The sequence below is a fragment of the Cupressus sempervirens genome, chromosome 6 (genome assembly GCF_028749045.1).
Source record: "Cupressus sempervirens isolate cs-2001-9-10 chromosome 6, ASM2874904v1, whole genome shotgun sequence".
NCBI lineage: Eukaryota > Viridiplantae > Streptophyta > Pinopsida > Cupressales > Cupressaceae > Cupressus > Cupressus sempervirens.
The window spans coordinates 279,642,581-279,714,669 of NC_143123.1; positions in this window are offsets into that span (position 1 = coordinate 279,642,581).

The following is a 72,089-nucleotide window of genomic DNA, read 5'->3' on the forward strand; positions in this document are numbered from 1 at the left end:
AGATTGTAATAAGATTGAACTTGTTGTTTGGTGGACGTAGCCCAGGGATTGGGTGAACCACGTTAAATCTTGGTGCCTTGTGTTCATTTCTATGTGATCTATTATTTTTTCAGTTATTGGTTATATTTGCATGTAGTTTTTTATTTCTGTCCGTGGTTTATCCTAACAAGTGGTATCAGAGCCTAGTTTTGGCCTGGTCATGGGTTCAAATCTCCTCGGTGTCTTCCCGACCCGCATAAGCACCTAGTATGTACGTCGAGGGGGAGATTTTTGAGTGATGCGACGCACTCCCCTACCCACAGGTGGTTAATTATGTGGTGTTCCATGTTCACTAATAGTCATGGCTTTCGGTGCAATGGAAAATGGGCCCTACAAGTGGTATTAGAGCAAGGTTGTCTTTCAGTTATCCTCTGCAGGAAATTCTCATAGTTAAGTGGGAGTCTCATGGTTGAGTGGGAACAATGGCAGATGAGGGTAAGCTGAGGGTTGATAGGTTTAATGGGCAGAACTTCCAGTTATGGAAGATGCAAATGGAAGACTATCTATATTAGAAGGATTTATGGAAGTCATTGGAAGGCAAAACAAAGAATCAGGGAACTATATCAGAGTCTAAATGAGATCTTTTGGATAGAAAGGCACTCAAAAGCATTCGGTTATGCTTGGCACCATCAGTGACATTTAATATTACAAAAGAAAAGATGACAGAAGATTTGATGAAAACCCTAGCGACACTGTATGAAAAGCCCTCCGCTTCAAACAAGGTATTTCTCATGAAGCATTTATTTAATATGAAAATGACAGAAGGTGGATCTATTGCAGATCATTTAAATGAGTTTAATACTATTAATAGTCAGTTATCTTTTATGGGTATCAATTTTGATGAAAAAATTAGGGCTCTATTGATTTTGTGTTCTTTGCCTGAAAGCTGAATTGGCTTGGTAATGGCGGTGAGTAATTCTGTTCTTGGATCTAGTACCCTAAAATATGATGATGTGATCGGTGTTATTTTAAGTGAGGAAACTCATAGGAAATCGTCAGGTGGATCTACATCAGGAAGTGCTTTGAATGCACAAAGTAGGGGCAAAACAACTAAGAGAGGAAATAACTCTGGAAATTGTGAGAAATCAAGAGGAAAGTCAAAGGGGAGGAGGTCTCAATCAAGAGGACCAAATGATTGTTGGTATTGTGGGAAACTAGGTCACAAAAAGAAAGATTGCTAGAATCAAAAGAAAAATGAAGGAGATAAATCAGATGGAGATGAGGAGGCAAATGTGGTAAGTAACAAATCTGAAGAGGATGCTTTGCTTCTATTTTTAGAGAGTGTTGATGATTCATGGGTTTTAGATTCTGGTGCTTCATTTCATGCTACACCTCATAGAGGTTATTTCATTGATTATGTCCAAGGGGATTTTGGGCTTGTTTATTTGGGGGATAATGAACCTTGTTAGATTGTTGGAAAGGGAAAAAATAAGATTAAGTTGCAAAATGGGAATCATTGGCTACTACATGAGGTAAGACATGTTCCAAAACTAAGTAGGAATTTAATTTCAGCAGGGCAACTCGATGATGAGGGTTGTGTAGTTACTTTTAATGATAAAAATTAGAAGGTTTCAAAAGATTCCCTTGTAGTAGCAAAAGGTGTGAAAGTAGGCACCTTATATCTTTGTATAAGTCATATTGTTCCTTCTACTTTAATTGTTTCAGAGAAAAATGAATGTTTAGGAACAATTGCTGCAGTTGAGCAGGGAGAACAAATAGCTGCTGTAGATTCTGATATAGCGTTGTGGCACAATAGACTTGGGCACATGAGTGAGAAAGGTATGAAAGTAATTCATTCAAAGAAAGTTTTACCAAGTCTAAAATGTGTGAATATGGATTTCTGTGAAAGTTGTGTGTATGGAAAACAAAAGAGAGTGAGTTTTGTAAAGACTGGGAAGGAAAACAAAAAGGAGAAATTAGAGCTTGTGCATACAGATGTATGGGAACCAGCTCAGGTATCTTCCCTTGGTGGCTCTCATTATTATGTTACATTTATTGATGATGCAACTAGAAAAGTATGGGTTTATTTCCTTAGATAGAAATCTGATGTATTTAAAACTTTTAAGAAATGGAAATGCTTGGTTGAAAATGAGACTGGTAAGAAATTAAAATGTCTCAGATCTGATAATGGTGGTGAGTATTGCAGTCATGAATTTGAAGATTATTGCTCCACTAATGGTATTCATAGACAAAATTGTTCCAAGGACTCCACAGGAAAATGGAGTGGCTGAACACATGAATAGGACTATAATGGAGCGCGCAAGGAGCATGAGGTTGCATGCTGGGTTGCCCTTACACATGTGGGTGGAGGCTGTCAATACTGTAGTATATTTGATTAATAGAGGTCCCTCTACTCCTTTTGGCTATGGTATTCCAGAGGAAGCATGGACTGGTAAAAAGATGAGTTATTCTTTTCTCAAGACCTTCGGTTGTGAAGCTTTTGCTCATATAGACTCTGAAAATAGAACCAAGCTAGAAGCTAAATCAAAGAAATGTGTCTTTTTTGGATATGGCATTAATGACTTTGGTTATAGGCTTTGGGATTTTGAAAATCTTAAAATTGTTAGAAGTCGGGATGTCATATTCAATGAGAAAGTGTTGTACAAAGATCTGTTGCAGCAACATGAGAAGAAAGAAGATGATTATGTAGTGCTGGATGATACTCCAAAAGCTAATGTTCCATCCATTCCTCATGATGTGCAACAACTACAACAAAAAATACCACACACACTAGTGAATGTTAGACGGTCAACAAGGCAAATCAGACCTCCACAAAGGTTTTCTCCCTCTTTGTATTCTATTTTACTTACTGATGCTGGTGAACTTGAAAGTTATGATGAAGCTGTGTAGGTGGATACTAAGATTCAATGGGAGTGTACAATAAAAGATGAAATGGAATCTTTGCTGAAAAATAAGACATGGGATTTGTGTAAGTTGCCTGCAGGTAAAAAGGCTTTACAGAATAAGTGGGTTTACAAGTTGAAACAAGAGGAAGGAGGTAAGAAAATATTTAAGGCCAGGTTAGTAGTAAAAGGATTTGCACAGAAAAAGGGAATTGATTTTGATGAGATATTTTCTCCTGTTGTTAAAATGACTTCTATTCGTACTGTTTTAAGTCTTGTGGCTACTGAAGATTTGCATTTAGAGTAGATGGATGTTAAAATAGCCTTTCTTCATGGTCATTGGGATGAAGAAATATATATGGCTCAGCCACAGGGTTTTGAGGTCAAAGGTAAGGAGAACTTAGTGTGCAAATTGAAGAAAAGTTTATATGGCTTGAAGCAAGCACCTCAGAAATGGTATCTAAAATTTGATAGTTTTATGCATGAGCATGGATATAATAGGTGTCATTCAGATTACTGTGTTTATTTTAAGAGGTTGGATGATGATAGCTACATTATTTTATGTTTATATGTTGATGATATGCTTGTAGCTAGGTCTAACATGGATCATATTAAGGGGCTGAAATGCCAGTTAGCACATGCATTTTCTATGAAGGATTTGGGGGTAGCAAAAAAAATCCTTGGTATGAAGATTTGCAGAGATAGGAAGAATAGAACATTGACGCTATCTCAAGCTGATTATGTTGAGAAGGTGTTGCAATGTTTCTCTATGGAGAATGCTAAAGTTGTCAGCACACCTTTACCCAATCATTTGAAATTGACTAAGAAAATGTGTCCCAACACATAGGAAGAGGAGGATAAGATGTCCAAGGTACCCTATGCTTTAGCTATAGGAAGCTTGATGTATGCTATGGTATGCACTAGGCTAGATATTGCACATGCAGTGGGAGTCGTTAGTAGGTATATGATTCATCTAGGATTTGAGCATTGGAATGCTGTCAAGTGGATTCTCAGATATTTGAGAGGAACATCCAATAGGTGTTTACACTTTGGGGGCTCTACTACTGATTTATAGGGCTACGTTGACTCAGATTTGGCTGGGGATATTGATACCAGGTGGAGTACTACAGGTTATGTCTTTACTGTTGGTGGGGCAGCCGTGAGCTGGGTTTCTAGGTTACAAAAGATTAATGCTCTATCCACTACAAAGGCAGAGTATGTTACTACTACAGAGGCAGCCAAGGAGATGATATGGCTTCAATTCTTCTTGGAAGAATTGGGACATCCTCAGAAGGATAATTATTTGTTCACAGATAGTCAAAGTGCCATTCATCTTGCTGAGAATTCAGCTCTGCATTCTAAGACCAAACACATATAGTTGCAGTACCATTTCATTCAGTCAGTTTTGGAGGATGGATAGTTAAAACTAGAGAAGATACATACCAATGACAATCCAGCAGATATGTTGACAAAGTTTGTAACAAGGGAGAAGCTGAACTCCTCTTCAGCTTCAGTTGGTCTTTTAGACTGGACATGAATAAAAGAACAGTAGAGTCCAGGGTGGTTTGATCTAGTGGGAGCCCCATGTTGTAGTGGTATTGCTACAGGATCAGTCTCCAAGTGGGAGATTTTTATTTAGTGTGGAGCTTGATCAGTCCCCAAGTGGGAGATTGTTAGATTATGGTGATTGATCAGGAAAGTACTATACATACTTCATAAATAAATATTTTTTTTGGGCCATGGCCGACATGGTAGCCAACATATTATGGCCGACATATGGCCGACATGTTATAACCCTAAAGCGGTTTAATACTTGTATAAAAGGGCTTACCCAAGTGGGAGATTGTTAGATTATGGTGACTGATCAGGAAAGTACTGTACATACTTCATAAATAGTGGGGTTTGGGGCATCAAATCCACAAGGAGATGAGATAAGTGTTAGATTATGGTGACTGATCAGGAAAGTACTATACATAAAAAAAAAAATTTGGGCTGTGGCCAACATGGTAGCCAACATATTATGGCTAACATATGGCCGACATGTTATAACCCTAAAGTGGTTTAATACTTGTATAAAAGGGCTTAGGGTTGGGTATTTTTCATTATGTTGTGATGTGAAATTGGTTCTTGCAGCGGTATTGAGCTGTAAGGGATTACAGATTGTAATCAGGTTGTAATCACTAGATTGTAATAAGATCGAACTTGCTGTTTGGTGGACGTAGCCCAGGGATTGGGTGAACCACATTAAATCTTGGTGCCTTGTGTTCATTTTTGTGTGATCTATTATTTTTCAGTTATTGGTTATATTTGCATGTAGTTTTTTATTTATGTCTGTGGTTTATCCTAACAAGTGGTATCAGAGCCTGGTTTTGGCCTGGTCATGGGTTCAAATCTCCTCAGTGCCTTCCTGACCCGCATAAGCACCTGGTATGTGCATCGAGGGGGAGATTGTTGGGTGATGCGACGCGCTCCCCTGCCCACAGATGGTTAATTATGTGGTGTTCCATGTTCACTAACAGTCATGTCTTTTAGTGCAACGACAAATGGTCCCTACAATAAGGACAATTTTCCTTAAGAATTTGATGAGCTAGAGGGTTGAAACTTTGAAGAACAAGTCACAATAGGCTCACAATTTTTATATTATTTTATAAAGTGCTAAGCAATTTTGCAATGAGGAACTTTCATGGCTATCACCCACATTTAATCTATAGGGGCCATGCACACAATTCTTAGAGAGGCTCATTGTATTGATGGCTAAAAAGCCAAACTTGGTTGATAAAATAATCACATTGAAGGAGGGTTTAGAGATAGTTAAGGAATTAATTGGTTTCTTCACTAGTAAATTGCAAATTATACAAGGAAAATTAAAGGTTTTATCTCAGGGAATACAACCTTGTATACCATCAATCTTGGATGCCACTACTATAGTGATAGATTAGCATGAATGACCTAATTCCTTTAGTGCTATTCTAAATTAGGAGGCCACAATGGCAATTTTTGAAGATACTTCTGATGTCCCCTATAATAAATTAATTGATTCCCTTTTTAAAATAGAAATAGATTTGAACAAGTTATCTATTGAATCTAAAGCTATTATGGATGCCAGGTGGTCCAAAGCCACTTAGGACTTAAAAGAGGTTAAGAAAATAGAGTGGCCCATAAAAAGGGAGATTTATGTTTGGGAGGCGGTAGGAGAAATTAAGGCCCTATCAACAAGAAGTAGTCGAGATATTTCTCGTTGTAACAATGAAGGACAAGGAAGACTAAAGTCAAAAAGCATAACATAAATTATTACTTACTATCTCAACTTATTTTCCTTTTTAGATCAAAATTTTGAAGAATGTTCTATATATCTTTTTGTTCTCATCTTTCCACTTTTGGGGATCCATTCTTATTTTGACACGTGTCCTCCTCCAATCTATAGCTTGTTGCAATCCTATATATGGATTTCCAAGATGAGGAGTAGAGGTCAGTTATTTGTAGAATTTTCTCATCATCATGTTTCCTTTTTATAGTCCATCTATTTCTTCTATAATTATGTGAATGACTTTAGTTCTTGTATACTTGAATATATAAAGTGAACATTTGGTAGAAATGGCTTATTTCTGCATTATATTTTTGAGTCTATGTTAGTATTACAAACATTTTTCAAGAGAAGGATTTTTCCTTATATACCATTGTCTTTTAATTTTGTCTCCTTTCTTATATATCTATAATATTCAGACTATTATGAACAAGTTTCATTCATTTCAATGCAATTTACACAAATTGTATATCTATTACTGATTGCTATTGATTTAAAGAATTAGGTAATCACTTTCTATAATTAATAAGGTTTAGGGTTTATAAAAGGATATGGTAAGAATGAAATGTAGAGGTCAATGTTGACAATTTTAATCACAAGTTGATTAGAAAGGTCCAAATTTACTGATTTTGACTCTGCTTCCTAATGGATAAGACACTGTTCTATTAAAGTTCAAGAATAAGCTAATGATTCACCTAATAGTAAGAAATACATAACAAACAAATCAATTTACATTTTTATGTACTAAGACCTAAAAGTGATAGTCATTACTTATTTGCATCTAATTTTTGGTTATAGTTAGCTACAAGACCCAAGAAGTTTATTAGCAAATCATAGAAGAATATTGGCCAATTCTACTGTAGGTATTAATTATTGAAGAGAGGAGTATTAAACTAGCAAGATCAATTCCTAAGCTTTTCCTGCCTTGGCCTTGTAGAGCCTAAAGTGAAGTGAGTCTTGGTGACTGTTAATGTTGGCCTAGAATAGATTTAGCCTTGCTGAATATAGGATTTAGCTGATCCTTAGGGTTGTCCCTATTTTATTATTTCCTAGCATTAGGTTTAAACCCACTTGATATGTTCCTTATTAGTAAGAAATCCAATAGGCCTTCCAAATTTCCAAATTAATTAAAATAGGACCACAATAAGATAATTAATTATTTGACAACCACATAGCACTGTCGGCTCATAGTCTACAAAACTTCTCACACGTAAAACTTTAGAACTTGTTCACTTTCTAACATTATTTTGAGACTATCCTTTATTACTATATAACTTCATGTACTCTACCTCTAGTAAGAGATAAATTGTAATCATCAGAAATTTCTTTTTAGGTACTCTATTTCTACACTTCTCTCTATAAATCACATATATCTTCCATATCTCTTTGACTTCATTATCCATATTTTATGTACACTTAACCTCATTACCAAGACATGGTGTGGAACGTGGCCTTAACTTCACATCACCTAGTCATCAAAACATTGTTTGTACAACCTTGATATATGCCTATTATTTTTCCATTCTTCACATTATTATTACTATGTTGACATCAATGAAAAACATACTCATGAATGCAATATATCAATACTGCCACATGCTCTTCAATGCTTAGGATACTTCTCCTAATGAATACCATCAGAATTCATGCTAACAATATCCCCCTTGGCATTGATGGCAACAAATATGAAAAATATCAAGGTTCTAAGAAAACCAAACAATACCCCATTGTTGCTACTATTATTCTCATCTTTTCAAATCCTCTTCATCAATCAAATCTAAAATCTTCTGGAACACTACCTTGTTCTGCATTGTCTTATGATTGGCATCAATTGTTCACACCTAAATAATTCTTAGCTTCTCCCCTATACATTGTAGGTCTTCATGAAACATATGTCCCCCATAAAGATATTCCTTCTTCTTACTTACATTAATCTTTCTAAATCTCCCTAATAAAGAATCAGGATGTGCTCATCTCTCCCCATTCAACTATGTGACCCCCATTCACCCAAAGAATTTTTTTCATGTACATACCTCCCCCATTGACATTAATGAAAAAGGCCTCATTATGTCAATTATCTGATCCAAGTCTTTAACTAACTCAAATGTCCAGAGATATTGTTCAAGAAAAATTACCAAGAGTCCTTAAAATTATTATTATCTAGTTGTTTATCCTAGTTCTTGTCTCTTTTTTTAATCTCTTTTTTTAATGGAAAATTTATTAAATTTTCAATGTATTTCACTTTGAATTATATTTCAATTTAATTTTGCTAATAATGTAATGGGTTATGTAATTGCTTAATGTAAAATGGAAGAACTTTAAGGTTTTCATTGGAGATTTTTATAAGTATGAGATTTGGAAATGAACATTGATAACCTTTTCAAACAGTGTTAAGATAAGATCCAAAAGTAGATGTCTACTTCCTATGAGTTTATGGTCCAATAGATAAGGCAATAGTCATCCTCTAAAGTTGATCTAGTTGGAATATCTTATTCTGTGCATTAATGTAAATAAATCAATCTTTTAATGTTCTATATTAAAGTTTTGAAATGTCAGCCTGCACTTTATTCATGGAGTTCTAGGGTTTTATAAGATAGCAATTAATCATTTGTTTTGCTATCATAGAATTAGAAGAATCAGGCTAAATCATCTATTATTTTGGAATTGATGTTGAGTTTTGAGTTTAAAAGAAGTAAAGAGTTAATTCATAGGTATAACCACTTGAATCTTGCATAATTCAAAGGGAAGAAGAAATCGTAGTCTTGTTAGTTAGTCCTTTTGGTTTATATTTCAGAATGCCCATTAAGGTCTCTAGCTAATTCCTAGGGTTTTTTATTATCCAGAATGTTGTTGAAATTTTGTCAAATCAAAAGCTAACAGTATTGATAGAATTATTACAAAATTTGTGCCTTTGGTAAAATTTGATCCCATCCTTTTGGTTTATCTCCAACCAAACATCTCAACAAGTTTGTCAAACTGCAATTCATAACTTCTTTCTACCCACCAGTCTATGGATGATGTGATGAACTAAACTTTAGATCTATCTTTGATTTCTTCCTTAATGCATGACAAGAATACTAAATGAACTTGGTATCTCAATCTAAGACTATACTCTTTGGTAGACCATGCAGTCTCATGACTTTTCTTCAAAAAAACTCTACCACATGAGCGACATAACTAGTCTTCTTGCAAGGAATGAAATGTGCCATCTTTGAAAACCTATCAACCATTAGAAAAATAGAACCATGCCCTTGTTGAGCCCTTCATAATCTAAGAATGAAGTCCATGCTGACATCCTCCCACAAATTTTCTGGTATAGGTAATAGATGATCCATCCCTATATCTTGCTTCACTCCTTTTTCTATTTGACATACTTTGTAATAATGCACAAACTTTTTCACATCTTACTACAACTATGGCTAATAATAGTTCTTAGCAACCAAAGAAATGTTTTTATCTCTACCAAAGTGTCCAACCAATCCTCCACTATGCTTCTCCTTGATGAGATTCTCTCTCATAGAACTTCTAGGAATACACAATTGACTTCCTTTAAACATCATATCATCTTGAATTATGAAATCTAACCACTTTGTCCTTTCAAATGTAACAGGTTTTGTACAAGCCTTTCACACTTCACCAAAATTAGCATCCTCTAGATACAAATTCTTGATTTCCTTGAACCCAACCATCTCAATCTCCATCTCTATTAGAAAAAATGTCTTCTATTAAGAGCATCTAAAACTCTGTTAAATTTTCTACTCCTATTTGAAAAAAAAATATATAACTCTACAAAAACTCAACCCACTTTAAATTCCTTTGGTTAAATTTTCCTTGACTATTCAAAAATTACAAAGCTTGATGATTAGTATACAAAACAAATTCCTTAGGAAGAAGCTAGTTTCTTCACTTCTTCAATGCCTAAACTACAACATAAAATTCTTGATCATAAAGTGAATATTTTCTTTTGGTGTCATTCAACTTCTCATTGAAATAAGTGATGAGTCTACCTTATTAGCCCAAAAAACCTCCTATTATAGTACCAATTGTTAGGATAAACCACGAACAGAAATAAAAACTACATGCAAATATAACCAATAACTGAAAAAATAATAGATCACACAAAAATGAACACAAGGCACCAAGATTTAATGTGGTTCACCCAATCCCTGGGCTACGTCCACCAAATAGCAAGTCTCATCTTATTACAATCCAGTGATTACAACCTAATTACAATCCATAATTCCTTACAGCTCAATACTGCTGCAAGAACCAATTTTGCATCACAACATAATGAAAAATACCCAACCCTAAGCCCTTTTATACAAGTATTAAATAGCTTTAGTGTTATAACATGTTGGCCATAATATGTCGGCTACCATGTCGGCCATGGCCCAAAATTTTTTATGAAGTATGTACAGTACTTTCCTGATCAGTCACTACAATCTAACAATCTCCCACTTGGGGACTGATCAGGCTCCACACTAAACAACAATCTCCCACTTGGAGACTGATCCTGTAGCAATACCACTACTACATGGGGCTCCCACTGGATTAAACCACCCTGGGCTCTACTATTCTTTTATTCATGCTCAGTCTAAAAGATCAACCAAAGCTGAAGAGGATTTTAGCTTCTCCCTTGTTACAACCTTTGTCAACATATCTGCTGGATTGTCATTGGTATGTATCTTCTCCAACTTCAACTGTCCATCCTCCAAAACTGATCGAATGAAATGGTACCAAAACTGTATGTGTTTGGTCTTAGAATGTAGAGCTGAATTCTTAGCAAGATGAATGGCACTCTGACTATCTGTGAACAAATAATTATCCTTCTGAGGATGTCCCAATTCTTCCAAGAAGAACTAAAGCCATATCATCTCCTTGGCTACCTCTATAGTAGCAACATACTCTGCCTCTGTAGTGGATAGAGCATTAATCTTCTATAACCTAGAAACCCAGCTCACGGCTGCCCCACCAACAGTAAAGACATAACCTATAGTACTCCACTTGGTATCAATATCCCCAGCCAAATTTGAGTCAACATAGCCCTGTAAATTAGTAGTAGAGCCACCAAAGTGTAAACACGTATTGGATGTTCCTCTCAAATATCTAAGAATCCACTTGAAAACATTCCAATGCTCAAATCCTGGATGACTCATATACCTGCTAACGACTCCCACTGCATGTGCAATATCTGGCCTAGTGCATACCATAGCATACATCAAGCTTCCTACAACTGAAGCATAGGGTACCTTGGACATCTTATCCTCCTCTTCTTGTGTCTTGGGACACATTTCCTTAGTCAATTTCAAATGACTAGGTAAAGGTGTGCTGACAGCTTTAGCATTCTCCATAGAGAAATGTTGCAACACCTTCTCAACATAATTAGCTTGAGATAGCATCAATGTTCTGTTCTTCCTATCTCTGCAAATCTTCATACCAAGGATTTGTTTTGCTGCTCCCAAATCCTTCATAGAAAATGCATGTGCTAACTGACATTTCAACCCTTTAATATGATCCATGTTAGACCTAGCTACAAGCATATCATCAACATATAAACATAAAATAATGTAGCTATCATCATCCAACCTCTTAAAATAAACACAGTAATCTGAATGACACCTGTTATATCCATGCTCATGCATAAAACTGTCAAATTTTAGATACCATTGTCGAGGTGCTTGCTTCAAGCCATATAAACTTTTTTTCAATTCGCACACTAAGTTCTCCTTACCTTTGACCTCAAAACCTTGTGGCTGAGCCATATATATTTCTTCATCCAAATCACCACGAAGAAAGGCTATTTTAACATCCATCTGCTCTAAATACAAATCTTCAGTAGCCACAAGACTTAAAATAGTACGAATAGAAGTCATTTTAACAATAGGAGAAAATATCTCATCAAAATCAATTCTTTTTTTCTGTGAAAATCCTTTTACAACTAACCTGACTTTAAATCTTTTCTTACCTCCTTCCTCTTCTTTCAACCTGTAAACCCACTTATTCTGTAAAGCCTTTTTACCTGCAAGCAACTTGCACAAATCCCATATCTTATTTTTCAGGAAAGAGTCTATTTCATCTTTCATTGTAGACTCCCACTGAATCTTAGTATCCACCTACACAGCTTCATCATAACTTTTAGGTTCACCAGCATCAGTAAGGAAAATAGAATACAAAGAGGGAGAAAACCTTTGTGGAGGTCTAATTTTCCTTGTTGACTGTCTAACATTCACTGGTGTGTGTGGTATTTTTTGTTGTAGTTGTTGCACATCATGAGGAATGGTTGGAACATTAGCTTTTGGAGTATCATCCAACACTACATAATCATCTTCTTTCTTCTCATGTTGCTGCAACAGATCTTTGTACAACACTTTCTCATTGAATATGATATCCCGACTTCTAACAATTTTAAGGTTTTCAAAATCCCAAAGCCTATAACCAAGTTCATTAATGCCATATCCAACAAAGACATATTTCTTTGATTTAGCTTCTAGCTTGGTTCTATTTTCAGAGTCTATATGAGAAAAAGCTTCACAACCAAAGGTCTTGAGAAAAGAATAACTCACCTTCTTACCAGTCCATGCTTCCTCTGGAATACCATAGCCCAAAGGAGTAGAGGGACCTCTATTAATCAAATATACTATAGTATTAACAACCTCTGCCCACATGTGTAAGGGTAACCCAACATGCAACCTCATGCTCCTTGCGCGCTCCATTATAGTCCTGTTCATGTGTTTAGCCACTCCATTTTCATGTGGAGTCCTTGGAATAGTTTTCTGTCTACGAATACCATTAGTGGAGCAATAATCTTCAAATTCATGACTGCAATACTCACCACCATTATCAAATCTGAGACATTTTAGTTTCTTACCAGTCTCATTTTCAACCAAGCATTTCCATTTCTTAAAAGTTTTAAATACATCAGATTTCTATCTAAGGAAATAAACCCATACTTTTCTAGTTACGTCATCAATAAATGTAACATAATAATGAGAGCCACCAAGGGAAGATACCTGAGCTGGTCCCCATACATCTGTATGCACAAGCTCTAATTTCTCCTTTTTGTTTTCCTTCCCAATCTTTAGAAAACTCACTCTCCACAACTTTCACAAAAATCCATATTCACACATTTCAGACCTAGTAAAATTTTCTTTTAATGAATTAATTTCATACCTTTCTCACTCATGTGCCCAAGTATATTGTGCCATAATGCTGTATCAGAATCTATAGCAACTATTTGTTCTCCTTGCACAACTGCAACAATTGTTCCTGAACATTAATTTTTCTCTGAAACAATCAAAGTAGAAGGAACAATATGACCTGTACAAAGATATAAGGTGGCTACTTTCACACCTTTTGCTACTACAAGGGAACCTTTTGAAACCTTCCAATTTTTATCATTAAAAGTAACTACACAACCCTGATCACCAAGTTGCCCTACTGAAATTAAATTCTTACTTAGTTTTGGAACATGTCTTACCTCATGTAGTAGCCAATGATTTCCATTTTGCAACTTAATCTTAATTTTTCCCTTTCCAAAAATCTGACAGGGTTCATTATCCCCCAAATAAACAAAGCCCAAAATCCCCTTGGACATAATCAATGAAATAACCTTTATGAGGTGTAGCATGAAATGAAGCACCAGAATCTAAAACCCATGAATCATCAACACTCTCTAAAGACAAAAGCAAAGCATCCTCTTCAGATTTTTTACTTACCACATTTGCCTCCTTGTCTCCATCTTATTTATCTCCTTCATTTTTCTTTCAATTCCAACAATCTTTCTTTTTGTGCCCTAGTTTCCCATAGTACCAGCAATCATTTGGTCCTCTCGATTGAGACCTCCTCCCCTTTGACTTTCCTCTTGATTTTCCATGATTTCTAGAGTTACTTCCTCTTTCAGTCATTCTACCCCTGCTTTGTGCATTCAAAGCACTTCCTGATGTAGATCCACCTGAGGATTTTCTACGAGTTTCCTCACTTAAAATAACACCAATCACATCATCATATTTTAGGGTACTAGATCCAGGAACATAATTACTCACAACCATTACCAAGCCATTCCAGCTTTTAGGTAAAGAACACAAAATCAAGAGAGCCCTAATTTCTTCATCAAAATTGATACCCATAGAAGATAATTGACTAGTAATAGTATTAAACTCATTTAAATGATCTACAATAGATCCACTTTCTGCCATTTTCATATTAAATAAATGCTTCATGAGAAATACCTTGTTTGAAGCGAAGGGCTTTTCATACAGTGTCACTAGGGTTTTCATCAAATCTTTTGTAGTTTTTGCTTTTGTAATATTAAATGCCACTGATGGTGCCAAGCATAACTAAATGCTTTTGAGTGCCTTTCTGTCCAAAAGATCCCATTCAGCCTCTGACATAGTTCCCTGATTCTTGGCTTTGCCTTCCAACAATTTCCATAAATCCTTCTGATATAGATAGTCTTCCATTTGCATCTTCCATAACTAGAAGTTCTACCCATTAAACCTATCAACCCTCAGCTTACCCTCATTTGCCATCACTCCCACTCAGCCATGAGACTCCCACTTAACTGTGAGCTTTCCTACAGAGGATAACTAGAAGACAACCTCGCTCTGATACCACTTGTTAGGATAAACCACGGACAAAAATAAAAACTACATGCAAATATAACCAATAACTAAAAAAATAATAGATCACACAAAAATGAACACAAGGCACCAAGATTTAATGTGGTTCACCCAATCCCTGGGCTACGTCCATCAAACAACAAGTCTGATCTTATTACAATCCAGTGAGTACAACCTGATTACAATTCGTAATCCCTTACAGCTCAATATCACCGCAAGAACCAATTTCACATCACAACATAATGAAAAATACCCAACCCTAAGCCCTTTTATACAAGTATTAAACTACTTTAGGGTTATAACATGTTAACCATATTTCGACCATAATATGTTGGCTACCATGTCGGCCACGACCCAATTTTTTTTTTATGAAGTATGTACAGTACTTTCCTGATCAGTCACCACAATCTAACACCAATAGCATCACAACCTAATTGAAAAATCTTTTTAAAATATGAAAATTCTAAAATAGGCTACTTTATAACTTTCTATTTCAATATATTAGAATTCTTGTTTGCTTCTATATGTACACTCGAAAGTGTCCCACTCTAAACCCTTCTATCCAAATGATTTCATGTGTTTGAAATGTTCGAATGCCGACTTAGAGCTCCCTATCCATGGAGTGCAAGAGAGTATATTTCAAGAATAAGAAGGCTCTTAGATGAGCCTTAGAGATACTCTTCTTGCTAGTAAACCATGCAATGAGAGGTTCCAAAGACAAGATGCAAGAATGCAAATATTCCTCAAGAATGCAATGCAAATGAAAATTAAGCTAGAATGGAGATGCAAAATGCAGCTATGCTAAAACATGTATGAGAGTGTTATAGTCCAACTATTAGATTATATGATTTAAGCTACATGTAAAAATAAAAACTAAGCTAAGCTAGAATGCCATGGATGAGAGAATGTAGACAAGAAATAGAAGTTCTCCACAAAGCTCCAAAGAAACCTGTTAGAAAACCTGCAGCATAACAATATTCAAAATGAGGATGGATTGAGGGGGAAAGCTCTCTCCCTTTTAAAGATGTATGGATGGTAGAGATCAAGATGAAGATGGTGGATGATCAACGGTGGAATTCAAAAAGAGGAGTGATCCATGTGCACACAAAAGTCAACCAATAAAATATAAGTTGACTTGTCATATAAGACAAAAGTCACAAAGCCTTTTCTTTTAATTGCAAAATAGAAAAAGGGCTTTATGTGTGCACTTTAAGTGGGTTAGAAGAATGGGGTCTTTTATTTAATTAAAAGGGGACATGTTCTTTTAATCAAATAATGAACTTGGGATAGCATAGTCAAACTATAGGTTATAATCAAATAAATTGATTATTAGCAATTTGGCTTAGGTAAGTGATTAAATTAATTTAGCCAAAATGTTGAAAAGGGGGCTAATAGTCTAGATGAACATTTTTAGGTGATTACATTTGCCCCTCTTTGACTAATGTGTGATCGATCTGGGAACACATTATGTCAAAGAAAATCGAAACCAAGTAGGCGATGATAGATATAGATGTCTAATTCCGAAGAGTGAAATGCAAAAATAGATAGCAAATCCTGAATGCACAGCCTGATAGCAGTAGTACTGAACACTAGGAAGAGATGATGTCAGAATTCAAGAAGAATACTAACACTTAGAAAAGCAGATAGAGTGAGAGCAAGTGAGAAGATCAAAAAAAAAAAAAAAAAAAAAATGCTCCTAAGCAGTGATAGAGTATTTCTGCCCCCTCGGGATCAAAATTGAAATGAGGTAAGGGGATGCAAAAATTGGCTAGAAATGAGAAAATTAGAATATAGCAATGTCCAAGATGATAGATAGATGATTAGAACCCAAGAATGACTATATAAAAAAATTGATAAAATGCCCCAGTTTGACTAGAGTTGACCTTGAAGGATATAGCATAAAAATAAGGTCGAAATGAGTAGAAAGGTGATTTTAGACATGAAATAGTGAATTTAAGTAGATATGAAGTATGGAAATGATGAAGACATGAAGAAATGAAGATGCCCTAGTGATGACTCAGAGATTAGACCTCAAAAGGTCAGCTAACTGCTCAGAAGAAAGTAGAATTTTAAAAGACAATTTTGACCATCAAGATGAACTCGAATTTGGATTTCAATCTCGAAAATGAATCTAGGATGTCAAAATTATTTAAGAGGTCAAAAATTTATATAATGTGATGAAAAGATAGAAAAGAGATGAAGCGAAAGATTTAGAAGGTGGAAAGACATGAACAAGAAGAAAGTAAAGAAATATATGAAAGGAGTTAACTGATATGTCCACAAAAAGATGAAGAAAGAGAGCTCTCCCCATATGCAAAAATACAAGCTAATATGCAAAGTGGTTTACCAGCAAGAAGCGCATAACATTTAGACTCTTAATTTCATCATTGAGCATTTATTAGGGACATCATAAGATCATACAACCATCACTAGTATAACTATGAGGATATGAATATGATTGATATTAGATAGGTATGTGGAAATCCAATCTAAGCATCAGAGACATGTAAGTCAAGATAACTACACGATTAGATTCTCTAAGTTTAATTTAGCAAGATTACACCTATATCAAGGCATAAGTGCCAAGATAAACCCTGAGTGTGGTCTTGCAAAATAGTCAAGGATGATACATTTGTAAGTCAACATGTTGAATAGGACCAACATAAATTCTTAAAAGAATTATAGAAAAACAAAAGTATACCCACAAGCAGAAATCAAGAAAATATGTCCCATGCCCCCAGTCTTCTAGTCAATGACATCCTTGAAAGACTATTAGGGAGGGAACACATGGCAAAGAAATCATCATAGATAGCACAAAAAGTAGATAAAGATCAGCATAGCTTAGTCATTTAAGTGTTAAAGTGCATGTGTGTAAGTCACTTGGCCATTTCTTCAAGACTTGATTCTGATAGTGAGAAATATCGCAACATCGAAGACCATAGGTAAACTATCTGTAAAGTGTTGAAAAACACTTGATGTTAAAGTGGGGGAAGTGTTGAGAAACACTATTTTGTGAGTTTTCAAAGAAACCCTAATGCACAAGAATACCTCAATAGGCTAAGCAGTTGTGCCCCCAAGATGAGGACAAGAAATAATTCCAAGCTAGGAAATGTGTAGCAAAATAGGTGATTGAGACTGATAGACAGAGGTGCAAGGGTTTCAAGTAGTGTCTGTTTCCAAGTTTTCACCACTTGATAGATTTTTTCAAGACTTTTTTTCAATTTTTTGTATTTTTAAATTTTTGATTTTTTTTGGTGATACATCAAAGCACCTATTGCTAGGTTTTCACTAAGATGATCATTTTTTCAGGACTTTTTTGATTTTTAGGATTTTTTCAGCATCATATATGATTTTTTGGATTTTTTAGAATAATTTAGAGATCACTAGTTCTCAAGCAAGATCACATCATTTTCTCCCAATGTCTAGTAAGGTATAGGACATGATGGAGAAACAAGCTAGTGGATAAGCAAGAATGCATAAGAAAGGAATGTGAAGCAAGTGAAAGTGATCCTCAAGAACTGACTCCTCAAGAGTACCCAAGCTAGGGAAAGAAGTGAATTAGTCATATGAAGCATATTTTGGATAAGCAATGGAAGTAATGAGAAATATAGCGTGTAGGATAAGCGGTGAAGCCCAGAAGTGTGATAGCATATAAGATAAGTGATGGAAGCCAATGAGTAAGATAGCATGTAGGATAAGCAATGAAGCCAACAAGTGAGATAGCATGAAGTGTGTAGTCCAAAAGAGTAGCCATGTCAAGAGACCTATGAGAGATCAAGACCAAGGGGTCAACTAGATAGGATAGCGATGGGATAGAGCAATAAAAATAAAGCTTAAGATGGAGGCTATGAGTGAATGGGAGAGCACAATAGAAAATATGGTGGATAAGATAGCCAATATGCAAAGATAGCTCAACATTGTCAAGATCAAAGAGAGAAGAGGGGATAGATGGATGATGGAAGAATTACGCATGATGCCTATTTACTAGGTTTTCATCATGGTACTTATCCTAGGTACCACAAGATGTAGTTTTCACCATAGGATGCATTTATTTCTCTTTAATTTTGCTACCAAGGTGCCACAAGATGTGGTTTTCACTAAGGCACATTTTCATTTTTTTCATTTTTTCTATTTTTCCTTCTTCTTTTTTTGATTTTTTAGAAAGAGCTGAAGCTGTTTGAATGTAGATAATGCTCCTATAGAAAAGATAAGTCATGATAAGCCAAGACCATAGAAAGGTATGCTCAAAGATGTTGATAGGGTGATGAAAGAGAAATGGTAGTAGGAAGAGTATATGGAGGATAATAGTTCATGTATAGAAAGTTAGTGTAAGCTTTAGAGGATTTCATGTGGGTAGCTAAAATATTGTACAAGATCAACATTGACACACACCTTGAAGGGTATTGGAACAATGGAGGAATCATGGATGAAATAGCTTGAGATTTGGAAAAAAGTGGCGTGGAAGGCTTTGGAATATTTTTAGAAAGATTTTTTAAAGAAGATGGAATGGAAGCCTTTGGAAGCTTGAATGTCAACTTTGAAGTATTTTCAATATTCAAGTCTTTTAAAAGAGACTTGGGAATCCACATAGCTTTAGATTTTCCTCTTTCTTTGGGTGCTTGAGAGTGCCTTTGTATAATGATGGATTTAGGAACCCATATTTTCTTTGGTTTAGCTCTTTGAGTAGTGGACCTTTGCGGTCTCTTTTGTGCATTTTCCTTCTTAGAATTCACATGTCGATTAGATGGGACATAGTGATCTTTCTTTTTCAATGGATTCTTATGTTTATTCTCACTTCTGAAGGACTTGGGATTTGTGGATGAAAAAGGCTGATATGACTGGTTTAGATGGATAGATGGTTGAAAATTCATCAACGATGAGTGTATTTGTTGATCTTGAGGTATGATGGGAGAGCTAGAAGTGGAAAGTGTAGGAGATGAAGGAACATAAGGCCCCAATATGGATGGAAGGTTTGAATTCTTTAGCTTAGATGGATAAGGACCAAGGATAGACTTAGGAGATGCAAATGGATAGTGAAAAGGGATATCAACATCTTTAGAGAGAGCAATGTGGTCAAAGCCATCAATAGACTCATGAGTACCTTTGATAGGAACACCATTTTTAATAGGAGCACTTGAAGCTTGAGCACAATTTTGAAGTGGATGTGGAGAAGTAGAACATGAGGGGATGCTTTGATCTTGACAAGTAGCTTTGGATAGCATATGAAGAGAAATTTTCTCATAATTTTCAATAAGCTCAAGGGAGATAATGGGAGTGGTATCTTCATCATACTTAGGAGGTGGACAAGATATAGGATATGGAGGGGGAAAATCTTGAAAGAGATGAAAGGGTGCTTGATCTTGATCTTTCTTGACATTTATAGCTTTTTCTTTTTGAGAGTCCTCTTGACATGGAGCCACTTCTAAGGACAAGGGAGAATGAAGAGTGAATGGAGCAGTGCTTGGATTAGGCATAGTAGTGCATGAAGGTTGAAGATGTTTAGGATTAGTAGCATGGAAAAGGTTTGCAACCAAGTGAAGATTAGCTTGAGTTTCTTTTAGAGGCAGCCCTTGAGGATACATGTAGTCAATGTGGAAAGCATTAGGTTCTTTATTTGATAGAGGCATGTTGGAAAGATTTGAAGTGTTGGGAGATGCATGAGTGTTGGAAGAAGTGGAAGATGTAATGGAGCCACTACTAGACATAGGTTCATCAACATAATCTTGGTCAAGAGAAGTATCCTCAACACATGAGTCATTAGAGGTTCCAAGATCAACAATCTCATCATCAATGAGATCTTGGATTTTATGTTTCAGCTCTATACAATCAAAAGTAGCATGGTCATTAGATTGATGATAAGCACAATAAGAATCCAAGAAAGGATTTCCATAGGAGCTAGACTTAGGCAACATGATGAGCTTAGTTTCAAGAAGTGTTTGCAAAATGTCATCATTAGAATGTTCCAAGGGAGTAAAAGTCCTCTCAAAAGTATGTCTACACTCCTTTGGTTGTTTCTCAAGTGAATAGAATGCATCCATGTCTTCATTATTATCTTGGTCAAATATAGGTCCATCATGAAATTTTGGCATAGGCTCAAAGGAGGTATCACTTGCTTGTTCTCTAAAGAGGTCTTTAGATCTAGAAGATGAAGACATTTGATGTCTTGAAGTAGAGCATGTAGACCTAGAAGAAGAGGATGATCTCAAAGAAGGTGAATCACATGCATGTAAAGATCTTAAAGAAGATTCATGTAATGATGCAATCTTCTCCTCCAACCTTTTCTCAAGTTTAGACTTCATTTTTGTCATGCTCTTAGAGAGATGAAGGTAAGAAAGATCATTTGTCTCTTCTAGTTCTTTGTATTGTGCATATAGATCTTGAAACTCTTTAGTGACATGGAGGATATCATGATCATCTAGATTTGGTTGAGGTTTGGTAGCACAAGCTTTGAATTCCATAGTTTTAGATGCAAAGCCAAGCATAAATTAGTCTAGAAGATAACTTGATGTTGAAACTATAGGAGGTAGAGTGTTCACTTGCCAAGATAGTAGAGAGAGATTAAAGTGACTTGTCAAACAATATGCAAAGATAGCTCAACATTGTCAAGATCAAAGAGAGAAGAGGGGATAGATGGATGATGGAAGAATTATGCATGATGCCTATTTACTAGGTTTTCATCATGGTACTTATCGAAGGTGCCACAAGAAGTAGTTTTCACCATAGGATAAATTTATTTCTCTTTACTTTTGCTACGAAGGTGCCACAAGATGTGGTTTTCACTAAGGCATATTTTCATTTTTTTCATTTTTTCTATTTTTTCTTTTTCTTTTTTTGAATTTTTAGAAAGAGCTGAAGCTGTTTGAATGTAGATAGTGCTCCTATAGGAAAGATAAGCCATGATAAGCCAAGACCATAGAAAGGTATGCTCAAAGATGTTGATAGGGTGATGAAAGGGAAATGGTAGTAGGAATAATATATGGAGGATAAGAGTTCATGTATAGAAAGTTAGTGTAAGCTTTAGACGATTGACCCCTCAAGAATACCCAAGCTAGGGAAAGAGGTGAAATAGTCATATGAAGCATGTTTTGGATAAGCAATGGAAGTAATGAGAAAGATAGCATGTAGGATAACTAGGTCAAAATCAAAGAGTAAAAATGAGAGCATTTGTGATTAACTTGCACTTTCTTTGCATGCACTTGGTTGGAAGATAAATTGGATTTTTGAGGCAACTCACCACTTTTTATTGTAGATTTTTATGTTATTTCATACTAACTTGTGCTGCTAACAAGTTGTGATTGCAGATTTCCATCCTTATGAAAAAATTGAAATATTGCATAAAAAGAACGCATGTCAAAGCTTCAAATGCAGCATTTGAGCGATGATGAGTAGACTGCGGTAGTGGCTATGGGCTTGTGCTAGGTTGTACGGATGCCCCATATTCTGGCAAACCATGGTTTGCTATCTGCGCTGGTAGAGAGGTGGCATAGCGAGCATAACACCTTTCACTTACCGACCGGCGAGGCGTCGATTACTTTGGAGGACGTATATCGCATTCTGCGAGTGCCATGCCATGGCGAGCCGATAAGTTACTTGGTTAGTAGTTTGTTGATTTAGCCATTTCAATGTTGGATGCTAGGTGTATTGATGTTAAGTTTTCATGATGGTACAGGTGTACTATGATACGACCCCGACAGAGGGGCAAGCACGAGTGCAGGAGCTTTTCCAGGATGTGACCATTTTGGATCATCACCTAAGTTGGGAGAGATTGATGACTGAGTATGGATATGATTATCCTTTGCCCAGCTTATGATGTTCTTTGGTAGCCCAGGCCCTGGTGACAGATCGAGGCCAGAAGGGCTTTCCACTAAGATGGGGTTGGCTGGTATATGATCTGATCTCCCGACCACGTAGGATGGAATGTGGGCCTGTGATATTGGTAGAGATGTACCATGAGCTTCATGAGATAGTATATCATGAGGGTGGATCATGGGCATGCGGAGTAGTGTTAGCGCAGATCTGGGCTTGGGAGCACATTGCTGTGATCCGACCACGGGTGCAGCCACAAGAGCGCAACCAACCATACATTTTTTGTTATAGCAGTTTCATCCCACAGAGGCATAGTGGAGATGTGACCTATTATCGACGCGTGTTTGATGAGCTGACAGCATTCACATGGCAACCATACCGGGAGTGTCAGTGATGGTCAGATTCATGGGAGTTAGATTACATGTGGTATAGAAGATCGCTGGTGGGTCAGAGCACAGACATTGTGGAGTGGTTTGTGATTAGTCGCATATGGCAACATTTTGCAGAGTGACAGGTGGTATCAATGGAGACTACTACCTATGCTCGGATGCACATAGATGAGGGATTGGGATGGTTTCCGATGTTGGACTATCATACAGCAGTTTGAGATACCACAACACTAGTGGCGACTCTCTGGGATTATCGCCCAGATGTGGCAGATGCAGGGGCTGATCCGAGGTATCTTTATGAGATGCAGAGGCACCCGTTCCCCCGATTCACACATCCAGATGCAGCACCTGTAGGAGTGGGAGGTGGAGGTGGCGATGAAGGAGGAGGAGGTAGAGGAGGAGGGAGAGGGGGGAGGCAGATGGAGGGGGAGAGTTCCCGAGTAGGGCAGAGGAGGATGCAAGCGCAGGTGAGGCATGCGGCAGAGGGGTCCTTGGAGTCAGAGAAGGAGGGGGTGCCCTTGAGGAGGCGGCGAGCGGTGGGGGTGGAGGCACCTGTAGAGCAGTCGACAGGAGGAGAGGAGGAGGTGCCCTTGAGGAGGCGGTGAGCAGTGGGGGTGGAGGCACCTGCAGAGCAGCCAGCAGGAGGAGATGAGCAGTGTGCAAGGATCCATGCCTTGGAGGCAGAGATGCAGGCACTTCAGGTGACTATCGCAGTACGGGATCAGCAGTTGATGGACGAGCGAGCATGAGCAGATGAGTTGCACCGAGAGTGGGATGCTGCGAGACGAGAGGCAGCGCATCATGGTGCCTGAGCTGTCTACTATTATGCTGCCTATATTAGTGTGGTGCCACCAGGACAGGGTCTTCCTGATTATTCAGAGCGAGCAGGCAGATCAGAGGGTGCAGTGCAGGCACCAGATAAGAGACAGGCTCCTCCACCAGGGCCAGCACTAGCCGCGGAGGGTGGCAGTCAGACATGACATTGTGTTTTGATTTGTACCTTATGTATTTTTGAGACATATATCCAAATTTTGGATCTCACATTTGTATATGTACCATGACACATTTGATATATATATGAGATACTGGGTTTCTTGATATTCTTGTGTACTTGTCTCAAAAATGTATGTTTTTAGCTTTCATGTGATGTTTCAGTTTTTTTGTTTCTAGCTCATGCATGTGTATATGCTTATGTGTATTTTTTTTGATCTCTCATATGGGTGGTATATATTTAAATGTTTTCGTGAAAATGTGACACTTGGATAGATCGTATGTGATGATTTTTTTGGATTAACCCCTTGTGATGACAGGTAAAGAAATGTAGTGAAAGATTAAGAAGGTGAAAAGACATGAACAAGAAGAAAGTAAAGAAATATATGAAAGGAGTTAGCCGATATGTCCACAAAAAGATGAAGAGAGAGCTCTCCCCATATGAAAGAATGCAAGACTAAGCTAGAAAATGAACCTAAAATGCAAGCTAATATGCAAAGTGGTTTACCAGCAAGAAGTGCATAACATTTAGACTCTTAATTTCATCATTGAGCATTTATTAGGGACATCATGAGATCATACAACCATCACTAGTATAACTATGAGGATATGAACATGATCGATATCAGATAGGTATGTGGAAATTCAATCTAAGCATCAGAGACATGTAAGTCAAGATAACTACGTGATTAGATTCCCTAAGTTTAATTTAGCAAGATTACACCTATATCAAGGCATAAGCGCCAGGATAAACCCTGAGTGCAGTCTTGCAAAACAGTCAAGGATGATACATTTGTAAGTCAACATGTTGAATAGGACCAGCATAAATGCTTACAACACTATAGAAAAACAAAAGTATACCCACAAGCAGAAATAAAGAAAATATGTCCCATGCCCCCAGTCTTCTAGTCAACGACATCCTTGAAAGACTATTAGGGAGGGAACACATGGCAAAGAAATCATCGTAGAAAACAAACAAAGTAGATAAATGTCAGCATAGCTCAGTCATTTAAGTGTTAAAGTGCATGTGTGTAAGTCACTTGGCCATTTCTTCTAGACTTGATTCTGATAGTGAGAAATATCACGACATCGGAGACTGTAGGTAAACTATCTGTAAAGTGTTGAAAAACACTTGATGTCAAAGTCGGGGAAGTGTTGAGAAACACTATTTTGTGAGTTGTCAAAGAAACCCTAATGCACAAGAATACCTCAATAGGCTAAGTAGCTATGCCCCCAAGATGAGGACAAGAAACAATTCCAAGCTAGAAAATGTGTAGCGAAGTGGATGATTGAGATTGATAGACATAGGTGCAAGGGTTTCAAGTAGCACCTGTTTCCAGGTTTTCACCACTCTGACAGATTTTTTTTTTTTTTTTTTCAATTTTTTTGTATTTTTGAATTTTTTTGGTGATACATCAAAGTTCCTATTGCTAGGTTTTCACTAAGATGATCATTTTTCAGGACATTTTCTGATTTTTAGGATTTTTTTCAGGATCATATATGATATTTTGAATTTTTTAGAATAATTTAGAGATCACTAGTTCTCAAGCTAGATCACATCATTTTCTCCCAATGTCTAGCAAGGTATAGGACACAATGGAGAAACAAGCCAATCGATAAGAAAAGATGCATAAGAAAGGAATGTGAAGCAAGTGAAAGTAATCCTCAAGGACTGACTCCTCAAGAGTACCCAAGCTAGGGAAAGAGGTGAAATAGTCATATGAAGCATGTTTTGGATAAGCAATGGAAGTAATAAGAAAGATAGCACATAGGATAAGCAATGAAGCCAACAAGTGAGATAGCATGAAGTGTGTAGTCCAAAAGAGTAGCCATGTCAAGAGACCTATGAGAACCATGTTTCATTTATTATGATCAAGACCAAGGGGTCGACTAGATAGGATAGCGATGGGATAGAGCAATAAAAATAAAGCTCAAGATGGAGGCTATGAGGGAATGAGAAAGCACTAATAGAGAATCTCATGGATAAGATAGCCAATATGCAAAGATAGCTCAACATTGTCAAGATCAAAGAGAGAAGAGGGGATAGATGGATGATGGAAGAATTATGCATGATGCATGTTTGCCAGGTTTTCATTATGGTACTTATCCAAGGTGCCACAAGAAGTAGTTTTCACCATAGGATGAATTTATTTCTCTTTACTTTTGCTACCAAGGTGCCACAAGAAGTAGTTTTCACCAAGGAACATTTTTAAATTTTTTTTTTTTTTTTTGAGTTTTTAGAAAGAGCTCAAGCTTTTTGAATTTAGATAGTGCTCCTATAGGAAAGATAAGCCATGATAAGCCAAGACCATAGACAAGTATGCTCAAAGATGTTGATAGGGTGATGAAAGGAAAATGGTAGTAGGAAGAATATATGGAGGATAATAGTTCATGTATAGAATTTAGTGTAAGATTTAGAGGATTTCATGAGGGTAGCTGAAATATTGGAGAAGATCAACATTGACACACACCTTGAAGGGTATTGGAACAATGGAAGAATCATGGATGAAATAGCTTGAGATTTCAATGTATGAGGTGGTAGAAGAGATTTGGAAAAAAGTGGAGTGGAAGGCTTTGGAATATTTTTAGAAATATTTTTGGAAGAAGATGGAATGGAAGCCTTTGGAAGCTTGAATGTCAACTTTGAAATATTTTCAATAGTCTAGTCTTTTAAAAGAGACTTGGGAATCCACATAGCTTTAGATTTTCCTTGTTCTTTGGGTGCTTGAGAGTGCATTTCTTCAATGATGGATTTAGGAACCCACATTTTCTTTGATTTAGCTCTCTTAATAGTGGACCTTTGTGGTCTCTTTTGTGCATTTTCCTTCTTAGCATTCACATGTCGATTAGATGGGACATAGTGATCTTCATTTTTCAATTGATTCTTATGTTTATTCTCACTTCCAAAGGACTTGGGATTTGTGGATGAATAAGGATGATATGATTGGTTTAGATGTATAGATGGGTGAAAAGTCACCAAGGATGAATGTCTTTGTTGATCTTGAGGTATTATAGGAGAGCTAGGGAATGAGCTAGGAGTGGAAAATGTAGAAGATGAAGGAACATAAGGCCCAAATATGGATGGAAGGTTTGAAGGCTTTAGCTCTAATGGATGAGGACCAAGGATAGATTTAGAAGATGCAAAGGGATAGTGGGAAGGGATATCAACATCTTTAGAATGAGCAACATGGTCAAAGCCATCAATAGACTCATGAGTACCTTTTATAGGAACAACATTTTTAATAGAATCACTTGAAGCTTGAGCACAATTTTGAAGTGGATGTGGAGAAGTAGAACATGAGGGGATGCTTTGATCTTGACAAGTAGCTTTGGATAGCATAGGAAGAGAACTTTTCTCATAATTTTCAGTAAGCTCAAGGGAGATAGTGGAAGTGATATATTCATCATACTTAGGAGGTGGACAAGATATAGGATATGGAATGGAAAAATCTTGAAAGAGATGAACGGGTGCTTGATCTTGATCTTTCTTGACATTTATAGCTTTTTCTTTTTCAGAGTCCTCTTGACATGGAGCCACTTCTAAGGACAAGGGAGAATGAAGAGTGAATGGAGTAGTGCTTGGATTAGGCATAGTAGTGTATGAAGGTTGAGGATGTTTATGGTTAGTAGCACGGAAAAGGTTTGCAGCCAAGTGAAGGTTAGCTTGAGTTTCTTTTAGAGATAGCCCTTGAGGATACACATAGTCTATGTGGAAAGCATTAGGTTCTTTATTTGATGGAGGCATATTGAAAAGATTTGATGTGAGATAGATTTGCAAAATAGAAGCTAAACTAACATGCAACATGAATCTCTCTCTACGGTGGGCACCAAAAATGTACACTAGAAATGTGTCACACTCTAAACCATTCTATCCAAGCGATTCCATGAGTTTGGAATGTTCGAATGCCGGCTTAGAGCTCCCTATCCACGGAGTGCAAGAGAGTATATTTCAAGAATAAGAAGGCTCTCAGATGAGTCTTAGAGATACTCTTCTTGCTAGTAAACCATGCAATGGGAGGTTCCAAAGACAAGATGCAAGAATGCAAATGTCCCAAGGAGTTCCTCAAGAATGCAATGCAACTAAAGATTAAACTAGAATGAATATGAAAAGTGCAGCTATTCTAAGCATGGATGAGAGTGTTACAATCCAAATATTAAGCTATGTGAGATTAAGCTACATGTAAAAATGAAAGCTAAGCTAAGCTAGAATGCCATGATGCCATGGATGAGAGAATGTAGACAAGAAATAGAAGTTCTCCACAAAGCTCCAAAGAAACCTGTTAGAAAATAACAATATTCAAAATGAGGATTGGATCCTTTGAGGGGGAAAGCTCTCTCCCTTTTAAATATGTACGGACAGTGGAGATCAAGATGAAGATGGTGGATGATCAACGGTTGAATTTGAAAAGTGGAGTGATCCATGTGCACACACAAGTCAACCAATAGAATATAAGTTGACTTGTCATATAAGACAAAAAGTCTCACAAGCCTTTTCTTTTAATTGTAAAATAGGAAAAGGACTTTATGTGTGTACTTTAAGTGGGTTAGAAGAATGGGGTCTTTTATTTAATTAAAAGGGGACATGTTCTTTTAATCAAATAATGAACTTAGGATAGCATAGTCAAACTATAGGTTATAATCAAATAAATTGATTATTAGCAATTTGGTCTAGGTAAATGATTAAATTAATTTAGCCAAAATGCTGAGAAGGGTGCTAATAGTCTAGATGACCATTTTTAGGTGATTACATTTGCCCCTCTTTGACTAATGCATGATCGATCTGGGAACACATTACATCAAAGAAAATCGAAGCCAAGTAGGCGATGATAGATATAGATATCTGATTCCAAAGAATGAAATGCAGAAATAGATAGCAAGTCCTAAATGCACAGCCTGATAGTGGTAGTACTAAACATTAGGAAGATGATGTTAGGATCCGAAAAGAATTTTTAACATCTAGCAAAGTGAATAGATCGAGAGCAAGTGATAAGGTCAAACAAATGCTCTTAAAAAATAGATAGCTGTAACAATCAACAATAGAGTATTTTCGCCCCCTCGGGATTGAAATTGAAATGAGGTAAGGGGATGCAAAAACTAGCTAGACATGAGAAAATTAGAATAGAGCAATGTCCAAGATGATAGATAGATGATTAGAACCCAAGAATGACTATAAGAAACTGATAAAATGCCCCAATTTGACTAGAGTTGACCTTGAAGGATATAGCATAAAAATTAGGTCAAAATGAGCAGAAAGGTGATTTTAGACATGAAATAGTGAATTTAAGTAGATATGAAGTATGGAAATGATGAAGACATGAAGAAATGAAGATGCCCCAGCGATGATTCAAAGATTAGACCTCAAATGGTCAGCTAACTGCTCAGAAGAAGGTAGAATTTTAAAAGACAATTTTGACCATCAAGATGAACTCGAATTTGGATTTCGATCCCGAAAATGAATCTAGGACGTTGAAATTATTTAAGAGGTCAAAAATTTATATAATGTGATGATAAGATAGAAAAGAGATGAAGTGAAAGATTAAGAAGGTGAAAAGACATGAACAAGAAGAAAGTAAAGAAATATATGAAAGGAGTTAGCTGATATGTCCACAAAAAGATGAAGAAAGAGAGCTCTCCCCATATGCAAGAATGCAAGACTAAGCTAGAAAATGAACCTAAAATGCAAGCTAATATGCAAAGTGGTTTACCAGCAAGAAGCGCATAAAATTTAGACTCTTAATTTCATCATTGAGCATTTATTAGGGACATCATGAGATCATACAACCATCACTAGTATAACTATGAGGATATGAATATGATTGATATCAGATAGGTATGTAGAAATCCAATCTAAGCATCAGAGACATGTAAGTCAAGATAACTACACGATTAGATTCCCTAAGTTTAATTTAGCAAGATTACACCTGTATCAATGCATAAGCGCCAAGATAAACCCTGAGTGCGGTCTTGCAAAACAGTCAAGGATGATACATTTGTAAGTCAACGTGTTGAATAGGACCAGCATAAATGCTTACAACACTATAGAAAAACAAAAGTATACCCACAAGTAGAAATCAAGAAAATATGTCCCATGCCCCAGTCTTCTAGTCAATGACATCCTTGAAAGACTATTAGGGAGGGAACACATGGAAAAGAAATCATCATAGATAGCACACAAAGTAGATAAAGATCAGCATAGCTCAATCTTTTAAGTGTTAAATTGCGTGTGTGCAAGTCACTTGGCCATTTCTTCAAGACTTGATTTTGATAGTGAGAAATATTACAACATCGAAGACCATAGGTAAACTATCTAAAAAGTGTTGAAAAACACTTGATGTCAAGGTGGGGGAAGTGTTTAGAAACACTATTTTGTGAGTTGTCAGAGAAACCCAAATGCACAAGAATACCTCAAAAAGGCTGAGTTGTTATGCCCCCGAGATGAGGAAAAGAAACAATTCCAAGCTAGGAAATGTGTAGCAAAGTAGGTGATTAAGACTGATAGACATAGGTGCAAAGGTTTCAAGTAGTGCCTGTTTCCAGGTTTTCACCACTTGACAAATTTTTTCAGGACTTTTTTTTTCATTTTTTTTGTATTTTTGTATTTTTTATTTTTTTGGTGATACATCAAAGTGCCTATTACTAGGTTTACACTAAGATGATCATTTTTTCAGGACATTTTCTGATTTTTAGAATTTTTTCAGGATCATATATGATTTTTTTTGGAATTTTTAGAATGTTTTAGAGATCACTAGTTCTCAAGCAAGATCACATCATTTTCTCCCAATGTCTAGCAAGGTATAGGACACGATGGAGAAACAAGCTGATGGATAAGCAAAGATGCATAAGAAAGGAATGTGAAGCAAGTGAAAGTGATCCTCAAGAATTGACTCCTTAAGAGTACCCAAGCTAGGGAAAGAAGTGAAATAGTCATATGAAGCATGTTTTGGATAAGCAATGGAAGTAATGAGAAAGATAACATGTAGGATAAGAAATGAAGCCAACAAGTGAGATAGCATGAAGATAAGCAATGGAAGCCAATGAGTGAGATAGCATGAAGTGTGTAGTCCAAAAGAGTAGCCATGTCAAGAGACCTATGAGAACCATGTTTCATTTATTATGATCAAGACCAAGGGGTCAACTAGATAGTATAGAAATGGGATAGAGCAATAAGAATAAAGCTCAAGATAGAGGCTATGAGTGAATGGGAGAGCACAATAGAAAATATGGTGGATAAGATAGCCAATATGCAAAGGTGGCTCAACATTGTGAAGATCAAAGAGAGAAGAGGGGATAGATGGATGATGAAAGAATTACGCATGATGCATATTTGCCAGGTTTTCATCATGGTACTTATCTAAGGTGCCACAAGAAGTATTTTTCACCATAGGATAAATTTATTTCTCTTTACTTTTGCTACCAAGGTGCCACAAGATGTGGTTTTCACTAAGGCATATTTTCATTTTTTTCATTTTTTCAATTTTTTCTTTTTCTTTTTTTGAATTTTTAGAAAGAGCTGAAGCTGTTTGAATGTAGATAGTGCTCCTATAGGAAAGACAAGCCATGATAAGCCAAGACCATAGAAAGGTATGCTCAAAGATTTTGATAGGGTGATGAAAGGGAAATGGTAGTAGGAAGAATATATGGAGGATAAGAGTTCATGTATAGAAAGTTAGTGTAAGCTTTAGAGGATTTCATGAGGGTAGTTGAAATATTGTACAAGATCAACATTGACACACACCTTGAAGGGTATTGGAATGATGGAGGAATCATGGATGAAGTAGCTTGAGGTTTAGATGTATGAGGTGGTAGAAGAGATTTGGAAAAAAGTGGAGTGGATGGCTTTGGAATATTTTTAGAAAGATTTTTGAAAGAATATGGAATGGAAGCCTTTAGAAGCTTGAATGTCAACTTTGAAGTATTTTCAATATTCAAGTCTTTTAAAAGAGACTTGGGAATCCACATAGCTTTAGATTTTCGTCATTCTTTGGGTGCTTGAGAGTGCATTTCTTCAATGATGGATTTAGGAACCCATATAGTCTTTGGTTTAGCTCTTTGAGTAGTGGACCTTTGCGGTCTCTTTTGTGCTTTCTCCTTCTTAGCATTCACATGTCGATTAGATGGGACATAGTGATCTTCATTTTTAAATGGATTCTTATGTTTATTCTCACTTCCAAAGGACTTGGGATTTGTGGATGAATAAGGCTGATATGACTAGTTTAGATGGATAGATGGGTGAAAAGTTATCAAGGATGAGTGTCTTTGTTGATCTTGAGGTATGATGGGAGAGCTAGGAGTGGAAAATGTAGGAGATGAAGGAACATAAGGTCCCAATATAGATTGAAGGTTTGAAGGCTTTAGCTTAGATGGATATGGACCAAGGATAGATTTAGAAGATGCAAAGGGATAGTGGGAAGGGATATCACCATCTTTAGAGTGAGCAACATGGTCAAAGCCATCAATAGGCTCATGAGTACCTTTGATAAGAACAACATTTTTAATAGAAGCACTTGAAGCTTGAGCACAATTTTGAAGTGGATGTGGAGAAGTAGAACATGAGGGGATGCTTTGATCTTGACAAGTAGCTTTGGATAGCATATGAAGAGAACTTTTCTCATAATTTTCAGTAAGCTCAAGGGAGATAATGGGAGTGGTATCTTCATCATACTTAGGAGGTGGACAAGATATAGGATATGGAGGTGAAAAATCTTGAAAGAGATGAAAGGGTGCTTGATCTTGATCTTTCTTGACATTTATAGCTTTTTCTTTTTGAGAGTCCTCTTGACATGGAGCCACTTCTAAGGACAAGGGAGAATGAAGAGTGAATGGAGCAGTGCTTGGATTAGGCATAGTCGTGCATGAAGGTTGAGGATGTTTAGGATTAGTAGCATGGAAAAGGTTTGCAACCAAGTGAAGATTAGCTTGAGTTTCTTTTAGAGGTAGCCCTTGAGGATACATGTAGTCAATATGGAAAGCATTAGGTTCTTTATTTGATAGAGGCATGTTGGAAATATTTGAAGTGTTGGGAGATGCATGAGTGTTGGAAGAAGTGGAAGATGTAATGGAGCCACTACTAGACATAGGTTCATCAACATAATCTTGGTCAAGAGAAGTATCCTCAATGCATGAGTCATTAGAGGTTCCAAGATCAACAATCTCATCATCAATCTTGGTCCGAGAGCAGGCCCTTTAAAGGATTCTAAACTACACAAAGAGTGGATCAACTTTTGGAAGTCAAGATTTCTGATTCACCACAAGGGTGAAGAGCATACTCTCCTATTCCAATCATTTTCTCCCAAACACACCAAGAAGATTCAACTACCCCTCGCTTTTGAAACCAAATGGCAAGTCAAGATTTCTTATTCACCACAAGGGTGAAGAGCATACTCTCCTATTACCAAAAGACCTCAATCGTAAGTTTTAATGTGCCTAAAAAAAAAACTAGTATATTTTGCACATGTAAAAGTAAATAACAAGCAAAATTGAGTTTTTATGCATTGGGCAGCCCTGCAAACAATCGTTAGTAGCCCTTGCGGATTTGAAGCTTTGACATTCGTTCTTTTTATGCAATGTTTCAAATTTTTTTCATAAGGATGGCAACCTGTAACCACAACTTGTTAGCACCAAAAGTTAGTGTGAAATAACATAAAAATCTGTAATAAAAAGTGGTGAGTTGCTTCAAAAATTCAATTTATCTTCCAACCAAGTACATGCAAAGAAAGTGCAAGTTAATCACAAATGCTCTCATTTTTACTCTTTGGTTTTGACCTAGTCAACAAGATTGGACTTGTTTGCTATGATTTTGTATCCAAAAATAAAAATAAAAAGAAGAGACCCCTATTAAAAATCAAAGAGCTTTTGAAAAATGCAAGAAATTTAAAAAAATCTCTTCATTTGTGCTCTAGAGATTGATTTTGTCAAAATAGGCCAAATTTCTCAAATCAAGTTTTTGATCATTAATATGACCTCAAAATTTAAAACACAAAGAAATAACCCCTATTAGAATTCAAAAATATTTCTGAAAATGTAAGTTTTTAAAAAAACAATTGCTAATTTGCGATCAGAAATGGCTTTTTATGAAAAACAAAGAAAAACTCATAACTCTTGAAAATCATGTCAAAATTCTCTGCAAATCGGACTAAGACATTTTGAGCATATACCTAATCTACAAAAAAAAATTCAGAACCAAAATCCAAGCGGTTTAAAAGATATGATCAAATCTTTAAACCAAGTTTTTGGCCTTCAAACCAATTTACTTATGGGTTGGCCTTAAAACCAAAGTGATAATTTTACAAAAGCATTTGATTAGATCCAATAAGCTGCTGTAAAAAACCAGAGATGAAAAATAAAAGCAAATGGAGCTAGAAACTTGATTCAAGCCCCACGGTGGGCGCCAAAAATGTAAACTCGAAAGTGTCCCACTCTAAACCCTTCTATCCAAATGATTTCATGTGTTTGAAATGTTCGAATGCCGGCTTAGAGCTCCCTATCCATGGAGTGCAAGAGAGTATATTTCAAGAATAAGAAGGCTCTTAGATGAGCCTTAGAGATACTCTTCTTGCTAGTAAACCATGCAATGGGAGGTTCCAAAGACAAGATGCAAGAATGCAAATATTCCTCAAGAATGCAATGCAAATGAAAATTAAGCTAGAATGGAGATGCAAAATGCAGCTATGCTAAAACATGTATGAGAGTGTTACAGTCCAACTATTAGATTATATGATTTAAGCTACATGTAAAAATAAAATCTAAGCTAAGCTAGAATGCCATGGATGAGAGAATGTAGACAAGAAATAGAAGTTCTCCACAAAGCTCCAAAGAAACTTGTTAGAAAACCTGCAGCATAACAATATTCAAAATGAGGATGGATTGAGGGGGAAAGCTCTCTCCCTTTTAAAGATGTATGGACGGTAGAGATCAAGATGAAGATGGTGGATGATCAACGGTGGAATTCAAAAAGAGGAGTGATCCATGTGCACACACAAGTCAACCAATAGAATATAAGTTGACTTGTCATATAAGACAAAAGTCACAAAGCCTTTTCTTTTAATTGCAGAATAGAAAAAGGACTTTATGTGTGCACTTTAAGTGGGTTAGAAGAATGGGGTCTTTTATTTAATTAAAAGGGGACATGTTCTTTTAATCAAATAATGAACTTGGGATAGCATAGTCAAACTATAGGTTATAATCAAATAAATTGATTATTAGCAATTTGGCTTAGGTAAGTGATTAAATTAATTTAGCCAAAATGTTGAAAAGGGGGCTAATAGTCTAGATGACCATTTTTAGGTGATTACACTATAGTCCACTTAAATTATTTCCTATCCCCCCTCATTATGTCTGTCAAGGATCCACAAATATTGCTAAAACCTCTCATGAACTTTTTGTAAAAACTAGCTAGTCCATGAAAAGATCTTACCTCTGTATAACTCTTTTGAGTGGGCCATTTAAAGATAGCCTTCACTTTCTTTGGGTCCACTTTCAGACCTTCCACTATCAATATTATTAAATTGATTTGATGATGTTGAAATCTTACACTGAGAGACTCGACAATGTCAAAGATCAGATGACGTGAATGAAAAATTGATCTATCACTAAGAGCCATGATAGTACTAAGGTTAGATTGATAGGTCTGGTAGATTGATAGATTTCCAAGGCACTAAGAGACATGACAATGCCTAGGGTTGGACAAATGATGATTGATTTGAGATGTCTAACATGTTTTGTGTTGATTATGGTTGATTTTGGGTAGATTTGGGGTGATTTTGGGTTGATTTGATATGATTTTAATGATGTTGAAATGGTTTTGGGTTGAGTGGATGAGATTCCAAAATAATCTACAAATGATGGGAAAGAGGATATGAATGATGAAGAATATTGTCGAAACCTACTCGGGTGATATTCAATTTTAGCCAAAAGATCAAAATTAGTGAAATGAGAAAATTGAATGAGTTGGTATGAAAAATTGATTAAACCATAGATGAGAACCATTTTTGAGCATCTATATTTTGCCCCTCTTTGATATAATGTGATTTAGAGCATTGTATCATAGAATACTAATGAAAAAGAAGTAAAAGCATGTGCTAGTAGGGGTGGTATATATAGGTCCCCCCTTGAGAAATTGACCAACATGGGCATGTGATAGGTCAACTTATTGAAAATGAGAAGACAAAGCCATAACAACTGGCTAATAACAAATTAGAGCTAAAATGTGAAAGTTATGGGGTTTGGAGTGTAAAAAGGCATCATAACCAATAGAAAAAGTGCCTCTTGCATGTCCATCTAGGTAGAAATAGACTCTAAAAGGGCTTGGAGGGGGTTTGAAAGTCATTTTCACCCTCACATTTGGTAGAAAAGAGCTTTAAGGCAATCAAAATGGTCCAGTTACCCATGGAGCAACACTGTGGTGAATGGGTGTGTACCTATAGATGATAGGAAGATGCAAAATCTTCAGTGAGTACATCAAGGAAATCTTTGTGTATTTAATGTTTTTCTATCCTTTTCATTCTTTTAGGGGTCAGTCAGAGGTTGAACAGGGCCCATCTAGGGCCTCGAGGTTAGTTTAGGGCATCAAAATGCCCCAATTGAACCCAAAACACATCCAACTACATAGTGGATAAAATTTGTATTACCAAGTGTGCACTTGGAATGAGCAAGTGCACTTGGCATGATCAAGTGCACCATGGGTAGAGTTGGGGGCCCAACTATGCCCTAGGATGCTTCAGGGCTTGGAAAAGGTCTGGATGAGCCTAGATCGACCTAAAACTTGGGGTACACAAGAAAAACCATAGGAAGATATCAAAATAGAGCTATGAATCAATCAAACATTGCCAAAAGTGGTCAAACTTGGTTAGACTTAGGGTAGATGTAGGTAAAACCCAATGGAATGCTAGCAAAAAGTGATGCAAAGGGCTAAAAATAGTGCAAATGGACTTAGAATGAACTAAAACATGGACCATATGCTCAAAACCATAGGATAAGTTCAAAAAATAGGTTAACTTAGGAAAACATGTTTAGAAGAAAGTAAAACTTTGTCAAACCTAGCTCTAATGTGAGGAAAAGTTGATAGATAGGTATGCATAGGGTCATAATGATGCAATGAGCTCGAAATAACTTGAAATTTGGTAGACATGTCCAAAACCCTAGAAAGAGTTGGAAAAATAGATCAAATTAGTCAAACATGCCAAAAAAGTCAAACTTGGTCAAGCCAAGGTCAAAATAGGTTAAACTTGGTTCAAATGCATGTCAAATTGGATATAAAGTCAGAAAAGGTTGACATGGGCTACATGGTTATGAAGGAGGATCTATCCCTATTGTAGATGAGGGGACACATGCCTCAAAGATTGATGCTATGACATCAGATGACTACTAGTGAGCATGATATCTTGGCATGACTTTTCTAGTATCATATTAATTTAATTTCAGAGGTGAGAGGGAATAGAGCCCTACTGACAACATTGAGAGAGAGATGGCATTCAGAGACTAGTTCATTCCATCTATCGATAGGGGAGGTGACTATGGCCCTAGAGGATGTATGTTACATCTTTTAAATTTTGATTCATTAGGATTTAGTTGTGTATGACTTGATGACTAGGTGAGTGGCACTACACCAATTTTTTGGATGTGGAGATGCAAAGTTGGGTATTCGAGATTATAAGGTTAGGTGGGAGCTATTGGTGTCATGGCATGAACATTTGACTTTAATGATTTTGTAGGTGGTGGGTAGACTACTAATACCAAATAGGCATGGACATGGATTCCTTATTAGATGGGGTCAAGTGCTTGAGAGGATGGTCATGGACTAGACCACGTTTGCATGGGGACCCTCCATGTTGGGGATGTTGTACTACTATCTACATCAGGAGGCTTATAGAGGTGGATTGATATTCATTACTAGAGGTAGACTATTATAGATCTAGGCCTATGAGCACATTGTAGTATTTAGGTGACTTGTAGAGAGAGAGCTAGTTGAGGATGTGCCTTATTCATACAACTATAGAGGCATACTAGCATAAGAACCACTACGGTATACTTAGTTCTTTAGGCATCAGCTGGATACCATGACATAGTTCATCTAGAGACCATATAGGGATTGCCTAGGGTGGGATGTTGATAAGATCCACCTATCATATTGCAAATAGGAGCACTATCTAATAGAGTGCATAGTGATTGGTCATCTCACTATAGAAATGTACCTACCAAAATGGGTACAGAGATAGTTTGGGGAGATATAGGAGGTGCTGATAGGTCTAGTGTTGTTCACATAGTCTAGAGTAGAGATCCAAGAATGGGGAGCACCTATTAAGATACATGTGGCTTATGTACAGTTGGAGGGGCTACAATCAAGGGTGTGGGGAGCAATAGTGAATGTGGTGGATGTAAGCATAATAGTGGCATATGATAGGTATTTTGTACAACATCATTTGAGGGCATTGATAGATCTAGTAGTGTCAGTATCATGAGTGAGATCATAGGCAAAGCAGGGTGAGGATGATGATGAGGAGGAGGATGAGAAGGAGGATGGGGAGGAGGATGAGGGAGATGATGAGGAGGGAGGAGATGAAGAGGAGGATAGGGAGGATGGGGAGGATGGAGAGGAGGATGCTGATGTGGGGGAGGATGATGGGGGAGATGGTGAGGATGACAAAGATGTAGAGGATGATGTAGGGGATGATGATGAGGATGCTGATGCAAAGGATGATGATTAGGATGATGAGGGAGAGGATGAGGGAGATGATGATGAGGATGGTGGGGATAATGGGGGTGGAGATGGTGATGAGGATGGGGATGTAGGAGAGGATGGGGATGGTTATGAGGAAGGTGGGGATGATGATGACATAGGTGTGGATGTGGCAAAAATTGACATAGATGAGGATCTAATGGATGACACAAGAAGGATGTTGGTTCCAATATAGGTAGGTCCTAGCTAGTTAGATCTTATGGAGGTGATTAGAGGGTTCCAAATTCTATTAGACTAGGTTGTGGTAGAGAGGGATGTGGTGATAACAAAGAGAGGTATAGTGATAGCAAAGAGGGATCAAGCTATTTTAGAGAGGGATACAATGGTGCATAGGTTAGAGAGGGTAGAAAAGGAGTCACAAGAGTTTATGAGTAGCATCAAAGATCTAAACTTCTAAGAGATGGCCATCATGATGGTTGTAGCACATGCATAGGCATAGTAATAGAGGGATCACTATGAGACAACAATGCCACTAGGGAAGAGAGTAGAGAGCTATCAATTAGTGAGGACTCACTTTTGGCAAACACACAAGACACAGAGTAGTGGAGTGGTGATGGGCCCAATGAGGCAACCAAAGACAAGTGAGGGGTCATCCTTGAGGCCAAATAGAGGCTACAAGGCTTAGGAAAACATAGGTTTGCATAGACACACTCTTAGGTAGAGGGGCTTCTTTTGCTTTTGTTATGCCCTTTCATAGTTCATGCCTATGGGAAGTTAGTGTATTGATGTAAACCATGATCATGTACTTTGATACTTTTTGCATTTATGAGATGCAACTATGTGATGATGACTATATGAAATGGATTATGCACATGTTTTGATGCTTTATATGGATGCATTTGAGCTTTTCTATGTGGACTTTATATGATGACATCATGCGTTGATTTATTACATGTTATGCTTAGGAAATGGCATCTTTATTTTTGCCACATGTTTTCTCAAGGAATGAATGCCTAATATAATGCAACATGATATGGAATGAATACAAATGAAATGTAAAATTATATGAATACCATGTTTATGCATATATATATTGCTTTGGATTTTTTTGGACTTTTGACATATGTAGGAATATAGGATGATGATGCTTTATGGTGTATCAGAGTACAAGACCATGGTGATAGATGAAGTGGAACTTAGAAGATAGAGGAGATGAGAAAAGGAACAATTACTATGAGGTGAGAACTTATGCTTTCAAAAAGTGCACTATATTATTGGTGTTTATTTTTAATATGGCAGATGGAATGCAAAACATCATGGCATAAAGGGCTAGAGTGTAAATGTAGAACTTTTGTGTAAACAAGCACGATGCAAACAAAAAGTGACCTTGTCCTTCCCGAGGCATATATGCATGCCCAAAATCTCAAAGGTACATATTTAATAGACAAAAAATAAAAGATGACCATGAGCCATCTTGACACTCTCATGGATCAGTTTATATCATCGAGTGGCATAGGAACATGATCAAATAAAAATAAATAAAAAATAAATCACTAACTAAACAACATTAGCCAACAACTATTCATGTCCATTATTAATTGTTTTTAGTGTTTTAGGTCTTTAGAGAGTGTTTGATAGGTTGATCACGTGATAGGTTTGTGTGTTGATTTAGCTAATAGTGACAAGTTGGATGGATTATTGGTTCACATTACTCAGATAGTGTGATTGTCATTGAAGTGCAGTGCTTTGAGTTTTAGTTTGTGAAAGCGTGAATGTTTAAGCAAAAGGGGGGATTATCCATAGTGAGTATTTATAAGGTTTATTACAAATTTTTGGTGGGTTTTTCAATTTTTAGGGTTTGATGTTTTTGCATGACTCATTTCTTTAGGACATTTTATGATTTTTAGGGTTTATTTCAAGACCTTTTATGATGTTTAGTGGTTTTCTCAAGACATTTTATGATTTTTATGGATTTCTTCAAGGTGTTTTATGATTTTAGTGATTTGTTTAGGACATTTTGTGATTTTTAGTGATTTTTTTAGGACATTTTATGATTTTTAGTGATTTTGTTTAGGACATTTTAACATGTTAATGATTTTTTCAGGATATTTTATGAATTTTTTGTTGGTTTTTTTAGTACATTATGTGATTTTGAAGATTTTTTTAGGACCGTATTTGAATTTTTAGGTTTTTTATTTCAGGATCATAAAGGATTCAGAAGTGTTATTCTAATCTGATATGCAATAAATCCAATGGATAAGATGTTCTTAGGGACATGCTCCAAGTTTAGTTTCAAACTTGTCCATTGTATAGGTGATATGCTTCTAGACAAGACACAAACTATGTACAAATGCCAAAGATAGAGCATGTACAGAATGGTGACACTTGGGTAAGATAATAATGGATAATAACCAGTTCATGGGCCATGATCAAGGACTAGGGATTTCTTGCAATATGAAGTATGTGATTAGAGAATGAAAAAAGGGGTTAAAATCTAGATGGAATCCTGATAGATGGAGGAGAAATAACTAATTATACATTTCACTTGTTTGCCAGGTTTTCACTTTTGGATGGAATTGTTCTCTTGACTCAAATTTTCATGCCAAGATGCCTATTTTTCCTATTTTTCAAATTTTTCAAATTTTCATGCCAAGATGCCAAGATAGAGTTGACTCCCCAAGGTATGCCATGATGTTTATGTTAATGGAAAATTTTGAGTTGTGATTTTATCATGGTTAATCTTTATGGAGCTCAAAGAATTCTATGATGGCATCATCATTTTTAAATTGGTCAAATGTTGGCGGTTCTTGTTGGTCCCAATCAATAAGTTTAGGGTAAACTAGAGAAATGCCATCATCAATGTTGAATAAGATTTGGTAAAAGGAAAGGATATGGGTATCTATAAAAAATGGGTCATAAGTGCCATGTTCAAAGGCAAGAGGGCTTGGGTCCCAACATATTTGGTCATAAGATTCTGGACAAGTTGAGGGGCTAGTAGAATTTCTAGTGATGTGCTTATCCTGTATGGGTACTTCATAAGCATCAAAGATGTGGTCAAGACCAAAGGAGGTATCAAGGTCATCAATTTTGGATGTAAGTGCTATAGGTTTAGGTGGGGTGTTCTTAGATGCCTTTTCATTGGTTGAAGCATTTAAATTCTTAGATAAGGATGACTTAGTATTAGGGAGACCTAAAACAAATGGTTTGAACCCATGTCCCAGATTACGAGGTCATCCTGCTATAGTAATGGGCTAAATAATGCCTTGTTTTTGAGTGTTGGAAATATTCAAGACTATGCTAAGTTATTTAGAGGGGAGGGGTGAATCAACGACTTCTAAAATTTCTACACCAATTTCAATTTTGAATCCAATAAACCATTTAAGATTTATCACATTTGATCTAATTGTATGCATGTGAAACTAAAAATATAAAATCATCCATGACACTTGAACACAATGATTTGGTGACCCAACCTTCCAAATAGAAAGTAAAACTGGGGTGGGGATGATACCCACATAACTTCAATACTATAGCATAAAGTTGGCATGTTGAGGCTTACAATGATCACTTTTGATGACCTACCCTTTTAGGAGTAATTAGGATTGTTAGGTCCACCTTGTTAGAGGTTTTACAAACACACAATGAAGTATGCACTCTATTAAGAGATTTAAGAAAGACTGTTAAGTCTACCTTGTGAAAGGATTTTGACTGGTTCACCTATTAGGATGAAATAGTAGATCTTTGATTCACAACTAGATTGCTGATAGAGATTCCTTGAGTGTACTGATCATCTTTCTATGATAGATTTTTCACTACTACTCCTTATGTTGATATGGCCTTCATAAATCTTTATCTGTTGCTTACATTTGCATTCTTGCACTTACTTTACATACACATTTCATTCCATTATTTTTTGATATGATAAATTACATTACATATATATCAAACCAATTTTTAAAATCACAAAGTTGGCCATCATATAGGTTAACACATATATCACAAAGTCAGTCCAAATGAAGACACTCGAGTTCTGAAGACTGACTTGGTGAAGTTCTGATACTCGACACCCATTGTCATTACTCGACATCATCACGCACTTGGTAGATGCAGAAGCTTGGTCCATACTGATCACCTCAAAGTAGTCTTGAACTCGGTTTGTACTGGTGACTCAGTAGATACTGTGTAACTTGGCATAAACTAAATCACTTGGTAAACACATAAGCTCAATTTACACTAGCTTCACATTACATGAACTATGAATTTAGTAGAAACTGCAATGCTCAAGTTGAACTGTTAGACTGAATCTGCTCAGTTTAAATTGCTGAGCTTCGCATCAATTGAATACACTTGGAAACCATTGAAAGGCTCAGTAGCTATTAGAATTAGTTTAGAAAACTTAGTAGCAACTATAGAGCTTAGTGGCTACTGAATTACATGGCAAATACTGTAGACTATTCAATGAGCTTGGTAGCCATACAAAATCTAAATAAGTGTGTGTCACCAATAAAAAAATTGACTGATATGTCAACAATCTCCCCCTTTAGCATTAGTGACAAAAAAACTTATTAGCCAAAATCTTATATACATTGCCATGTGATACTAGCTCGGTAGAATATACTGTTTTGAGATTTTTCAAAAAAAATCATTTGTAATGTATATTGTACATCATCTGTTATATATATTCTCCTTATAGCATGTTTCTCCCCCATACTATGTGTCTCTATATATAGTATATCATGTGTCTCAACAATAATCTCCCCATTTTTGACAATAATGCCAAAGATTTATTTAGAACTTATTTATATGGGGATATCAAAATGAGATAAAAAAACTAGAATGTACCTTAAGAATAAGTAACAGGGTTTTATCCCAATTCTCTTGCAAAATTTTGCATTTATGTAGAGCAATTTGTACTTCTACAGAGAGTTCTATCATGTGATATGCAATAGAGAAGTTATTATCATGGATCAAGGTTTTTGAGTAAACAATATGTTTCTACATTGTATCCATGATAGGAAGGATCATATTCTAAATATCAATCAGTATTGACTGGATCCTGGCTTCTTCTCTTAAAAATTCTTCATACATGTCTAGCAAAAATCTGATCTTCATGTGATGTGTAGAGCTTGAACAATGGTCAAGTTGCAACTTCTGAGTATTGGCTTTCAGATCCTCATTGATTTTTGATAGTTTTCCCTTTATTTCCTTTGTGAACTCAAAAATATCACACAAGTTCCCAAAAAGTGATGTCACATTGGTGTAGGAGGTCTCAAGATTGATCAAAATTGATGAAAGCTCAACTTGATGAATAGCAATGTGCTCCAACACTTTATTATCAAATTTCTTTTCTACTTTTTCAATTAGCTTGTCTTGTCTACTAGTTTCCTCATTGAACTTTTGGACTGCTTCTACTAATTGTAATAAAATAGATTGATAAGTATCAAACTCAATTCCTATAGCCTCAGACAAAATATTTTCAGCATCATCTATAATTTTATACTCCCTATCTCTTTCTTCTCTTAACTTCTACTGCTTTTCCATTTTCTAAAGAATTTCACCAAACTCATGCATTTTATTTGTAGAAAGGTTATGAATATCCAATTTGGGGATTTCTATTTCCTCATCTAAGTCTATGTCATCCTCTATGCCCTTTCCTTTACTCAAAAATTTTGTACTCGGTTGAGCCTTAGGTTCAACTGTCCTTGTAATAAATTCTTTTGTGTCTAGAATGGAAACAATAGTTGATGTACTAGGACTTACAGTGAAAATTGATACAACACTAACCGATGGAATACTAACATGAATGCTTGTTGAATTCAAAACTAAAGAAGTTATAATTGAAGTATCCAAAATTGAAGTAGGAAAAATTGTAGTATCCAAAATTGAAGTACTTACTACTGAAGAACTCAAAACTAATGACATTGTATTTATGACTGATGATATCAACTCAGTAGCTAAAGAAGAGAGAGGTTGTAGCATGGTAGATGAAGTGGAAATCACTTCTATTAATGATACATTGAGCTAAGTAGGGGCGAAGAGTGATTAGAAATTTGAAGTTTCTGTGGTTTTCACAATCAAACTTGCTGAAGCTATCTCTAAGCTTGATGTAGCTACTAGTTTGTTTGGAGAGTGAGGAATTAAGGAAATTACTACAACTGCTATCTTCATTGGGTCAGTCTCCTCATCATCTTCCTTATCCTCCTTCGTAGCTTCTGCCTCTTTATCTTCTTCATCTTCCTCATTGTCAAAATGCATAGGCTCGGTATAAGTTTCATCATTATCACTATCATCATCATCATCCTTTACATCTTATAGAAAGTTACTTGGTTTATGCAGATGATAAACATTCTTCAACATGCTTGTAGCATTCTTAACTACATGCTCTATATCTTTGATCAAAATTAAACATGTATTAAACCTAAGAGTCAATTTATCTTCATTTATATTCAAAGAATCTTTTACCTCAAAATCTAAAATGCTTGGTAGTAACTACCTCAGGGTTTATGCATAAATTTATTTTTCTATTTGCATTGCAAATTCCCATCTTGGCTTTATTTTGTCTAACAATTCATTAGAGATTTGAGAGGCAATTTGATCTGGTGAATACTTCCATTTGCCCATTTTGGTCAATAAAAATTCTTCCACCTATTTTTGCTTTGCCTCTGTCCTTGTTTCATAATTCAAGGATTTGAATTTTTTTATACCTACACCTTCTTCCATTTGTTTAAGCTTTTCTTAGAAGGTGGGAGGAGGTTTGCTAAGGACAATATCACTTCCTTTCTTCTTGGGCCTCCTTGTGAAGATTGTAGTGGATGGCTTAGGTGACTTGGTGATGATCACTTTTCCTTTCTTCTTCATAAGTTCTTCTTGCTTTTTTCATTTCTCTTCATCCTCTACCTCTTCTACATCTTCTCCTTTACCTTCAGTTTATGAGAGGTGTGCTAGTTTTTAGTTTAGCTATCCTTCTCTTTCCTTTGTTAACTACCCGAGTTAGTTTTATCTCCAATTCTATCCTTGCCTTGGCTTCATCATAGGTTCCAAAGTATGGTACCTTTGAATCAATAGGTTCATTAATTAGAGCTTTAATAATATCCTTTACTTCATCAATATTTACCTCATAAGGAAGAGGTTTTACCCACACAATTTTGGGCTTCACTGCCTGGATGTAAACTTTGTCACAATCAACCATAAAACACACAACATCTTTGTAATCCTCAACTAACTTCTTAGGCTAAACCTATTGTTCATTTTCTCTCTAAACACTTTGAAGTAGTTTTCATAATGCTAACATAGTTCTTTCCCATTTCTGCAATGTATTCATTTATCTAGTATAATACAGTCACATCTTTTCTCCACATTATCGTGTCTTTGGAAGGGAATAACTTTTTAACATAAAAGAAAAAACATGTCAAGAGTGAACCAAATTTATAGGGGTTGTTCTTGGATGTCCTGATACCTTCCATGTTTTTGTTGAGTTGCTTCAACAACAAATCTACCAAGCCATAAGATAGATTGTTTTTCACCACTTTATAAGCTAAGTCCATGACTTCACATGATACACTATTAAGGCGGCTCAAACTATATATATTATGTGTTATAACATGAATCCCAAATTTTAGCTTTGCATCAATCATACTACTAATTTTCATGCCTTTGTCATCCCATTCTACTAGAGTTTTCTTTTCCAGCTCAGCTTGACCTAGGGTTTTGTTGGTTTTAGCTTTGGTGAGCATGGGGAGGCCAGTGATGCAATGAATCATTTTCTTTGTAATCACAACTAGTTGCTCAAGCCATAGTTGACCATTATGCACCCAACTTAGAATGTATCTAATCCATTTAATTTGAAAACCTTGGGGCTGTGGGGAATATGTGTTAAACCTTTATCTTCCAAATGCTTATTCTCAGGTTTAAGAATTCCATTAACACACAATTCACTTAGGGCATCATCTATTTCCAGAGTAACAATTTCAAATTAGACTCCTCGAACCAACATCTTAGATCCTTTCTTCACTTTGCTACTACTATTGGATGTCATTTTACTTGGTAAACTATGAGAACCTTGATAACTTTCTACAAATTTTCTTGAAGTCACTTGATCTCTCTGTAAATTGCTTCTTCACAACAGAACTTAGATTTCATGGTGAGAAATGAGTTTGATTTCATGATTTTTGTTAAAGCTTTTCCATTAATACTTGGTACAAATGTAGTTGAGTTGACATCATGCTTGACATTATGTTTGACAGTCTATCATCCACTATCCAATGATCACTTGGTGAAGGTTTCATGAGTCGGTAACCATGTGTGTCTTGTTACTCTTGACCTTGTTCGGTAGAGTCCATGACCCAACGTTACTCGGTAGAGAAGGTAACTCAGTGATAATTGATACCGATCTTTCTCAATGATCCTTTTGTATCTTGAATACTAATTTGGATCTTTGTCACCTTTCAATTATAACTATTTGAATGTGGTCTTGATAATGCAATTCTAGTTCTCCTTTGGAAACTTAGTTGGAAATGGTGGAGTCACCCACTTCTTGAGTGACATGACCATCATTACTTGGACTAGCATCCTCGGTAGATTTAGGAATCCATTGTTGCCTAATCTTCTTTTGGATGTTATTTTCTTTTGGCTTCTTTTCATCTTCAATTTTACCTATATTCATGCAATTTTTGCTAGATGACCAAGTTCGATACAAGTGAAACATCTTATGGTGGTATCTTTTTTCCTTGTGTGATGTTTAACACAATTCATGCCAATGTGTCCAAATTCTCCATAGTAATGACATCTACACCAAGTATTGTAATCCCACCCAAATATTTCTTTCACAATTTGCTTTGCTAGGTTGAATGACTTAGTTCTACATTCTGATGCCTTGTGACCTTGTTTCTTGCACTTGTGAAACTTGACCTCAAATTTTGGTTTCTCTTTGCATTCATTAGCCCTATGACCATGTTGATTGCAATTGTAGCATTTTCCATTAAATTTTTCTTTACCATTACTCTAACATTTTTTTGATGTATGACCTAACTTACCACAATAATTGCAAGTAGGTCTTTGATTCCTTTGAGCACATTGTTCAGAAGATTTACCTTCCTCTTTGTATCCAATTCTTGATTTTCCTTTTTGCCTATGGAGGTTTTTCTCATTCAGTTGAACTAGGTCTTCTTGAGATTTCATCATTCTTTCATTGATTTACTTTTCAGTGTTTGGGTCATTTTTCTATTGGTCTTAGATTGGTTTTGACAATTGAGTGTCAACATACTTAAGAAATTTCTAAGTTGATGCCGAGTATAATATAGATGCCAAGCTATAGTATGTGTCGAGCCAAAAATTAAACAGGTGCAGAGTGAACTTCAGGTGTCAAGAAAGTTTCAAATTGATGAGAGCCAATTATAACCTATGATCTATCTTACGCACTTTCCTACATACTTCTCTATTCCATTTGTATCCCATTTCATTCCATTTTACCATTATAATGTTCCATATAGTTTAATATTTATAAGCAATATTTAATATTATTTTGGGAATAAATTTTGGAAAATCAATCATTGATTTTGTTTTACTAATATTTATTATTACAGTGTATTGATTTGTGGAACAATACTTCCTGTCATATTTGGAAAACCAAATCTTTAATTAAGTATCATGACTCTTTTCAAACTAGGAGTGTATCTATGTGCCACATGGAGGAGAAGTTGGCATGGGCATCATCAATCTATCCCTTTGATATGCATTGCATAATCACAACCTAAATCTCTTCATTGGGAGATGGATATTATGTTGACTGTACACTATTAGTTACCCTCCTTTGGCTCTTTTTGTAGATATTTTACCCATGCTAGTTTCTCTTCATCATACCTATCATGGACAATGGAAAAGTGTGCAAGTTTCATTCTCTAAATGCATAAAGGCCTTTAGTTTTCATTTGCTAGTATTTATGTGACCCAATATCAGACTATTTTTCTACCACTATAGATGTATCACATGGATCAGAATCTATTATACCATGAATAAAAAACAAATGAGGACAATATTATTTTGTTAGAATGAAAGAACTGATTGCCTATTCTTGGCATGAGATAGATTTTTGTTTTATGCCTATACTTGCATCAAATCACATGGAAGCATGAATAATAGTGATGCTAAAACAAGTTGTGGTGGTAAATCCCTTGTGTACACTATTATAACAACATTATTTTAAGATGATACATAGTGTTATCGACCAAAACCAAGTTGTTCTATTTTTAGGCAACATTAAATAGCATTTATTATGATCTCAAAGCCATATATATATTAGCTCAAGTAGAGAATAGATAATATGAAAAAACATTTTGATCAATAATATAGACCTTGCATGAGTGAAACTATTTAAGAGAGAAGCATTTTAATCCCATCACTCAGCAAATTGAGGAGGAAGGGCCCACTACTCAGGATGCTGGTGATTTTTATAATATAATTATAGCATGTGTAATTTTTATTTCAGTATTTGCAGCATGGTGTGTTATTAAGTTTTCATTTCAGAATTAGAATTAATTTGTTTGAATGCTTCTGTAGTTTGATTAATGTTATAGTCTAAGCAAAATAGTTTACTGAGTTTTCATTATCGTTGTCTTTGATTGAATTCATGTAAGAAAATATTTTTGTATAGAATATTATAGTTGCATCATATTTGTACAATATTCTATTATTTCTTCTAATAAAATTTCATTGGATCTTTGAATTATCACATTTGTTATCATTGTTATTTCTTAAATGTTTATTTATGTTTTTGATGTTCCCGTCACCAGGAAGTGATAATTCCTGTCATTGGGATTTCTTTAGTTTTCACAGATTCAATTTTGGATGTTGTAGTTTAATTCATAATCCCTCATTTCACAACTAACATCCCTTGATATCATATTTCTTAGACACGTTTCACAAGCTTACGCTCTTGGATTGACATGTATAGACCAGTCGAATTTCATTATAAATCATTAATTCTTTATTATTATTTGCCCCAGTGTTGGCCTATCATTTTGGTTCCATTTCTAGGGAAAGGTGTCAAAGGCATGTTAGTTTGCTGATTTGAGTTAGGAACAATGCATTAGGATGAAAGCTTTTGCAATTTCTAGCCTTGCTTAAGTAATTAATCTTAATTTGCATTGGTTAAATCATATAGATGCATTGCTTTAGAGTTTGCAAGTAGGCATTAGAAATTAGATTCATTAGTTTCTTTAGAAGTTAATTAAATTTTATATTATCATAAGTTGTTGTGAGTTATTAGTAAAGACAAGCATATTTTGAATAAAAATGTTAAAAATGATACCTTTTCAATGTTGTTCAAATATGTCAATTTTTGTTGAAAGTTGTCTCAAAAATGCAAAATTTGAAGGGAATGCAAGAGGCAAAATGTGTAGGACCCTGCAAGGGGCATTGCTCCTTGATCCCACTGGTGGCTACCACCCCTAGACCCTTGCCTTCAAATTTTAAAACAAAAAAAGAACTTGGTGGGGAAAACATGCCCATCTAAGGTGATATTTTAATATCCTCTCTATCTAATGAATGCATCTTTACTGATCTTGATCTTCCCCTATCAAAGGTATGCAAGAATTCTATCCTTATTCCTGACCACAAAAATATCATTGATGAATGTGATTTTGATGATGAAAATTTAACCACTTGTTGTTCTCTTTGCTACAGGAAAGATGAGGAATCCATATGCCTAAACAATCAAGAGCAAGTGGTGAGTGAGGTACAAACTTTTGGTGATCCCTATCAAGATAAGGGAGGAAGTGACCAAGTATTCCTTATAATGGATGAACAATCTCAAGCACCAACTCAAGAAGATCAAGGTATGAATTATGTTAGTAACATGTATTATCACTCCATTTCATTACAAAGGCAACATGTTTCTTCAAAACACACTTCTTTAGATAATATTCATGATAAATGGAATCAAGAATACTCACAACAACCACTATATTCCTCCTTACCATCTTCATTCCACCCATCCTCCTTAATGCCATCTACTTTATCTCCTTCCCACTTCTTACCATATTCATTATCTCATTCACGTCATATTCTACCTACTTTTCCATATCCACCAAAGGCAACTATATTGCCTCATACAAAACTTCATAATAAGGTGGTTAATGAAATTTCACAAATCCCATTACCATCAACTGATGTACTTGAATTTGGTAAATCAACATCGAAATATACTGATGCACTTAAGGAATGGGAGTTTTGTCTAATTAAATTAGAAGAACATTATCATTTATTGAAATATATTCAAGTTTGTTCTTCTTTTCTACTTAGTGAATTCCAAATACCTACAAATCAGCCCATATTTCAAATTGCATTAATTTTAATTAATGGACTCATGAGTATGTGTGTTAATATCAATCATGCACTAAGTAATATTAAGCCATATACATTCCATATTTTAGTAACATGCTACTGAATCCTCCAATATCTATATTTTATTACTTTTGTACTAATACATATTGATATTTGGAGGCCTATGGTTAAAATGTGCATCCCTCACATACTTGTTGATTTGGGACCAATAATTGATTAAGCACAATCATACGAGATTATATGCATTAATGACCAAAATGGTAAAAGTGGATGATTGTTATTCCTCATTGTTGATTATTTCAATTTTCTTAAGATGAGAAAATAAACTATGGATGATTTGTTTAAACAAGGATCAAGGTATTAATATCCACATATCCTTCATTCTTGGTTCTTGTATCTTACAATGATCATTCATTGATAACAAGTACTAAAAACATTTATTGATTCCCTGGATGATTCAAATTTCCTATGCTTTTATAACAAACAATTAATTTGGAGGCACATTCATTGAATTATTGAAATATTTGATTTATCTATCATTAAAAAAGCAAAAAAGAAAAAGAAAAAAAGAGAGGCTCACAAAATTGTAATAGATGTGTTACTCTCTTTGGGTTACCTAATTTCTTTGGTTATCCTAACGATTTCATTACCTTATAGCCTGAAGCTAAGTTGGGGGGAATCCCTCCAATCTCGTGGTTCTTGGATGATTTCAAATTACGCTTCATTGATTGTTTTGTTGGTCCTTTTAGCAAACCCCAACATGTGACATCTCAAAAATTCAAGGTATGTGCTCTAGTGTTAAAATTACATTGCTATTATATGAACGCAAGATTTTATTTGTATTAATTCTATCAAATATCTATTCATAGTAATAACTCTATCTATCATTTGTAAAACTAAATTACCTACTTAATGATAGAGTTATTGAATGGATGATATTTATTTACTGTGCTTGATATGCTTGGTTTTGAGAATATGGTTATAGGTCCCTTGTTGTGGTGTGATGATCTTAGAACCAATACCAATTAATGATGCTTTTCTACACAAGAATTGCATAACACACTATGTTGGCTTTGTTTACATTGTGTGGGCTTGCTAGCTATTTGGTGCATATCAGTTTTGCTTGTGCTTTACTATTGGAGATCACAAGAAGATTGTGGCATAAGGTGTTTAACACCTTGAGATGAGATTTCTTTTCCATGGTGATTAATCACATGGAGAAAAATATGTAGCATGGTATATGAGATTCATGATTATTCAACAACACATCTGATGATACTTTGAATATAGTGCCAGCTACTACACTCCTTCCTTAAGTCGTGTCTCTCTACAGTTCTATGGGCACATTGAAGAGCATTGTTGGTATTTCACTTTATGAACTTGTCCTTGATAATGAAGGTGTGATTATTTAAGGAAATGGATCTCTCATTCTTTACAAGGGTTGGATATGTAGCACAACTTCATGCCAGGTGATCCAGTTTTTTCATTATCAGAGAACTATGTCATATGAGTAGATCATCATCCTTGTGATTACTTCTTTCATCCTAGTGTGCTAGTGTGTTCTTAAAGTTCTCCAAGAAGCTTTGAAATTCAGTTGTGTGAGATACATAGATCAAGGTTGATTTGTGCAGTGTTTCAATATTTCCAAGTTTGTGGAGATTATTCCTAGTCATCATTTCAAGTTCATTATGCAATCAAGTTTCAATAGTACCTTCTATGAGGTCATGGAGAAAACTCAACTTTGGATGGTATCATTTTTCATCATCCATGTCAGATTTCATTTCTTTGGTCATTCTATGCAATTATTGAAAATTTATATTTAAAAAAAAAAAAACAATGAAAAAAAAGCAATAAAAGATCCAACAATGAAAACCTTTGGGCTTTGTTGGCTAGTTAATATCTGAATACCAGTTTTTGATAGATGTTAACTGAAAAATAAATCCTTAATGGTGAAAACTATTTTTATAGCACCATTAAGCGGTGAGTGATTGAAAATTGGCTTGCCAAAAGTCACTTGTCATTATCAAAAAATGAAAAAATGAAAAAAAAAAAAAAAGCAAAAATTGAAAAATGCAATAATTGGTGTCACTCACTCTTGCAACCCTACTCCTATTTAGTGTGATCCTCAAATCTTTGATCACCCCTTGTATGTGTTGCATGCTTAGTTGAGGTGTTTCAATGGAATGTGCTACTTCCTATATGATCTATACTAGTTTAGTTGGTGATGGCGGGCCCTCCGATTGCAGTCACTCTCCTAGTTTTCTAGTTGCTTCCAGTGGTCTTCTCTTTGTTTCTTTTAGTCAGATGGTGGTCTTTTGTAGTGTTGCATTGCCATTCTGGATGCCTTTCTTCATTCCTCATTGACAATTCATCACTTTTTGTGGTGCAAGTTGCTGAGTTACTCTTTGTTCCAGCTTTGGTCTCTCTACCCATGCATGTTGATAAATCAATTGATTTTGTTTTGCCTTATTTTATCTCATAACTTTATTTGTATTACTTATTATATTGATCACTATGCAACACCCCTACATACTCTCTCCTTGTTTCCCATGGATGGTCAACCTTTAAGTTGGGGGGAAGAATGTCACCCTATTATCTTCCATTTGTCACCCTTACTAAACCCATCATACTATCCATTATATCCATCATACAATAGCCTTTGTTTTGTCTCTCATTTCTCCTATTTTCACCCATTTAAATTCCTCTTGTGCAAATTGAGATAAATTCTCCTATATGAAACCTTTTGAACCATGATACTATAAAAAATGAAAAGAAATGAAAAAAATGAGAAAAAAAAAATGTAAGAAAAGTTAAAAGAGATATCCCTATTGAAGAAGAAAAATTACAAAGCATGTTATGTCAAGCAAAGAAAGGGATTTGTGTTCATCATGGTTCAGGGTGGAGACAAAGTCTAAATCCATAAATCCAAGTGCTTTTAATTCAAACTAAAGGCATCATGATCATAATGATTGCACGAGGATGTGCAATAAGCTATGTTGGGAGGGAATGATGAGAACCAATTATAACCTATTTAATGCTCTATTATAATCTATCTTATGTACTTTCCTACATAGTTCTCTATTCCATTTGTATCCCATTTCATTCCATTTTACTATTATAATGTTGCATATAGTTTAATATTTATAAGAAATATTTAATATTATTTTGGGATTAAATTTTGGAAAATCAATCATTGATTTCTTTTTACTAATGTTTGTTATTACAGCATGTTGATTTGTGGAACAAAACTTCCTGTCGCATTTGGAAAACCAAATCTTCAATTAAGTATCATGACTCTTTTCAAACTAGGAGTGTATCTATGTGCCACATGGAGGAGAATTTGGCATGAGCATCATCAATTTGTCCCTTTGATATGCATTACGTAATCACAACCTAAATCTCTTCATTGGGAGATGGATATTATGTTGACTGTACACTATCAGATACCCTCCTTTGGCTCTTTTTGTAGATATTTTACCCATGCTGGTTTCTCTTCATCATACCTATTATGGACAATGGAAAATTGTACAAGTTGCATTCTCTAACTGCATAAAGACCTTTGGTTTTCATTTGCTAGTATTTACATAACCCAATATTAGACTATTTTTCTACCACTACAAATGTATCACATGGACTAGAATCTATTATACCATGAATCAACAATGAATGAGGATAATATTGTTTTGTTAGAATGATAGAACTGATTACCTATTCTTGGCATGAGATAGATTTTTGTTTTATGCCTGTACTTGCAGCAAATCATGTGGAAGCATGAATAATAGTGGTGCTGAAAAAAGCTATGGGTGTAAATCCCTTGTGTACGTTATTATAACAACATTGTTTTAAGATGATACATAGTGTTATCGACCAAAACCAAGTTGTTCTATTTTCAAGCAACATTAAATATCATTTTTTATGATCTCGAATCTATATATATATTAGCTCGAGTAGAGAATAGGTAATATGAAAAACATTCTGATCAATAATATAGACCTTGCATGAGTGAAATTGTTTAAGGGAGAAGCATTTTAATTCCATCACTTAGCAGACTGAGGAGGAAGGGCCCACTGCTTAGGATGCTTGTGATTTTTTTAATATAATTATAGCACGTGTAATTTGTATTTCAATATTTGTAGCATGGTGAGTTATTAAGTTTTCATTTTAGAATTAGAATTAATTTGTTTGAATGCTTATGTAGTTTGATTAATGTTATAGGCTAAGAGAAATAGTTTACCGATTTTTCATTGTTATTGTCTTTGATTGAATTCATGTAAGAAACTATTTTTGTATAGAATATTAAAGCTACATTAGATTTGCATAGTAATCTATTATTTCTTCTAGATAAATTTTCATTGGATCTTTGAATTATCACATTTTTTATCATTGTTATTTCTTAAATGTTTATTTATGTTTTTGATGTTCCTGTCAATAGGAAGTGATAGTTCTTGTCCTTGGGATTTCTTTAGTTTTCATAGATTCAATTTTTCATGTTGTAGTTGCATTCATAATCCCTCATTTCACAACTAACATCCCTTGATAGCATATTGCTCAGACACCTTTCACAAGCTTACGTTCTTGGATTGACATGTATAGACCCACCAAACTTCATTATAAATAATTAATTCTTTATTATTTTTTGCCCCAGTGTTGACCTATCACAAGTGTCAAGTGACAAGTGATGTCAAGTCACTATAGGTGCCAAGTAAAGTATCAATGCCAAGAAAGATAGAGTTACTATAGGAGCTGAGCAAGACAAAATTCCTATATGTGTTGAGCATCAGCAATTAGTAAGTGTTGAGTAACACAGAATCAACATATGAGTTTGTGCCTTTGTAAACTCAGATGTAAACCATTTTTGAGTTGACTCAAGATGAATCTTGAAGGATCTAAAAGATAAGATCAAATCTATTACATTCCCTATGTAATCAGCATGCAACCAATCAAAAAAATGGATAAAGCATGCAACCACTAAGAAAAGTGTAAACATTTGAGTGGGAAGGATGGATGAATCTCAATCGTAGATTCATACCTAACCCTAAGTCTTGAAAACCTTTATAAGAAGGTTAAAACCCCATAATTCAATAGTGGAAAAGTGTAAGAGGTCATGTAGGAATGCATAAGTGAATGTTAGCAAAGTTTTGGAAGGGGTGAGAAGACTTAGAGGAGGAACAACATTGCAGAATCTAGTTGGTTAGAATAGAGCATCAAAACTTTGAACAAAGATATATCAGATTAGGAAGGATTTGAACATATTGAGTAGAACAAGGACCTGAAATCAATAATTGAAGATTGTAAGTCATCAGATCAGGACATTCTACTATACTTTCTAGCTATTGTATTAGGAGAATGAAAACCCTATGAAGATAGGTTGGCTTAATAGCTATTTAGTAGAACCCTTAACAAGGTGTTAAATCTTTTAATAGGGTGACATTCCAAGTGAATGTTTGTAAATCCTTTAGATAGGTCACTTTTAATAGGGTGTAAATCCTTTAATAGGGTAGGCCTTTCATAGGGTAGACCATTGTTGATGGTCAAACTTTGTAACCTTAACCAATTACATATTGCTCCAACGATAAGTTGTGGGTGTCATCCCCACCCCAATTTTACTTTCTCATTTTGGAGGGTTTTTGGGTGACCAAAATTCTTGTGTTATCTATTTTCATGCATGTCTTTACTTTTATGTTAATTATATGTGTTAGATGCATGTGAATAATCTCAGTTAAAAGTTTTAGAGGTTAAAGTGTTTTACTTCTGATTCGCCCCCCCTCTTAGAAGTAAATCTTCCCACTTGTAAATTTCAACAATTGGTATTAGAGCCAAGTTCTTCTAAAAAGAAGCCTTACAACTTGAATAAAAGATCTGGAAATGAAGGTCTACAAACTTGGGAAGATCATATAGAACCAGGAAATTGAGATATAACTCATTTTACATTCTCTGCAAGAAGCTAGGGAAGAACTGAGGAAATCCTTAAAGAGAAGAAGAAATATTTCCATAGCTAAGAATGACACATAGTACAATGAGATTGAAACCTCAAAAGTATTTGAAAATGGAGATTCCAAGGAGTTCAATGCAGCAATACTAGACTTGATGGAGAAGAATAGAACTCAAGTAGAAGATATTAGAACTCTCAAAATTGAACAAGAATCTCAGAATCTCAAGCCATGATGCTTTGTGAAGTGACTGAATAGAAGAAAAGAGCCATTGAAGATAAGGATATGATAGAAGAAGATAAGAGAAACCTTACCAACAAATTGAATGAAAAATCAATTGAGCTTGCAAGAATTTCCAACATGCAACTAGACACTCTAAGCCAGATGATGACTACACATCATGAGTTGAATGTTAAAGACATTGAAATCTCCACACTGAAGATGCAAAATGAACAATTTCAAAATGACTTGAAAAGAAAAAAAGAGATTTTATAGAGCTTCAAAAAACCTAATGAAGCCATCAATTATTTTGAATAGCTACTAAAATCACCAAGATCTAGCAATGAGACTTTAGGACTAGGATACACCAACACTAAAAAAGGAGAGTCATCCAATACTGCAAAAGAAAAGAATGAAAAATGTAAGAACACTAAACCCACTTATAATTTTTGTGGTAAAAAGGTTCATATCTCTAATGTGTATAGGAGCAAGAATACCAATCAACATGCCAAACCTAAAAATATGGGTCACTATCACAAGTGCAAAAAGCAAGGACATCAAGTACATGACTACAAAACTAGAACCATCAGGACACCAAGATTTGAAGGCCACTACTAAAATTGCAAGAAGTATGGGCATAGAGCTTTTGAGTGCAGATCAAAGCCTATGTGGATACCTAATCAACCAATAAGGTCAAATAATTATGGACATCACTAAGATTGGGACTACAACACTAGGAAAAGTTGTCACTACTATCAAGAGTATGGACACACACCTGAAGACTACATAAGAACACATTTCAGTGTAAACTATAGTAGGTGGCTGAGCTAAACTACATGTTTTAGTTGTTTGAAAATTGGTCACATCAGCAAGAATTTCCCAACAAAGTCAAAGGCACCCAACTCAAAGTTCAACAAAAGAAAAGGGAAAGTAGATGTTGAACACATCAGAGGAAAATGAATAAAACTTGGAAGGAGAAAGATGAAGGCAACACATCCAATGAAGAGATCACTTCACCTAAAAGATCAAGTGGTCACACTTCATCTAATTAAGAAAAAGAAGGTATATGGGACTGATATACAAAGATTTATCATACATCAATTCCTAGACAAGTAAGTACTGAAAAGGATAGATCACCATGAATTGAGATGCAAAGTTAAAACTTCAAATTTTCACAAGTGTTGTTGAGTAAGAAAAGTTATTCTCAAATTTTGAGTAAATACATAGTACATTCCAAGTTGTTTGCCAAAGTCAGTAGAGGCCGAGTGGTTAGTTGCAGTTGAGTTAGTAGTGGATGTCGAGTAAAGGGAAATTCCAATTGAAGCTAAGTAAAGTAGAATTGCTTAAGGAGTTGAGTGGATAGTTGTAAATGCACTAAGAATTAAATGCTATGAAATAAGGATATATGATCACATTTTGAATCATTTTTCACCATCATGAACAAAGAGCAAAGAATGAGAAGAGTGTAGAACAATTTCCAAGTAGAATTTTGAGTATTTGAGCAGATTTCTACACATATTTAGCACATTTTCAATGATTCAATGCATTTATACTTGTGTTGAGCTACATAGTTTTAAAATTTCTATATGTTTAAACCCTAGTTTGAAGAAATGGCCTCTAGTTCTAGGAAACATTAGGATAAAGAGTCGTTTGAAGTTTAGTTAGTGTCAAATGAAGTCAGACAGCTTGATTTTTGACCTATCCTTGAAGTTGCATATAAGAATGACCCTATCGGAGCCTTGTCTATAATTCCTCCTAAGGTAGTAATGGTTCAAGATGTTAGGAGATGCTATAATTGTAAGATTGGTGCTATTGAAGACATGGAGATAAAGGAGGCATATGATAGATTATGTGAGAATGGAGTCTTTAAAGAAGAATATCAAATCATTGAGAAGAAGGGCTTAACCCATGCCATAGAGTTCCCTACTATTTTTAAGACCGAATGGATCAAAATTATTTTGAGTAGGATACATGATGGTAGCTTGTGGTTAAAAGATGGGCTAGTTAGAATATCAAAAAGGATTGTTCATAGGGTAATAGGGTATCCAACCTTAGATTAGCCTAAAATCCTAAGAAGTGACTCCAAAGAAGCCATTGAGAAGAATATCAGAGCCAAGTGGAAAAAGAGAGGCATGACCATTAATACTATTAAGGATCCTCTTATTGATTTTGTTGTCAGAGTCATTTCCCATAAATTCTACAAATCTAGCAGACTCAATAGTGTTCCATGTATTGTAGTAGATGTTGGTTGTAAACTTGTTAAAAATGATCATACCTATGATCTAGCAAAACTACAACTACAATAGATCAATAAGAATTTGGGAGCTATAAGGAGAAAAAAGGGAGTCCAATGTAAATTCAGAGCAATTCTAATATATATATTCTTCTATGTATAGAATGAATTCCCCTCTTTTGGAAAAGTCAGCTGGAAGACAAACAGGTCCATAGTAGCCCAGGTGAATGAATACACTAAACAAATGGGAGCCAATTTTGAGATACTCATGACTAGCTACTTTGAAGATTTCAAGAAATTAATGAAATAGAGACTTAGGATTCCAGTCTCACTTGTGGAACAATACATAAATGATACTTGTTTTCTTCTTGATATTAACTATACCTACATCCAAGCAGCCATACCAAGGATAAGATGACTTAGACCTCTTGGGTATGAAATAAATATTGATGAAGCATCTATAGTAATTACAACCTTGATAGCTAAGGAAGTAGATAAGAGTGCCCCACATTTTGGCACATATGATGTGGTGAGATCTAAAGTAGATATGGAGTTAGAGACTACTTCTACACTTAAGAAAAAGGATAAATTAGTGAAGAAGGTTAAGGAAAAATTTGGTGAAGGCTCAGTAGAAGTAGAAGAAGAAGATGATGATGAAGAGGAAGATGAAGATGAAGAGAAATAGGGGTAGGATCCACTAGCACTAACCCAAGGCATGGGTGAGGATGCTAAAGAAAAAGAAGGTGTCAAGCAGGAAGAGGAAGCACCTAAAGCAGAGCCAAAGAAAAGGAAAGCACAAAAGTACCTTGCAACACAACTTAAAGGAAAAAAGAAGGGTAAGCCAAGCCTAGCCAAACCTACCACCAAGAAAGATACAAGCTCTACAAAAAAGGTGGCCAAGGAACAAGAAAAGAAGAAAGCCATAGAGCAAGGAGGACAAACTAAAAATAAGTAGAGGAGAAAATATGTGGCACCTCTAGAGTTAGATGAGGAGAGAATTGAATCAGAGGACACTAGCTAGTTTAGAGTGGTAAGTCATACCACTAAATCTGATTTAGAAAAATATGTGACAAGATTAGGGACAATGCAGACTTGTCAAGACTTAAAAGTATTGATTTTAATAAGTTGACAAGAGAGGAGCAAAACATGGTGAAAGAATCGGTATACACTATTGGGTTTTGAAAACTACTGAACAACAAAATGTTCAATACCAAAATGGACCCATTATCAGCTACTGAAAACTACTCTATAACCTAAGGATCAGCTAATTGATATTATAATCTACATAAGTAAACCATTTGGACCCAACTTTAACAAAACCATTGGTGGTTTCCTACTCTTTAGGCTCTGCAGAACCAAGGTGGGTATACCTAGGGATGATTCTAATGTAAACTACTGTGTAAAGCTTCTTTTAGTTTCATTCTAATTCTCATCTATTACCCACTAACACATGAGCAGTTTACTTCACTTATTTTAATGTGCTCAAAATTGTATGCATCCCTTATTAGAAGATTTGGTTGTCTTTCTCCTTGAATTTACAAATATTCCTGGAAATAGCAGCTACCTAAGATTCAGAGAATAGATATAAATGAGCATTGACTAACACTTATAACTTTGAACAATATTGAATGAAAAATGATTTTGATTGTATAATTGTTATGATATGTAGTAGCAAAATTTATCCTTGTTCACTTCTGACTTATATGACCAGTGCCTTATCCATTGGGCAAAAAATTGACTATTGGTGGGAGATCTAATTGAATTAACTTATAAATGAATTAATCAATTGTAATCACAAATTTCCATTCTTATGAAGTATCCTTTCTATAAAATCATAAACCTTACTAATTCATTGATGCATTTCCATAATTCCTTGAATTAAAAGCAACAGTAATATCAACATAAAACCCATCCAAATTGCATTTAGCCAAATTAAACCTTATTTAAAATGACTTCAAAGTAAACAAACACATAAAAAGGAGACATAAATTGATGACACAAATATAGTGTAAATGCCCCTTTGTATTATCCTTTCAGATGACTAATACAATGACCAATAGAATTCAAAGGACAACCCAGAACAACTTGTTGGTTCTGTCATTTCAATATATCTTCAGAAAGTACAACTAGAAAATAAACTTAGAATAGCTACACACTATTGGACCAATTATATTCTCTCAAAGACTTAAAATTGTACAAAATTTGGACCCTCACATTGCCTTGAAAACTCATTTATATAGCCATGAGTTGCAACAAGCAAAGGGCAAATGTGACTGACAGGTGTTCCTCAAAAAGATTTTTACATAAATTTGTAACAAAAGGACAAAACTGTGAATAAAAAAAAAGCTGATACATCGAACTCTCCTTTGTGGGTCTGCTTCTATTATTTCCTTAGAAACAACAAGAATACTTTGATTAGATTCCCTTATTGTTCTAGTTCCTTGGGATAGGTGGCCATCAAATGTGACAGTGATGAATCATCTTCTACTACTTGAGGATCCTCTTTGTCTTTATCATTAGTAGCAGAGGTGGCTTCTACTTTTGTACTCTCTTCTTTGTCATCATCTTCCACCTCATCATCTCCTTCTATATGCTCTGTAGACATGAATTCTTCCTTCCATTTATTGTAAATAGTGTCCTCTGGCCAATCAAAATTTAGAATTTCTCTTTGTATAGTTATTAAAGAGTTTACATTTGCCTCTAAATTAACAAAACCTTTTCTAATGATATTATAGAATAATTGTACTTTTACCAACTACTCATTTGTCGTTGCCCACAATAGATGGCCTGCTTCATTTATAACCTTATTTATTCTCTCACAGAAGGCTTCATCTAGCTCCCTCTTCCATTCTTCCTTTTCCTTTATTTTATCAACTGACTTTAGAGCACAAGAGAATAAATCAAAATTTTCCACAAAATACTTGGAAAAAAATTTAGTTAATCTCCTATAGAAAGAATCTTCTTTATCATCAAAACCTTGCAACTAATTTAGTAAATCAAAAGTTCCTTCTCTCTGATGATATGTTAGATGAATAACATATATACACATGGCAATGATATTTGAACTTCTCTCTATCCACTTCTATACAATGGGTCTAAATATAGCTTCATTTTGCTTCAATTCATCCCTGATTGCTAAAATCCTTGATAATTGATTAAAAAATGTGGGCCATTCTATCCTATCTATTAAATACATGATACCCTACCTCAATTTTTCTTCATGATGATTGTTAAGCTCTACATGCATTGCATACAACTTATTCTTCTCCTCTTAAAAATCCTTTGTAGTATAGAACTGAGGCCTTTCTGGAGTATCAGGTATCTCTATAATTAGAGTAGACTTGATGGGTTCAATAGGTGGCCTATGAGGGTATACAATCCTAGGTCTACTAGATTCTCCTACTTTTCTTTTCCAAAGGATCTTCTCCATTTGAGATACTTTGTTTTCTAGTGACTGTATCTGCATACCCCTTTCCTCATATGCTTTCAAAACTTCTTCAAACCTAGCATTGAGTTGGGAAAATTTATCTTCCTCTTGGCTAGACACTATGCTACCAAATTTAAGCATCTCTGATGCCATTCCAATTATTTGTTTACTACCTACCTCACCAGCGTTGAACACTGTCAATGTACCAGTATGCTCTGTAGTGGGAATCTCATGCATTTTGGTATTTTCCCTCTTTTCCATGGACCATATAACAAGGGCTTGGTGATCATCACTAAATTTAACTCCTCTATGAGCCTATAGTATTTCTTTAGCAATCTTCAATTGAACATCCCTCTATTTTCTTATTGAATAAAAAAAATGGCATTTTCTATATCCCATTCCGACAGAAGGAGGACTCCTGACTATCTAATTATTTTCCTCCTAGCATCAGGAGTAAACTGGGAAAAATCATTCAAAAATTTAGATTTTACCTCTTCCTTAATATCTAGATCAAGTTTGTCTAGTTGTTCTACTTTTATCTTCTCACAAGTCTTCTCAAAATTGCTCATGTTTAATCTCCACAAAAACTGAGTAAAAGCCCTAGATTTTACAAAAATTTTATCATTAATGAACCTTTTAGAAGCTTGGGATACTATTGGATCAATTTCCTTACCTTGGTAATCAATAATGGTTAGGTCCAAGGAAGGTGTAGGAGGTTCATGTGGCTCTCCAACATCCAAATTTATAGAAGTAACAATCACATCCCCTTCTCCACCCATTTGTCTAAGTTGCTCCCTTAGAGATGCTTCATCATCTATCTAGATTAGGGATTAGATTGGGGAGTATTTATCTTTTTGAGAAGAAGAAGACCCCTGCTCTAATTTTTTCCTTTTTGGGGAGTTGGCTATAGATGGATTTCTTGACCTTGGCTTCTAATGAAGGGGTGCCTATTGCACATTTTGAATCATGACATAACTTGCCCTTCTCTGCAATGTATATTGGCAAAGAGCCACTACATTTTTTCTACTTATCCTTCTTTGTACCTCTGCAACCTTGTCTAGATGTGTCTCAACATATATGGTTTTCTTCTCATTCACGATCTAGATGATCACAACAAAAATATTCATTAATGCTTGCATTTTGGCTCCTCAATATTTTTTGTCTTTCAATGGGTCATACTGGGGGTCAAAGCATTAATAAACTCTAGGGTCTTGCTAAATACTATCCATTTTTCTTTCCTCAATTCTTGTTCTTGCAATTTGAAAACATTTTTTATTATATCCTCTGGATAATAAACTTGATGTATCATACGAGAAGCTTTCACCCTCTCTCTTAAGAGATCATAGAATCCTTCAGGATCAATGAATTTGGCATGAGACTCTACCATGTTATATCTATCCAAAAACAAATTAAGGTGCTTCAACCCTTTTCTGACAAAGAAAAAATCATGTACTACAGTAAAAATTGGAAAGAAGGTGCCCTTCTTAGATAATTCCCTCTCATCTATAGTGCCTATCTGCCATTAGAGCTCAGTGATTCCTATTTTCAAGGGCATATTAAAGGGAAACACATGTGGCTTTCCCACAAAACCATATACTCTTATTAGAGTTGAAACACTATAAGGGATTATATTCCCCCAATTATGACTGACCAATAGTCCTTGTGCATGGTCTTTAGGTCTAATGAATTCCAACAATTCTTGTGGAATTCTAGGGCTGTCACCTTTCAAAAGTAACCTAAGCTTCGAAGAAAAACATCTATCAAATCTCACATAGCTAGCATCTGTAGCTTCTGAAGTCATATCTACACTCCATAGCTGCACTGGATTTCTCTCTCCATCCCTAGTTTTTTCTAGCTCCATACCATTGGAGAAAAAGGTGAATCCCTTGTACAAGCATGCATAAATAAGAAATGAATACCAATAGAATGGTTTGTCCAATTTTCCCCTTGCTATCCCCACCAGGCCATTGTGAATTTCTTTTGCAAGGAAAGTAGAAAAATCTAGAATAGTACTCATTCCAAATTGAAGGGTTTGAGCCATTATGAGAACAATTGAGCTTGGAATTTGATCGACCTCATCTATACCAAAAATTTTTCAAAGAGAAGAATATAGTGCTTGAGCTCTCAGGTTGAAATGTCTTCTCAAGTGCCAATTTTAGCAGCATGCTCTTGTAGTGGCCCTATTCTTAGGTAAATTATTTGTGCATCATACCTTGCTTGAAGGTCATCTATGTTAGTAGTTTCATTTATGGCATGGTTAGGATTGAGGTTGAAAACCTCACTAAATAATTCAGGAGAAACCCTAAACAGATTCACTCTAGCATGGTTTTTTACCCACCCTGTAATTGGATCATATTTCTTTGCTAGATCCATCAATAAATCACTATCAAAGAAAATTGTGGGGACTGTTAATTTACTAATATCAAACTCCCATACATTTCTCATAGGAGTGTCCAATTTTTTCTCTAAAAACCATTTCTTGAACAACTCCAGACCCCCCATGGAAACCTGGGAATCTCTTACCCAATTAGCTTTGTCATAAAAACCCTCTGCTACAACTACTCTTGGATGTTTTGGAATGAGTTCCCTCCCCTTAGTTATTTCATGTACTGATAAGGGGAATTGTTCAAGAAAGTCATCGTGCATTAAACATTTCAAATAATCTATTTGCCTAGTGAACTCTTTTCAAGGAGGCATTTTGAATAAAACCCTAGAAATTTCACAACAGCAGATACTTTGAATTTCTTAGAAAGTCACAGAGTACTTACCTGCCAGATTTCACACTTCTACCCTATGTGATATCTTCTACAATTTTACTCGAGTGCTAGCTAAGAATTTTTGTGCCCTGGCTTTGAAAACTTTTTATGCCCTAATGTTCTTTTTGTGCTTTGGTGATTCATTAATGGTGAGATCATGGGTTCTTTTCATACATTGAAATCACACACACAAAATTTGAATCATATTTACTCTTAGTAACCATTACCTCCAATTTGCAACCAAGTTTGAATCCCATTCATAGATTTTCACCAGATCGGATGGCTCTGATTTGAAAAGCAACAAGCTTTATGGATTTTAAAAATAAGGCTATGTGTCACAATAGTGCTTGCTCGCATTCCTTAAATTTCTTGCATCTTAGAATTGCGGGGAAGCATTGTTCATTGATCAAGACAAGATCGATGATCAGATTAATTCACTTTTGAAAAAAATCTAGTCAGCAATATTGACCAATGGAAAACCTCCATATGAGTTCATGCCTTCTGACAACATTTCATGCTAGCAGATCTTGTATCTTCTTTTGAGAAAGCAAGTACTTGAAATCATTCATTCCACGTGTCATGCTGGCACATTCCCACTTTTCTTATCTAATGAGCATCTTAAAATTGTGGGCTTGCACCAGTCGTCGATCTTCAAAAGATCTATGGTGACACTGATCATACCCTGTAGAGCTTCTGAGTTAAAATTTTAGAGGTCACCATGGACACATGTTTACATGGCGCATTCCCACTTTGTTTAAACTTAATTTAAATTCAAATTGCAGGCAAGCACCCTTCATTGATTAGGATAAGATCAACAATCAGAAACAACTGTACATTCTACACTTGCATCATCCACTTGGGCCAATGAAATGACTTCTTTCAATCTGCATGTTCTAACTCATCTGACTATCACATTAATTTCTAACACCTTTCATGCCCACAATATAAGTAGTTCCAACTAAGCATAAGTGGCAGACCACATGGCATGACTCAACATTCTGCAATAATCTGGCCCCACGGTAACATGCATTGCAAAGGTGCATACCTGCTTTTCTTATTTGTGTTGCAGCTTCATAATGCAAGATTACACTAATTGTAGATCTTTGAAAGATCTATGGCTGATAAGACTTCACTTCCATTTGGCAGACAAACTTCTTTAGTGGCACATCTGGCAATACACATTAGCAATCATTTTACAGTGTGGCACACTATAGCATACAATTAAAATCACTCGACCCTACCTTGCCACACATCAAAAAATTGGTTGCTCGCATTATTTATCTCTTGTGTAGCTTCAAATTGTAGGCATGCACTAGCCTTTGATCCTTGACAGATCAATGATTATAGAATCAGGTATCCTTATCACCACATTGGCCAAAGTGATAAATAAAAATCTCCAACCATTCCAACTTGTTTGACATTCTCCACGGAAGACATCCATCCTTGAGAACGGTGGGCCCATATTGTTAGACCTTGTCACTTGTCTAATTTCCACTTCCCCTAATTATTTATCTGATGAGCATCTCCTTCTTGTGGGAAAGCACTAGCCCTTGATTCAAATGAAATCAATGGTTGATGCCTCTTGGTAAAAAATGACATATCTTTGTTCGTGACTCAACCAATGATATCGCAAGAAATCCAAAATGTGCACAAAAGTACTAAGAAACCTACAAAAGTTCCTAACAATTTATGACTCATTTTATGGTTCATTGGAATTCAAAAAAATAAGGGCTACGTGTCACCAAGTCGCATGCCCGCATTATTTAAAAACCTTGCATCTCCAAATTGCGGGCATGTGATACCTGTTGATCTGAACAAGATCAACAATTATAAAATCTTCATGTTATTAGAGGTATTTTCTAATAAAATTATTAAGCAATTTTCAAGCCAAGCATGACTACGTATGGTTTAAACAAAATAAAAATGAATTCATGCTTATGCAAGCCCTTCCTTAGGTGAAAAGATATACCATTAAAACATTTTTCTAAAAATACTTTAAAGATTTTCCAAAACTAGGTCAATCTAAGGGTTTGAAAATACAAGGAACAAAACCCTAATTTGTAATATTTAAAGACTCAAATGATTTTTCACTAAATTTTTCATAATTTTTGCAAATGTGAAAAATTAGACCAACAGTGGCTCTATTTGGGGATGATAGACTACTTGAGTCTATGCAAGAATTCAGAATTTTTGGGAGAGTAGACCACATACTTGGTACAAGGATGACAACTTTTTCAAAGAGCACAAAGCAACACAAAAAAAAAAAAAGGAAACCACACTATATAGAGAGACTATTTATAGGGATTTACAAAATATATAGAATGTACAAAAACACCAAAAACCCTAAAACTATTGTTCATAGAAAATAGATACTTCAAGAAAAGTACCTCTTCAAGAGCTATCCATGAACTGGCAATTCAATAATACCTCCAGTTAAATCCTTCAAAAAATATGAATCTTCTCCATTTCTATCACAAATTGTATATGGACCAAGCTAGATTGGGTCAAATTTACCATGCTTTCCTTTATCTTCCAATCTAGCATTCCACATCAGTACCATGTCTCATATTTCAAACTTTCTCTCAATGGCCTTTTTATCGTATAAGTGCTTCATCTGTGATTGGAACTTAGCATTCTGAGCAGAGGAATCTCTTCTTGTCTCTTCTAACTATTTAATGTCATCTATTCTGAGTTGCATCACATCAATAATATCATCTTCATATAGCTGAATGAATTTATACATCTCCCTTAGATTATTCTGGGGAAGTCTAGCCTGTATACCATAAACCAAGTCAAATGGGGCACAATCAATGGCCCTTTTTACAATAACCCTATCAGCCCACATGGCTAATGGCAATTTTGAATCCCATGCCTTCTTTTTTTCCCCTAAAATCCTCTTAATATCTTTAGTATACTCTTATTGCTAGATTCTGCCAGACCATTCCCTTGAGGATGATAAGGTGAAGATGTATATTCTGTAATGCCATATTTTTTGCAAAATTCTTTATATTCATCAGATCTAAAACACATAGCATTATCAGTTATTATTTTCTATGGGCAACCAAATCTAGTTATAATGTTGTTCAAGATGAAATTGATCACCACTTTTCTTGTAGCATTCTTGATAGGGATTGCTTCAACCCATTTAGTGAAGTAATCAGTTGCCACTAGAATCCAGGAATGTTCACCACTGGACTTGTTTGAAATTTCACCTATGAAATCAATCCCCCACTACTGAAATGGTGCCTGTACCTCTACAAGTCTTAATGGTAAATTCCTAGAAAATTTCAACTTTCCACTGAATCTTTGACAAGTATCACATGTCTTAACAAATTCATGAGCATCTTTGAAAAGTGTTGGCCATCAAAAACTAGATCTAAGGACTTTGTGGGTTGTGGTTCTAGCCATGTAATGACCTTCACATACACCTTCATGCATATCTTTCAAAATTCTCACAACCTAAATTTCATCTACACATTTCAAAAGTACTCCTTCCATGTCTCTCCACCATAACTATCCTTGTACTATAGCATATATTATAGCATGGAACTTAAGGGATCTCTTTTGATTATCAGTTAACTCAAGTGGGGATTTTATTGTTTGCAAATAATAGATTACATCTTTGTACCAATCAAAAATGTCCATATCACAGGGGTCTTCTCTACAATTGTCAACCAATTGGTTAATTTGGTTTGCCTCTAGACTTTCTTTTGTCATCAACTTGGCCAAACCTTGACCTCTGACCAGTTTAGTAATCTAGATGTCAATGTTGAATTCTTGTATTATATTGATCCACTTACACCTCCTACCAGATACCTCTTGTTGTGAGAAAATGTCCTTCACAACAGTAGTAGGGACAAAAGAAATAACTGTAGCCCCCATTAAATAACATCTAAAGGCCTTCACTCCTTTGACCAATGCATATACCTATTTTTCATTAATATCATACTTTAGTTCAGTTGCTTGCAATGACTTGCTAAAGAATGCAATTGGTTGTTCATAACCTTCTTCATGTTTCTGTAACAGTACTGCAGCAACAGTGTGGAATGAGGTAAAAGAAAATATATGCATTGGGTTATCATAATTAGGAGCTCTGAGAATATGGGCATCTTTAATAGCTTGCTTAATTTTTTGAAATGCAATACTAGGTTCACCATCACATTTTATCTCAGATCCTTTCTTTAGCATTTTTGATGTGGGCCTACTAATTTCTACAAAATTTGTCACAAATCTCCTAAGAAAGTTGATTTTTCCAAAAAATGATTGGATGCCTTTGACACTCTTGGGTTTCTAAATCTTATCTATTGCTTCTACCCTTTCAGGGTCAATCCTCACTCCATGCTTGCCAACTAAATGTCCTAACAATTTTCCTGAACAATGACACCAAAGTTACATCTCCTTGGATTGAAAGATATTCCATATTTAAGGGCTCTGATAAATACCTTTTCTAGGTGCATGCAATGATCATTTTCATCCTTGGAGTAAGCAGTAAGGTCATCCTAATACACAGCTATAAATTTTTCAATAATATCAGAAAAAGCCACATCCATGGCCCTTTGGAAAGTAGCTCTAGCATTAGTAAGCCCAAAAGACATCTTGACATAAACATATGTACCCCATAGAGTAGTGAAAGTAGTCTTAAACTATTCTGATTCTTTGACAACCACTTGATTATATCTTGAAAACCCATCCATCATGGACATCAATTCTGAACCAGTGACCCTTTGCAACATGGCTTTCATATTGGGTAAACCATAATTGTCTTTTAATGAAGATATGTTGAGATTCCTAAAATCAACACATAACCTTATATCTCCATTTTTCTTTCTTACTGGTACTAGATTGGATACCCAAGAAGAATGTCTAATAGGCTTTATAATCCTAGCATCTCTTAACTTGATCAAATCTTCTTGCATTTTGGGAGCCAAGGTCGGATTTATTGGCCTTTGTTTTTGTCTAAAAGGCTTAGCATCTCATTTCAAAGGGATTTCATGTTGAAATAAATCTTCCCTATAGGCCTTTAGATCACCATACGACCATGCAAACACATGTCTATATTTCCTTAGTAGATCTATCAAACCCTGTCTTATCTTAGGAGACAATTTTTTACCAATATATACCTTCTTAGGGGTTTCCTTAGTTCCCAAATTTATCTCCTCTAAATCCTTAGCATTATATTCACTATTATCCATTTGAGATCTATCATGATTGTCAAAAATAGTTTCTAGGACAACTAAACCTTTTGGTGTTTTGTTTGTTTTCAATTACACCACTTCTTATCAAAAAACAATATCTTTTCCATCTATGTTTTCCACATATGTTGCACAATCAATTTCTTTCCCTGATAACATATACTCACAATTCAAAAACCTTAAAATATCTTTATCATCCTCAAATACTTGCCAATTTCGGACATTTTCAGGAATAGAAGGCTTGATCCGAGTTTCAATTTTAGATATACCAGCAAATGTAATATCATTAGGTTTTATTGCCATATTTTCCAGCAAATCTGCCATCTTAGTGTTGGATCTATCCTTCCAAATTATCCCAAACACATCAAAGCACTCAATCATTTCCCATACTGCATTTCTATACTATTTTAATCTTTTATTCTTTGACACATAAACATTTCTCACCTGGGATATTATTAACTCATAATGCCATATTACATGTATACATTTTATCCCATGCTTATGAGCCAGTCTAAGTCCTAACAACAAAGCCTCATATTCTGCTATGTTATTAGTACAGGGAAAATTGAATGTGAAAGAAAACTTGTAAGTTACCCCAGTAGGAGAAATTAATAAAATACTTGCACTTGCTCCATCTTTGCAATAAGTACCATCAAAGAACATGGCCCACAAGTCACCTTTATCCATATTTGTATCAACTTCCATCTCTATCTGAGACTTTTTCTTACTTTTCTTTAGAGTTAGGACCTCAGCTCTGAATGTATTTACATCTATATCCACAAAATTTGTCATATCATCCTCAACTTCCTCTACTATCATATATATGCTTTTTGGTTCTCTATTGATCTTTACAAAATTTCCATCAATATTAAAAGTAGAAAATGATAGGTCACATTGTAAACTTCCTCCCATGGCAGCACTCCATTTTCTAGATAATAACATGCCATATTGAGGTGGTATGTTAACAACTAGTACACTCATAGTGAGTTCCTTATTTGGACAAGCTATCAATCTATAGGGCAGGGCACTAATAGTGCCTATAACTATAACTTCCCTCTTATCCATGAAACAACATCTTCCTTGACTAGTGTCAACCTTCAGACCCAATTCTTTCATTATCTCAAAAGGCATAACAGTACTAGAAGCACCAAAATCAATCATACAAGTCTTTAATGTCTTACCATTCACTAGGATGCTTAAGAAAAATGGTTCAACATTTCCAAAACATTCATTGACAGATTTATCCAAAAACATCTAAGGAATCTAAGATACAACCATTTCAATATCTTGTTCCTTCACCTTTTCCTTTTTCACTCTTTTAGGAACATGA